The sequence below is a fragment of the Atractosteus spatula genome, chromosome 2, assembly GCF_055471065.1.
Source record: "Atractosteus spatula isolate fAtrSpa1 chromosome 2, fAtrSpa1.hap1, whole genome shotgun sequence".
Taxonomy (NCBI): Eukaryota; Metazoa; Chordata; class Actinopteri; order Semionotiformes; family Lepisosteidae; genus Atractosteus; species Atractosteus spatula.
The window spans coordinates 13,798,951-13,866,641 of record NC_142707.1 but is presented as its reverse complement, the minus strand read 5'-3'; the positions used below and the strand labels follow the sequence as shown (position 1 = coordinate 13,866,641).

The window sequence follows — 67,691 nt, the reverse complement described above, 5'->3', positions numbered from 1 at the left end:
CACTACTATTCCCGTTCACATCGTAGCATCCCGATTTCTAAAGAGATTTAACTACTGAATAAATTCTGTTTAGCTTAGAAGGCAGCTCTATATCTTCTGTTGGCATTTTGAAGGCATTATATAGGATTTGAATACTTACTGTAGTAGCAGTCTGGGTTTTCATGTTGGTCAGGAAGTAGACCTTCGAGTCGCCTTGTTTGTAAGTAGCCTAACTTGTATGTAATTATGTTGTTTATGTTGTGTGTTGTTTAGGTGTATTGTTGTTATTTATAAATATTTGATTAACCCAGTGTGCCTGAGTGCTCTTTTTACCAAAGCTGTATGAGAGAACAAAGAGCTCAGGAGCCTCTACTCAGGGGTGTAAAAAGTACTCAAATATGTTACTCGAGTAAAAGTACTGTTACTTCTAAAAATAAGTAATTCTTTCAAAGAAATAGTTTATATTTGAGAAAACTTCTCAAGTAAAAGTACAGAAGTATCAACTCTTATCGGTACTCAAGTAAAGAAAGTAAAAGGTAGCCATCCTTTCTGTTGTTAAAATGACAATTTAATTTTTTTCACAAATTTTCCTAACCTACTGTAGTATACAGTATTTAATAAAACTGATGTTGCCAAGCCAACAAGTGAGATAGTATGTTGATACACTTTCAATGCACACTTACAGAAAAGTGTGAACATAGTTCTATCGATCATGAAATAGATTAAGTTCCTAATAAAAAGTCTCTGCTGGCCTTTTTTAGAGTCTCACACCATTTGTCACATCTTAGTTTTGCGTCTTATGAGTCCAGTCCCAAGTAATTGTTGACAGTTTCTACAATCTGACCATAGATACAGTAGGTTTGAGGGGTGCTGCATTTTTCCTAAAACGTTCCTTTCTTTTCAAGACATTTAACTTCAAAGACAACTCACTACAACATTTATTAAAATAATTTCAAATGGGCTCATGATTTTCTGAGTATTTTAATAAGCCTACCAGGTCTGTCTTATCAACAGACTTATTGAGATACCTGTGAGTTTGTACAAAATGTACAGTTAGGGAGACTTTATCAAGTCATGGTGTATAGTGAAATTCCGTTTCCGTGTAAACTGAGAGTTTTTGTGAGATGGTGGTTGTTAGCCTGGCAGTTTTAGCAATGGGATTAGTAAATTTCTTCCACAGAAGGGGAAAGATTTGTAAATGAAAGTGAATGACATCTGAAAATGCAAGGTAAAAATATCACCTGCACTTTGCACTACATTAATTATCCTAAACTCTCTACACAACTCTACTGATTAGCTGAGGCAGTTGTAAGTTTTAATTCAAAATGGGTATAAAATATAATTAAACTAATTACATCTATTGAAATATAGCTAGCTGTTTAAATTAAACCAGTTAGCTAAAGAACAAATTCCACATACCACTTGCACTCATTGCACTAATAAACAATGGTATATTACAGACTATGAACATAAATTCCCAGAGTTTAATGTAAAAGCACCTCACAAAATCATTGCTACAGTATGTATTATATAAAGCCATATATTATTACTGTATTAAAATCATTCATTATCAAAATTTTCAAATTCTAAAAATATTCTAAAACATTTCAAATAAGGTTATATTAGTGCTCAGCTTAACTGATCATTATAGCATTCTGTTTATATTCAAAAATGTGATTGTAAATGTTGAGATGCGTTGTCATCTCCTAGTCCCTAATAATGTTGAACTACTTTGATTCTTATGAAGAAATGTGTCGCACATGAGTTTCAGAGGAATATTTATGCCCTCAAGGTCCCCATTAATCCTATTTCCATTATTTCTTTTGGGAAATAATTATCGCTTAACATCCATATATTCCGATACACATTAAGGACGTTGCACTTGGAGCTCGGATTTCCTTTTTAGCTGTATTGGTGGCTGTATTCTAGCTGTATTGAGTGGTTATTTTATAAAACACCACAGTTGCACGCAGACACTTTGCACCTGCACCTCTACTTTTCCCAATCAGAATCCTAGCCCATGTACATGTCAGTATCCCCGAGGAAACAAGGAAAATGTTTTGGGGAAATGTGGTGGAGAAAAATAAACCATTTTTTCTAAACCATCGTACATGATTAAAAGTCGAAGTATCCTGAAAATAAAATAAAATACTTACAGTAAGTACAGATACTGTAGCGAAGTAGCTCTACTTAATTACCTCACACCGCTGCTTCTATTTATACCAACCACTCAGGTAAAACGGTAAAGAGTTGCGACAAATCTTTACAATTTTCAGGTTATGATTTTTAATTTGCTTATTGATAAACCTACTCAGCCAATTTCTGTAAATTTCTTATTTTCATAACGCCTATTTGTAACAGTATGTTTATACTTTTGACAACATTTTTTTTGTATTTGTCTGTTGTGGGGAACCACTCCACTTACAATTCCTGGGGACTGTGAACATGCAATAATGTGCTTTGTAACAAGAAGGGTGATTCTTTTCAATACTGTAGTATTTTTCAAGTACATTATTTATTTTTTCATATGACATTAACAACTGCAGAAACCTTTTTCAGTCTCTTTAGTCTTTAATTAGGTTCTGATCTAAAGCAGGCAGAACATGGAAAGAGAATGAATCATCATTACACCAAATAATGCTGGATTTGGTTCAAAGAAATTGAGAATATTATATAGTAGTTGACAGTAATGACAAGATGAAAACAAAATCTTTACTAAATTCTTATAAAATTAAAAGTTATCTAAACTCGAGTTGGATGTGATGTTATATATAATATTGTAGCATTTCGAGGTTCACGTGGGTGCCCTCGCCGCTGCTACATCAGGTCGGCCCCCCAGTATCAGGGACTCAAACCCAGGCCTCCAGCATCACTCAACAGGGACCCAGCCTCTTGAGCCAAAGGGAAATCTCCTGTTAGCCCGGTGGCTGCGGTCCCTGCTATTCACAGGGAAGGGTGGTGACATCACCACGCTGGTAAGCCAGCTCTCGCAAGCAATGGAGGCCGTATGCGTTACAATATTAATAATAATCTTCCAACAGGACATCTGGATCTCTATGAGATAAATCCTTATTTATTGGGGTGTATATTTCTGGGTGTGTATATTGTTAAAATGTGTAAATGGGGGTTGAATATGAGTACCTATACATTTCTCCAAACAACACAGAAACAACCTTTACTTATCATTAACAGAAAAAAGAACAACAATCATCTCTTATCCATTTAGCAATGATGTGAGAGTAAAGTTCTGTAGACCACATCCTTTATTACTTTAAAGAGCTGTTGTGCTAGCAGACCGAAACAAGGTATAACTTTACTGCATGTTAGGTTTGCTTTTCTGTTGCTATTGTGTTGCTCCTTTTTAAGTGTCTCATAAAAGGCATTTATATGCACAATTGTGTTGTATTCCTCAAAACAAAATACACATGCCTTAGAACAAAAAAAAAACATTTAAATTGCCAAGTTCTTTTTCAAGCTGAAGAAAGTAATCCTGTTTTATCCGAAAGTGTCTGATTCATCAGAATGAACCACCTGGCATTTCAGATTGTTTAACATTTCTGTTTTCAGTGTGTGAGGATAAAAGGTTTGGCAAGATGGCAGCTCTTGCCTGATCTACATTCCTAAGAAAGCTGTGAGGTACCAGACCAGTTGCTACTGGTTACTAAAGTAAGTCAGGTGCTAGAGAGCCATATACTGTATGGCATACTGTACAGTATAGGCTCAGTCTATTAAAGTGCATGAGATGTTAAATATTTTACTAATACTTTTATTGTACAAGATAACAAGTACATTTTCCAGGAGAATCACACAACTCACTCACAATTTTAAATTATAAAAAAATGAGAGAAAAACATAAATTGTCCTCAGAGCTAATTAAAAAATAAATGACATTATTTATACATTACCATCTAGAGGAATGGAAATGAGAAACCAAACTATTTAACAGCAAGGCATTGGTTTAACAGATGAGAAAATTGCTGTATTTCTGTTCTTTTAAAATGTTTATCACTCAGAGTCGCTCCAGTGTTTCTGTCATGCCCTCTGCAGCCAGAGGGCGCTCCTTCTCTGTCCTGTCCCTGGTTTCCGGTCTGCTGTCCTTCCGGTCCCTCTCTCTCCCTTGGGCTATATATTTCCGGGTCTTGCACTCTGTCCTCGCTCAGCATTGACGTTCGGATGTCCTGAGACCCGCCTAGCACCAGGGCGCCCCACGTCCGCTCCCTGAGGGCATAGGTTTCTATACGGCATTCCTGAACTCTTTGCACTATGAGCCCGGGCCTTTTTCCCGTCTCGCCGCTACGCATATGGGTCTTTTTCCGCTCTCCTGCTCCCCACGGTTAGTCCCTTTGGACGTCCGTGACAGTTTCAGCCTGTAAAGGCATGTTACCATGTTGTCCAGGTTGAGTTTGATAGTCTAGAAATCACTGTGAAGTGTCATTGTGCTGTTTTGACTGGAAGTCTTCAAGGTTTGGTAATCATATACTGTTGGAGTCGGGTGGGTTTGAGTCAGTCGGTCACAATATTGCAGTACTGTCATGGGAGGGAACACCACTCCTTCAGTTCTTCTGTAGGTGCTGTCCAAGTGGAAATTGCTTTTTGGGTTAATGAAGAAAATTAACTGGTGGTTACTTGAGTTTTTTTAACATTTAATATCCTTTATTCTATGATTCAGGAGGGAAAGTCAGCCAATAATACTTAGTTTGTTGAATCTCTGCATTTTCACAGTATGTGCACTTTGGTATACTGGGATATCTAATTGGACTCCTTTCTGTGACAATTTAATTAATTTCAGAGAGATGTAAAGCTCAAATTTCCCTCTGTACTGCAGCTTCTGTGGAAATGAACAGCAACAACAAAAACACAGTGGAGATTTTCATTGTAAGTTATGCATTTGTTTTTCTTTTAAAATACTAGAATAGCTTATCATAATCTTGTTTTAATGCACAATATATTTCTTAAAGATAAATACATTCTTTGGTTCTACCAAGCCATTGTCATAAAATTGAGTTTAATTTTCTAAATCATTATATTTACACGTTTTTGTTTTGCAAGAACAACTATACAAGGACTAAAGAAGCTGACTATTTCTCTCTGTATCTTTGTATCATTCTTTGTTTTCAATTTGAGCAAAAAATAACACCACAATCACATTTCATTCCTGTAGACATACCTGTAGTTAATGCAGTTTTCTTCGTCAGTGACCAAATTATGTGATCAAACATAACATGAATGATAAAAGTAAAGACAAATATTGGAATTGTGATAAATATCCTATGTAGCATATTTGATTTTTTTGTTTTTTCATGTTTTTTTATATTCTTAATGATATTACCAAAATAATTCCATATATACTGTATATACACATTAGAAAATGGATTTTAATAATTAAGGAACAGTGACACTGGATAATGTTAATTAAAATTAATTCAATCCTTGTGAGAAAAATGACATTTGTATAATAAAATACAAATTCAACAAAAAGCAACTTAAAGGTGAGCTGAAACTGTGGCGTGAGAAGTCCTTGCATACTGCTAATGTAAGAAAGGCATACTCACTGTGCTTGAAATAAAGATAACTCAAGACTGGTGTTGCCATCAAGGAAACTAATTCTCCAGCTGCTACCCAGACAAAAGTCTTAGAAAGTTTTCCTGAAGACATGGAAAGACCAAATTCATTAAAAGGAACCAGAATTAGAACTTACATACTGTAAAGCAAAAACAGTGTGTACATACATCACATGCTCTCATATATAAATATTTTTTGTCAATTTTGAGGTGAGTCTTATAGAGTCTGGTCATTTATTGCAACAAGCTGGTTATTTTGTTTTCTGTGATTCTCTTAGAGAAAAGTGACATGTGGTGGTATTATTGTTACATGCTGTAGTTGAAAATAAACTACAAGAACAAATGCTTAGATTAACATTTACAAAGTAATGAAGCTCTGGGTCATGGAACCATTAAATACCACAGCTTGGTTTCCCCCCTCTTTCACTGAACTCGACAGAAGATTACTCCAACCTCTTTTTTAAGAATGCAAACTTACCAGGCCCATTTGGCTCAGTATCAGTGATATTTGACTGAGGAAGACCTTGAAGTAAAAAGAAAGACATTTGCAATTTGTGATACTAACCTACTATTTACTTTCTTTTACTTATGATTTTTGTTAAAAGTTATATACAGTATGTAAATATTTAAATATTTAAATTTATTGTGATAAGCCTACCTAACTAAAGAGCAATAGCAGTCTGGCTTAGCTAGTCTGCAGTCATACTGTAGATTTTAGCTAGGGTGGCTTTGCATGTAAAGACATTTCCTTCTGTCTCCCAAGAAGCTCAGTTCCAACAGCTATCCAAACTTTCACCATCGTACAGTACCTTTTAAAAGGGGGCATGATTGGTTGTGTAGATTCTAATAGTAAAATATCATTTTGTTTTTGAACATACGATTGTGGCTCATACTCAGTTCAAACTACTGTATGTCTATGTAATGTATTGATGAATATATTAAATTTAGGCAGGTATCCGCATCAGCATGCATAGGCTGCAAAGGAACAATTAATAGGTTTATTCCATTATTCCATGAGCTCACACCCAAAGAAGGCTCCACAGCTGAAACGTTGTTTACTTTTTTCTCTTTTCTGCATGGAATAAACCTATTACTTTTTCCTATATTAATTTTAACCATACTCAGTAGATCTTGTGGTTCTTGTTGCAAGTACACCATTATTCTGCAAACCTGAGAAATGTGTCATATTTTTAATGATTCTGTTCTAAAATTATACTAAGAAATAGGTGAAGGTTCAAAGCTACCTTTACTTATTTCTTTGCAACCTACTGTACGCATGCAGACACAGCTACCCAAACTTATAACATAGATATACTGTATAGCCAAAAACAGATTTCCATGTGAATTGCATTCAATTTGTTTTTTTGTATTTAAATTCAAAATCATTCAATTCATTAATGATGACAAGTTATGAATAGATAGTACATATTTGCTGGGAAAATGAGACAAAAATACAGCAATAAAAATCTGTAGTATGAGAAATGCAGAGCAGTAGTGGTTCTGAAAAGTTTGGAAACACAGTGAGCTGGGAAGCCCTAGAGGGCAGAAAGTTATCCATTACTCTTCACTGAAATTTGTGACTCATGAATGTAGTAACAGTCAAATTGCTTCTCCTTTCACTAGTGTCTCTTGCCCAGTAGACCATATGTTATGGTATTTGTTTGAACCACAGCTGGTATTTAAAGACAAATTCCAGTTTAAATTCTTCATATTCCTTTACACTCCTTTCATGTATTGAATGTGAATTGTACAGTACATGCTAGTATATGTGAGAAAAATAATATACTGCTCCGTTTCTTACCTTCCACCTCAACTGTGATGCTTTTACTGCGTTGTGAAGTTGCTGTTTGTCCTAGTGTACCTAATTCAACAGCACAGCTCAGAATAACCTCAGCCCTGATCCCAGTCCCTCTCTGTCCCAGCAGCTCCTTCCCAGACAGAGTGAGGGAACAGACTTGCTCCATGAATGGCACTGATCTGAAAGGAGCTTTACTCTCATCAGCGTAGAAATGGCAACGTGTTCCTCTCTCAGCTTCACAGCGAATAGTAGCGTTCTGGTCTGTGTTGATACGTTTCAGATCCATATCAATTCTAAGACTTCCAAACTTGGCTGAGGGAATACAAACGGATGTATCTCATTAATCAGGATAAGAAATAAAAAGGGAGAAAAGGAGAAAGAAAAACTGATTTTAAACAATGTCACTTGCTTGGGTGGGAAGAATCATCATCTAATCACCATGTATTTCTATGATTTTCAACATGAGTTACAATTGGAAATTGATTGGACAACTTTGCTGAAATGTTCAGAGCTGTTTATTAGATTTATCAAGAAGTTTCTGAAGTAATTATGTGACTGAAAAAGCTTTATTTCTTTATTTCTAATTTAATGAGTAATATATATAATATATTATGTAATGAATATAATCTACCAATCAGAAAAATGTACTTTCCCTTTGGAATGATAATCATCGTCATTAAAAATGAATTACTACATCTTCCCCTGTTTTAAATGAAGATAATATTGCCATATTACTTCCTATTTATACCTGTATTATCTGATGTATACAGTATATAAGAAAAAATAAATTAAGAAGGAATTAATTTGGCTGCACTTACCCTCCACCTTAATTCTGATCTTCTCACTGTGAGATGAAGTAATAATTTGCCCCTCACTTTCAAGCTCAACAGCACAGCTCAGACTGACCTCTGTACTGGTCCCAGTACCTTTCTCTTCCAGCAGTTTCTTCCCAGAAACCCTGAGGACACACACTTTATACTCTTCCCTGAAGGGCTCAGATCTGATATGGTTTGGATTCTGATCAATGTAGAAGTAGCAGTGTGTTCCTCTCTCAGCTCCGCAGCGAAGTTTAACATAGTCCTCTTCATCAATGTGGTTGTGGTCTACTTGAATATGAACCTTTCCAACACTAAGTGCTGGTAAATTACATGAGATTTGTCTCATTAATAACACTTATGTTTTATTATAGATACAGTCTAAATCACAATAATTTAATCCTTTACTTTAGACAAGCTACATTACACTGTCATGCATCCTTTATAAATATCATATACAGTATCTTGATATAAAAAGATGCATCATTCTGTATAACCATTTGTCCAGGTTACATTTGAGGCCTGCAATTATTCATAATGTTTCGTGAACGATACAGTCTAAAGCACAATTTTCAGTGCTTTACTGAGTGGGTCAACATAACACTGTCATATGTCTTTCGTAAACACTAAGAAGTATTATATAACAGGAAACACCGTTTTTTATAATGATTTGTCCAGATTACATTAGAGGAATGCAATTATACAGTACATAACAATTAATACTAAGACTTTTTCACCTAAAGAATAAGAGCACAGCTCCACATAAAAACAGTAATTGATGAAAGCATAATTCTAACCAAACACTTAACAGGGTCATTTTAGAAATACCAATGAAGATGACTTACCAACAACCTCTATTTTTTTTATTTCACTCTGCTCTGAGGTAACTGCTTGCCCATCCATCATCAGCTCAACAGCACAACTAAGAAGCACTTCAGTTTTATCCTGAACAGCTGTCTTGCCCAGTAGATCTCTCCCACTCATAGAGAACTGACAGGTTTGATACTTGTATGGTGCTGATCTCAAAGGAACTGGGCTCTGATCGGTGTAAAGGTGGCACTGTGTTCCCCTCTCAGCTTCACAGCGAATGTAGACACTTTCCAGTAAATTGATAGATTCTGGTTGCACCTCAAGAATGGGCTGTGAGAGTGAAACTGTTGAAAACAAAAATGTTTTATCATCTGTCATGTTACTCATAGAACCCTGATAGAGTTCAGACTCACAAAGACATTGCAATATGTGAAGAAAAGAAAGGAGATCTCAATTACAGGATTTCATCAATCGATAGTGAAATTGAACAAAAATACCTGTGATTAAGTAAAGAAAACATTTGATGATGTTCTTTTCTCTGCACCTGACCTTTCACTACATTTTAAAGTATTTTTTTAACAAAATTAAATTAAATTAAAAGTTTAGTAGAAAAATAAACAAATTTATGTTCGTATTTTTTCCTTTCGTTACAGGAAATTCTATTTATTTAGCATATATTTGGCATATACAGCACATAAGTGTGTGTGACACATACTGTATGTGTGTCAATATTCATTACTTCTACAGGAGTCTTAAAGTACTGTTACAGTACAACTTTTTTTGGAATTCTATTCAACATTTTGAAGAATTGTCTGTATTGTCTTTTAACTACAAACTATGTGTTCATACATATTTACATCTAAAAAAACTAAATTAAGAACTAATCAAATTAATAACCTACCTGCACAACTTGGTCCAGTTTCAAACCCAGCTATAACTAAATGAAACAGAACACAATATTTACTTGTAGCAATCCCAAAACTATAGAGTGCTTGAAAATAAATTAATGCAAAAAATCTAATTAAATTTTACTCACACATGGTAAGAAATGATGTGAAAAGCATTTTGATTCTTCAGGGTCTAAGCTTGTGATGTTTGGACTTTTTAAAAGATCTAGAACTTGGCATGTGGAACTTCACATCGATACAGGAAACAAAAAAGGTATGGCTTTGTGATGATGTTTAAGTTGTCTCACTTGGTCTTTTTTTTCAAACCTAAATAACTTGAAGAAGAATAAACCACAGAAATTAGAAAAAAAGCAACGTACTTTAGTTCAGCATAATTAAACTATTATCCTTAAACATAACAATATTAATAGTGATTAGTATTTAATTCTGTATTAAACTCCTTATGTTTTCAAATAATTCCACAAATAGTCCCACATTTCTAAACATTAAATCATGTTTTTAATGGAGATTTTTCAATGTTTCTCTTACTTTACAAATACACATCCTTCACATCCTTTATTACTTTCACAGAGACTTTTTCAAAATGTTGTCTTTGGTCCTCGCACATAGATCATCATTGTTCACTGAAAATATCTTAAAATTTCGATGCCTGATCTGAAGCCTTTTAACACACTGTAAGTACATTAACTGTTACAAAAAAAACAACATCTAAGTGTACTTGAACAAAGAAAATAAATGTTTAGAAATGAATGTTTTTGCTAATATACCACACTGTCAATATTTGTTTTAGTTTACTTAGTAAAATAAAGTTAGTTTACCTTAGTAAAGTTACAAAATACAGTAGAAAGATTGTTGAAAAATATATTTCACCTTGATGCTTTATCGCAGATTTAGATACAGTCTAAATCACAATTCTTTAATCCTTTACTTTCTATAATTTACAGAGTTTGCAAATTCAGCTCTAAAAATAAGGGATTTTTCATGTTATTACCACTGTGCATTTTACAATATTTTGAATTAATTCATAACAACACTCTAGGGAAGTAGTGTTTCTTTCCCTTTTTTTGAAACGGTAAAGCACGGAAATAACATTTCCCTCATATTATGAGTTTCTAGGTTCACTGTTTCCATTACCAGGGTGGTGTGATGGCTGGACAGTTTCTCTTTTTGGAAATTACAGGCATTGCAGCAAGCAGAATGCAAACTTGAAAATTCTATTTTTATGTATTTGCATCTGAACAGAAAGGCTGTATTTGATACATACAGTACAGTATATGGATTATTTGTAATTGATACATCGTATAGTTCATCAAATATTCTTATGAGTCTGCATTTGTGTATGAAATAACATGACTAATGGGAAAACACTTGTGAAAAGATATTAAAAGCAAGTTTTCAGTTGCATTACTGGGGTTTGGCCTTGCTGTTTAAGTTAGCCCTGCCCATTAAGGTACCCAGTGCATCACTTCTCTGTTCAAAGGCCAACCTTGAGTGGAGGAAGGGGTGTAGGGGATGAGGTTGCTGTGGTTCTCATATTGCTGTAAAAAAAGAAGTGAACTCAAAATGAGTGAATATGTGCATCAGAACTTTGGCTGTGTTTACCTTTTAACTATTAAATAACTGCAAGGTATTTCATAATCACCTTAGGAAATATAACCTAAATATAAAATTAACCTTATGACGTGTCAATGCAGGACACGTGCGAAAGCTAATTGTGGCATGAATGTTTTGGAGTGTTTGCTGTTGGATTTTGATGGAACATAGTTGCTCTTTACCTAAACTAGTACCCTGTTTAATTAAAAATCTTCTTCAGGATATGAATCATTATGAATTTTGACAAGTCTTAGCCTACCAGCCGACACTAAGATGGGGATACATAATGGACAGGACTGCAGCCTCTTGCAGGGCACCATTTGGAGACAACAGTTACCTGGTCACCAGTTCTGTGGACATGCAAAGAGGGAACATGGGACAATACGAGGAAGCCAGTGCATCCTGTTCACATGAAAGTAAGGAGAACATGCAAACTCCACACAGCAGGCCTTCAAACCCAGCAGCTGTCAGGCAGCACAGCTAACTTACATGCCACTGTATTGCATTGTTCTCATAGTGAAATAACAATCTGAACTTCTGGGTTAATAAACCCCACACACTTCCTTTGACCAACTCACAACTTTCTCTTTTCTTTTTGGTTGTCTCTTGCTCTGCCAAGCATATAGACAAAAGATTATTTTATTCAATAAGTGAACCTCAATATGTGCCACTCCAGTTTGCAAACTTATGTTATTTGTCTGTGATACAACTTATAGTTAAACACATAATCCCAGTGTAGTTAGAATGCACTTTCTTGTTCAGCTTAAAATAAGAGTTATTCATGTCTGTATTCCCTGGGGAACTTTTTATTATTTTTAAGATTCTTTTTTCCTAAAGACATGAAAATTGTTCATGTACAGTAGACAGTACAGTAAATATGATGGCACTGATCTTTTTATTCATTTTCTTGCCAACAAGCAACAGGGTCACAAGGTCAGTGATTTTTAGTGAAGTTATCAAAGAAAGGAAGTAATCCTAGAAGACCTTTTACTGGAAATTTCCTTCTCTTAGATTCAGATAAGAACACTGTAGATGAGTCTACAGTCCTATGCAATCATTTTTCTAAATATTTTCCATCTAAAATTGATATTAGACTATGTGTTGTGATTTCACTGCTGGGAATCTGAGGTGTGGTTGAAAATAAGAGACTTTTGGATTGGCTATTCCATACAGTAGTTTGACCTTTAAGAATTGATTGTAAAAAGTGTGGGGGGTTTCAGCAATAAAAGGCTAACTCCATGTTCAGGTCCAGCACTTCTGTGACAGAGCTCTAAGAAGACTGATTGGCTAGTTCCTGTTGATGTTCAGTCTTTATCGTTCATTTAAAGCTTTGTTGGCTCAGTATTTGATATGTGTGTAGGATTTACCATCTTAGCTTGGGGTTTTTTGAATTTCAGAAACCCCTGTGCTGTAAGCTAAAATGCCTTTTATGTTATTGGTGGACTAAGAATTGTACTGTTTTCAGCCATCTAGCATCCAAGCCAAACAGAAGAGGCCTGTGACATCTACACAAGTTCAAAGCCTGTCCATTTTGCACCTGGCCGTTAAAACCACTAATAGTAAAATTAATACTCTGCCGTTAGTTTTATCACTGTTGCCCTGTATTGCACTTATTATTATGGCCTTTATTCTTTTGACAGATTGGCCGTCTTTGCACTTTGCACCACTAGACAAATGCTTCACTGGTTTCAATTAATTTACAGATCTTTAATTGGGAAAATAATTTCCTGTTTCAACAATTTATTCTCTCTACCGCCCTACAATTTAAGATGTAGTACTTTAGCAGAATTAACCTACAAACAGCAACAGTGATCTCCGGTCACAAATCATTTTAATTTGCCACTGTCAGTGACAGGTCCAATTTGCAGAGTGAGCTAAAACTAGAAACCTTCATATGCATGGATGCTTTCAGTTGCATATTAACTTTGTTTCTGCCCTACACTGCCACATCCTGTTTTGTTGTTCAGTTTATTGATTGTTCGTTTCTTTCTTTCACTGTACAACACTGGAGTCAACCTCAAACGGTCATTCTAAATCAGTCTCAACTGACTCATTTGGTAAATAATGAGTAAATAAATAATTAACACTAGTTTTACAGGGTGCTGACCAAGGTGAAGCAAAGCTGAACCAAGGACGGGATTGTTCAGTCAACTGCAGGGATTGTTCAATCAACTGCAACTGATCTGTATATACTGTATATAGTCCAGACCAGACTATGTTTAGATATACCCAAATTAACATATAACTAACACATAGCTGAAACTTCAATACAAATAAGCACCTTTACTTGATAGACTCCTCTGGAGAACAGATTGCAATCTTGCAATCAATACCAGAGGTTCTGTATAAATGGATATCAATAAAGTGTACCATCAGCAAGGCAGAAAATGACATAAAAGTATTTACTGTAAATATACTGATGGAAAAAAAAACGCTCCTCCTCCACACTCTGGCCCTCCCTTCTGCGTGGGACAGGCTGAAGAGTGACTCATCTGTGAAGAGGACCTGATGCCACTGCTGACGAGTCCATTGCAGCTTCTGTCTGGCCCAAGCCAGTGTGACGTCTAGGAGGTGAGAGCAGAGGGCCTCTAAAAGGTCGCCTTGCTCTAAGGCCAGCAGCATGGAGCCTCACTGTTCTGTCACTGATGCGGCATTGTATCTGCCGGCAGTTTCAGCAGTAGTACGGGTGGCAGATCTGAAACGATCTCTCAGATCTCATGTGATTGGCAAGTTGCAATGCCTCACTGCACAAGCTGTATTGCTGGTCAGAGAGCTTAAAATAAAATTGACAGCTTTTTGTGAAAAACATAAGCTATAACTATATTATCCTCATTCCAGAAAATGTGTTTCTTTTTTCCATCAGTATATTTAGAAACTATATTTTAATATTTAATACATAAATGTATGTGTAGAATTTATTTTAAGTTGTCAATCAATTCATTTTATTCTTCCAATGTGCCTTTCAAATCAGAGCATTCTTAAGGCACTTTACATAAATATACAATACATATAAAAATGTACAGTAAGCAGGTCTTCTAAAACAAGTAAGTTTTGAAGCGAGATTTAAAAACCTCAACAGTGATGGTGATTTTTTTAACATGGTCATGAAGAATATTCCAAAGACAAGGGGTTACTAATGAAAAGACTCAGTCCCCTGACATACTGTATGATATAAAGCCTGCATTGCACTTCTTTTGATGTTTTTTCTTACCCAAGCTCATTTGTACTGTATTTATTGCTGCACAAAACACCAATTTAATAGCTGAACCATCCGATTGCCATTTTTGATTGCCACATTTGATTCTTATTTCTGTGGGGAAACTAATAAAGTCTTCTGTTTTTGTACAAATAACAATAAAATGTTCTTGGATGTACCACTGAATCAAAGTAATCTAGTTCAATAGACGATATTAAACACCAAAAGCCCAATTCAGTCTTGACTACTATAGAGTTTTCACCCTGTTTCAGATTTGTATTGATGTCAAGGATGTTTTAAGTCTGTGTGGTGCATAATATTCTGTACAGAATCAGCCAAGACAATGCTGTTGTTTTAGTATATTTAAAAAAATTATTTCACACACATTTATTATGAACATTTTAAAAAGTAAGCAAAACACATAAAACACCAAGTGCATCTTAGTAATGCAGTTTATTAGTATGCTGTATATGAATGTTGGCATCTGTCGGAAACAAAAAGACAAAAAAATAATTAATTAATTAATTGGAAGTCTGATTAACACAGCGGGTTTGACATTAAAACGGAACAAACACACACACTCCTACAATGATAAGTTTTCAGTTTTCAAACATACTTACAGATGCCACTATCAGAATCCATTGTTCTATTTTGCAAATGCCTACAGGAGGAAAGATTTCTGAAAATAAAATAATAAAGATACGTTTTACAAGAACTGTATTTATGAAATCAATATGTATGTATTTATGGAATACATAAATTTATGGAAATAGGTTAACTAAATCATGTGTTACCTTCAGAGCGGTTGATTGCACGCATATTTTTTCAAAATTATTATTTAAAAACTGTAATTGATCGTCATTAGGAAAAAACACATTTTTGCCAACCATCAGTTTTGTAAGTTATCATTTAGCATAATTTGAAAACATGGATTTTGGCTAAGTAAAAGTAGGGAGAATAAAAGGTAGACTGACCTTTCCCTGTTCTTTTTGTTTTGCCCTGAAAAGAAATGACACTGTATTTGAGAAAAAGCGTTCAGCTGACATTTGTTTTGCTTTTTGATTGATTTATTTTAAAATACATTCATTAATTTGAAACAGTTCTAATATCCCATTTGTTCTATTATTTCTAGCATTTAAATACTAATTCTTTAAATATTTACAATAGTTTGTATGTTAGAATTGTACGTAGAACACTGTACAGTATATTGTTTTTCAGATTAAAATTTACATACATTAAAATATAAAGCTCTGTCTGAGAAGAAGAAGAGTAGAAGAGAAACACAATGTTTCAGCTGTGGAGCCTTCATCCGGTAATTTATTATTAAACTTTTTTGTAAATAAAAAAGGTAACAGGTAATGTTAAAAAAGACTAACGTACTGCGTCTGAAGTAAAGAAAAGCCAGAATTACTGCTGCCATCAGAAAGAGCACAACACAGACAGCTACCCAAATGTTTTTTTTTTTAGAGTCTCCTGAAGAAAAAAAGAAATTAAATTAATTAAATGAAAACCAAAGCCAGACATACTTTTTTAACTCAAATGAATGGGTGCAAATGAACTGTTACACTTCAATAACTGACAGTAGAGTGTGAAATAAATTTACAAATTGTGTTTTGTAGAAATAAGGAGTTCTTCATTTTACTGTATGATGTTCAACTCTTGCACAGTTTGATACTTTAAAACAAATTCAAAGCAAAAAATAGAAAGGAAGAAGTAAATAGTAAATTACCACAGTATGAAGCAAAGGATGGAAAAGGCAAACCTGAATAAACAATTAAACCCTTTATACAGGTAAATGTGTGGAAAAGGGTTTGGCAGGTTTATGTAATTAATGCTAAAGATGCTTCTACCAAATATTCATAGGTCACAATATTTATAAAAGCAACATTCAGTACAGTATTTCATTAGTTTTTTTTTCTTTGTAGTTTTTGCTGACTTGTAGTGACTTATCTTACCCTTATCTTACCATAAATTTGAGTATTCAGGTTTCGAATAAAATAAGTGAGAAAGATGTGTATCTGTCATTTTTAACTTGTGGAACACCTTTGATTGTGAATATATTTGCAAGGCACTGTAAATACATATTGCAAGAAATTAGCATTGCTTTTCCTTGTGTCATTATCAAAGCAAAACAAAAGAGAGCACAAGATTTGATCATTTTATATTTGCTTTAATTCCTATGGCAATTAAACCACATTTTACAGGTCAGATATCAAACCAAAAATTAAAGTCTGTTCCTGACATCAACTAGAAACATTTACTGTATGTTAGCAGAACATGTACAACATGTCTAGATAGTCGTTTGGTAGAAAGCTTAAGGGTTCAGATTGCCACCTTGTTATAATGGTGGTGAAGAGTAATTGTCATAGACCCACTTATCACCAAGGTCATTCTATAAACACAAGATTCTTTCTCAATGGCTGACTTCATATTTTATTTATTCTAGACTGTAACTCACCAGGTCCAGCTGCTGCAGAAATAGAAACTTCTGAACCAGTAGCATCTTTAAACAAAAGAGATTATTTATAATTTATTCATGTAATACTACAATACATTATTTTAGTTTGCTTTGCTAAGATTTCAACTCAAATATAAATTATTTAAATTTCTGCACACAAATACAAATGTATATATCAATAATACAAATGAAAGAGGAGATGAACAGACATTGGTACCAAGGAAATAACCGGGTACCTGTTTATTAAGAACAGCTGTCTAGTAAGTTTTCTTAGAGATAAAGGAGATAAAGAAAGCCTTAGGAATTACAGACTGATCTTATTGCCACTACCAGCAAACTGCCTTGAAAATTCATTCAATAAAGTCTGTTTGTAGAAGTTTTTGAGTCTCTAACTCTAACTGTAACCGGGTTACACCTGTTTATTAAGAACAGCTGTCTAGTAAGTTTTCTTAGAGATAAAGGAGATAAAGAAAGCCTTAGGAATTACAGACTGATCTTATTGCCACTACCAGCAAACTGCCTTGAAAATTCATTCAATAAAGTCTGTTTGTAGAAGTTTTTGAGTCTCTAACTGTAGAAGCAGTTGATGCTCAACTTTTTTCATCACAACACACCCATTGCTGTAATTGATGTTTGGTAATCTTGAATAAATCTGGAGAATGGAAATAAATAGACTAATATCTACAATACTACAATGAAAACCTACAGACCTTTACCAGCCCTCCATTGCCAGGACTGGGGAGGCCTACACGAGTACCACTATCAACAAAGATTAAAAGACAAGGAGATGTACACAACAGAGTCAAATCCAACTATCACTGTGTTTTGCCTTGTAAAGCAATAATCCAGATTTAATAAGCATACAGGTATGCATAGTATATAAAGATATGCAATATTCCTAAAAGACAAAACACCTCCAAGAAACAAAATGTCTTGGAGTTTTACTGGAAGGTACAGTAACAGCAAAAAATGTATCAGACAATTCCATTGGGAACAGTTGAATCTCATAAGAACTAGTCAATATATTTAACCAGGAACACACATGATTCTGGATGCACAGACCGTCAGATGGCAAAGTAATTAAGATAAAATATAGTACATTGATGAGAAGTAGACATTTAAGAGGTCATATCTCATAAAATCTCTATCTTACATACATATTGAATATAAAGAGATATTTCAGGTGGGTAGCTGTGTCAGCATGCGTAGTCTGCAAAGGAACAAGTAATAGGTTTATTCCATGCTGAAAAGAGAAGAAAGAAAACACAACATTTCGGCTGTGAAGCCTTCAGATGTGATATACTTCAGGTCCACACCTGAAGAGAGCTTCACAGCCGAAGCATGAAGAGATATTTATTGATTTAGACAATGCCACTCACTAGTAACGATGGCTGATGTTGGTGTAACTTCCTTGTTCTCCAAACCTGAAGAAATTATGTTGAAAGTTATCAGATTAAGATTTATAAGCAAAGTGGAAAGGCCACTGTCCATCCAAGGATCTTAAATTGGTATTTGTTCAAAATTAATGTCCTCCAGGAGACAAATTAAATTATATCCACTTTGAATTGAAGCAGTAAAAATATGAATTAAAGAAAAAAATATATAAAATCAAATTACAAGTATATGAAAGAAATCTACTGAATAGTACATGGACTAGTTCGTACCCTTAACTTCAATTTTGATATTCTTGCTGTGCTGTAAGGTTACATTTTCCCTTCATCATTTATTCAACATCACATTCCAGAAGAATCTCTGTACTCGTCCCTTTGCTTTTCCTTCCCAGCAGCTCCCTCCAGACACAGTGGGCAGGACAGTGGCAGTCCATTCATCTTGTAACTGCTTAATTTATAGAGAGCATATTGAAACCCCTAACACATACTCTAAATGACATGATATATAAAATACTTCTTTCAAGGATAAAGGATATTCATGAATTTAGGAAATACAGAGAATAAAATTTTGACAAAATGATGATGTTTTCTCTAGACTGTCAGTGTATACTGTACCCAAAGTTTCAAATGGCATTACCTCTGCATTACTAAACTAGTATGTGAAAGAATACATACAGTAGTGCACCCAATCTTTAAAATGGCATTAAAGACTGAACAAATGCATGAAAGAACAAGAACAAAAAAGAAAATAAGTATAAAGGAAATAAGTCTTTCTTTCTTACCCTCCACTTCAATTGTGATGTTCTTACTGCGTTGTGAAGTTGCTGTTTGTTCCTGTGTATCTAATTCAACAGCACAGCTCAGAACAACCTCGGTCCTGATTCCACTCCCTCTCTGTCCCAGCAACTCCTTCCCAGACACAGTGAGAAAACAGACTTTATACTCTTCCCTGAAAGGCACAGATTTGAAAGGGGTTTCACTTTGCATAGTGTAGAAGTGGCACCATGTTCCTCTTGCAGCTTCGCAACGAATCATAACTTGCTCCTCTTTGTTGATCTGCTTGAGGTCCACATCAATCTCAACGCTTCCAAAGATAGCTGTCAGCAAAACAAAAAATAAATCCATCATTAAATGCAATGCATATTGTATATTACTGTAGTTTTTTATATTTTTAATATATGTACGGTGCCTTAAGGATCCTCTGGATTTAAAGGCTCTATTTAAGAACTGATTGATATAAGAAGTAAATAGTAAATAATTACTGCATTATGAAGCAGAAGATGGGAAAGGCATGATTGAATAAATGTACTTAAACCCTTTATAAATGTGAGGAAAAGGTTTGGGAGGTTTATGTAATTACTTCCAAAGGTGCTTCCACCAAATATTCATAGGTGATACTTATAGAAGCAACATTCAGTATTTTGTGAGTTTTTTTATTCTTATATTCTATATTTTATTTTAAATTAGTTTTTTTCCCTGTAGTTTTTGCTGACTTGTAGTAACTTATCTTACCCTTATCTTATAAATTTGAACATTCAGGTTTGAAATAAAATAAGTGAGAAAGATGTGTATCTATCATTTTAAACTTTCACGAAGTGGAACACTTTTGAGTGTGAATATATTTGCAATGCTTGATTGATCGAAGAAGCAGATATGCATGTTAATCTGCACATTAAACATATACAGTACAAGTCTTCATTAATCATCTCATACTAAGAAGCCTTATAAAATGATGATGCAGGATAAGTTGGAAAAATGGAACAGTGATATTGACTGTGGTATTTTAGCCAATGTTTAGTAATATAACTACCCATCTCTGTTTAAATATCAATTCATAATTTTCCATAGTTACACATAGTTATTTCCCAGGTTCTTTTATTTATACTTTGACAATTCATTAAATGTCATTAAATGACAAGCGAATTTTATTCTGAAGCAATAAATCTCTGTGTGTTAAGCAACACTGATGAGTTTTCACAGCTCTTGAGTAAGGGTGTTTGTAAATGAATTCCTGTGTAAAAGGAACATTTTCTCATTTATTCATTAATAATCTCATGACAGAAGGATCAAAGTGATTTCTGTAATTAAGTTAGGAACCAATAATTTAATGTAATCCTATTCCAAAGTTAAGGATGGGAGGAGTTCAATATGTAATTAATATTTGTCTTAATGTTCACAAGGCTTTCTTTAAACTATAAGGCACTGTCTACAAACAGCTGTAATGCAAAGTTTGATTAAAGTTCAGATAAAATGTCATTAACTTTTGCATTACCATAAAATTTCCTCTTGCATTACTAATGTATATGTAATGGATTTAAAAAAAAAAAACTAAATGCATATAACATTTGGGCATTGAAAGAATTATTTATTTTTATTAATGTGGATACTTGTCTCATGGCTTTCCAAAATATTTTGATTTGGTGCATAATTTATGCATCTTTTCCACTTACAAATCTGAGTTTCCTTAGTCACACCATCACCCACTAGATGCAACACTGGATTTTTAAGTTTTGCAGAAACTTGCTTCCAGAAAATGGGGAAAAAAACTCATTGTGAGTAAAAGGCTTTGAAAATCACCCTGTTTGTAAAAAACATTGACACTCTTAGTCCAATAAAACAAATACTCTTAGTCAATTTAAAAGGTGATGTATGTCCTCTGGTACTGAAATATCTAAAATTACCATACAATGACTTTTGACTTCAATTTTGAGCTCAATCATTTATGGTTTGACTATGAATCTCATAAATCTTTAGTAAAATATTTATTTTACATAGAAACAATAACCGAATTGTTTGTACCTGAATAATCTGGTCTCACTTCAACACTGGCCACAGCTTTAAGAAAACAGAAGAAAATACTTGTTAAAAACAGAAGAAAATACTTGTTAAATACTAATTAGCAATATGCAATCCTTGATTTGTAAAATTAAAATGTGTAAATTCATACTTTATAAAAAATCAATACAGACAAAACATAATGATGTACTCACTCTGTGTAAAAAACAAAATAAGAAGCATTATGATTCTGCAGAGAGTCATTTGGGGGTGATGCTCCTCAGATAGAGAGCGTTTCAACTAAAATGAGGAACTGCATATCTGATGACACAGGAAATGTAAAAAAAAACTTTTACATAACAACTCTGTAATGACGTTTAACTTTTCTTTTATGGTCTTTATGCGAAGACGGAATACAGAATCCACAGAAACATATACTGGCATTGCATTATTTGCATAAAATGCTGTTTAACATTATTAATAGTATTCAAAATATACAGTCTTTTTTCATTTTCATTTTGAAACATTTTTATTTGTAACTGCTTAGTGACTGCTTCAGAATTCAAAGGAAGATACAGACATACAGTAATATGATCTGAGATTTATCTTTTCGAATTCTTGTGATTTTGAAGACGTTATTTGAACATATACAGTACCAAGGTATGAGTTACCTTAAAAGTTAAAAGTACTTTAAAAGGTTATTGCAGACATTGTAAATCCTTATTCTAACTTTATACTGCCTGCTCATTTCAGCTTTGTTCCTCGGATACGTTTTATTGATGATATTAAAGTCAGATGTAATATCTGTCAAAGGTTATGACTGTGCTATATTTCAAAATCTCTTTCATTCGTGATGCATTCCAGGTTATATTCCAATTAGAATTAAGACATCAGTTCTTAGGGAAATGGCTTCAGTTTTTGAAATTAAATATTCGTGATAAGCTGGAGATAGTGCAGCTTTTCTTTACACTGTGGAATCTCTGGGTTCTGGGTAATTGTGCATTGCAACACTCTCGTCAAAGTGATACAGTACTTTCTATTCTCCTTCTTAGAAATGTAAAAGTATGGTGTGGTTAAAAGTGGTCAGAAGCCTTTGGATTTTGGATGGCTTCCTCTCCTAAGTCTCAATTAATTTTGTATCGGATAAACCCAAGGTCCTGAAAAGCAAAAATGACCAAAATTCAGAACACATACAAGTACATACATTAAATGCATATGATACTGTATAAACAGTGCAGTATTGTATAGAAAGACAGAGTTAAACATCTGTCTCCAATAATGTAATTGACGGAATGGTTTTATTTTTTTTTAAATCATGTGAGAGCAAATTCTCATGTAAAAGCATTACTGGCATCCCGAACTAGAGGAATAAAATAAATATGAACATTTTAATTTTAGCCCAATGGGTAACTGCTTAATTGATGTACTGCTACTATTAAAATAAAACACCACATTTCTAACAATTATTGTTGTGTTTGTGCCTATAAAATCAACTGACTGAAAAATCTGTGAAGATTTAATCCTCTTTGTTCTATCTTTGAATTAGCACCTTTATTAATAAAAATGCACTTAAAACGTCCAATACTGATTTATGTTCAGCTAAAAAAAGTTTTTTTTTGTGATTTGCATCACAATAGTGTATAGAAATTCTTAACAACATGGTGTACATTGAATTATAATACAATCTCATTTGTCAGTTGTGGCTTTATTTGTGAGTTACAATGTATTATTTTTATGTAATGTCCAATAAAAGGCATTTCTCTGCATGAAAGGATTCATGGTGCAGTAAGTTTTTTGAAGTAAGAGGCTTGTCTACAATCTCCCTGTATGATGGCATAGGCAGCATTGAAGAAGTGTAGAGTAAAGACCAAAGTAAAACTGCATCTTTCTCTGCTTGGATCATTCCTCTATTAACAAAATAATTAATTAACACAAAAGCTGGTTTTATTTTATTTCTTAAGGTACTGTAAATGCTCCTTTTTGTAATTAAAAAAAACTTTCTGTTTCATAACAAAGATGTACTACATCTGACTGCCAGGATCCTCAGTGCCAGTAGGGAGGCAGTGGAGGCCAGCTGTGGTGCTGCTGCAGTCAAAGCTGTGTCACTTCAGGGTTCCACTATCCTATGTGTTTTAGGGGTCCTTATGTACAGTAGAAACTGTGCGGCGGAGAATGGTTATTTTAATTTGGCAATGCATTTTGTTGTATTTGGCAATGTCTTTTTTTGTGAATGGCAAAATAAAAATAAAAATATTTTAAAAATGTTTGACTAAAAATAAAGTCGTTCAATGATAGCGAGTTCATGTTGTCATGTGATATGGCGCTGGTGACACCGCAGTTTTTCTGATTACAGCGCACCACAGGCAGTGTCTAGAAAGAGACTAGACTGCAGCATGGTGTAAGTGTATATTTATTCACTGTATTATTTCACACAGAATCGTTTTTTTTGTCACTGTCATGTGAATGTGACTTGATATGGCACAAAATTATACTGTATGTGACTTGATATGGTACAAAATCACTGAACGCCACAGACGAAGTGTATGCTGAAGTAGTTGGTGTGAGAAAACTAGTGGGCCACATTTTTTTTAACGCTGCAAACATGTGCAGTGTTCATATCCATGTATCAGTCCTAAGATAACCATGCATCAAGGGAGATACCACAGGGGATCTCGAAACTTCAGAGTTCCTGTATCACAAACACTGAGGTACTTTCCAGAAAGCAAGGTCAAGCCAGGTAATATGAATGCTCTCAGGTCTGAAACAGCGGAGCAGCTGCTCCCTCTGTGTACCAGAGAGAGGTGCTGAAAAATGTGCCAGAGCTTAAGGGAATTAACAAGTAGTGATGTATCACTTTGTGTTCTATTGCTGCTATGATTTTTTTTTTCTTAATTTACTGCAGCTTTGTGTTGTCTTAAATTTACAGATTATACAGTACAAAATATATGATAACATGAGGAAAATGAGGAAACAGGGCCTTCAGTAAATACGTTTGAAAGAAACTGGGTCTGATAATGTCACGTAGCTGGGCCTCTTTCCAGACAACCTCTGCAAACAAGAGCAATCACTTGCTATTTAAAAGCATCTTAATCTCCACCCAACTTTATAACAAGGATATTTTCCAGTAGTTAGATCCATGCAAAAGGACAACATGCCTAATGATTTGTAGTATCTTGAGAATCATAATAGGATAATAATTTGGTTTCACTCAATGGCAAAATCAGATAATTAAATCATCATAATTACATTTTCACAAATTGGTCTGCTGTTGGACACTCCACAAAAGTGTACAGGTACATCTGGATGCATCTGAGACGGCAGGGAGCAATCTGCATTTGGAACTACAGGTATGGTGTTACAGTAAGTGTGTAAATCTTGTGTACAAGTTTAAAATAGGTTCGTTGGTGAGCATGAAAATGTTTACATTTTCATCTTAAACTGTGCTACTAAAAATAAAAAAGATTAAACACTAATGCATTTAAATATTTACTGTAGGGAAATATAAAAAATACTACAACAGGGAAATGTCCACTACTTTTTCAAAAGTAGTGGTCTCTCTTCAGCGAGAATAAAATAATACAAATGAAGAGATCTACTGTATTCCTCTTCATTCACTTTTAGTGAAAGGAAGTGTGTTAAACATTTTCTATTCTGGTACTGTACCTAAGACTCTAATTGAAATCTTCTATTTTAGAAGCTTTTTATCTTAAGCTTTTTTCTTAAGCTCAATTCAAGATAAAGATTTAAAATTAATACATACATGCAAGAGGCTATAACATCTCTAAGAAAATCTCAACAATTGGTTTGCCTGAGGGATCAGTGGCAGAAAAGCACCTTAGATATGAATACAAACATTAAAAATTAAGAAAGAGAAGATGAAAAAACTGTGTACTTCATCCATATATAAAACCACATGAATAACTTTTATTTTGGGAGGCCTGAAATTTGACATATACCAGCTACTGAAACACTGAAACACGTCAAGCCACATTGCATATATACAGTATGAAGCTCTGTGGTCTTGTTTCACATTTCGTAACGGTCATGAGAACATGCAGTTCTGAAGCTCAAGCTGTAAAGGAAGTCATCTTACCCTAAGAAATTCGTATGGACTCCAGTACTAAATGAAATTATATGTCATCTGTAATGCCTTATTCCTGTGCAACTGATGTACTGTATAAACGTCACCATTAAATGTCTTCTATAATACTGACAACATCAAACAGAGTAATCTTGATCGGGGTACATTTTAATTGCCTAATTGCAGAAAGACTTTCTTATATGTGATGGGCACTTGCAAACACCTAAGCAGAGTTCCATACAATACCATAAGAGGGGAGAAAAGAGCTTAGCTTGATATTGATTTGTCTTGCACACTTTAGGCTTTGGGAAATAATTTGTTTGGTTTAATTAAGTTTGAGTATAAGAATTAGTCCAATTCTAAATGAAATAATAAATGAAATTCCTTTTCCTGCTCACATTAATTGTCCATTACTCTTTGATTATGATTATGTGTTTAGGTTACACTCTCTCTCTCTCTCTCTCTCTCCCTCTCAGTGCATTATCACAGTGGCATATTCACATTTTTGACTGAACTGAAGCAGAGGTGGTGATTTATTGGGGCGTTCAGCTTGCTTCACAGTGGCATAGCATACATCAGCGTCTGCGTCGTCCAGCCGCTGTGGGAGATGAGCAGAGAGAAAGAAATCTCAGAGATTTCAATTGTCACACTGGTCATGAATAGCACTCATGATATAACAGGTATTTTTAAAATTAACACCCATAGCTAAAATGCAGTATAAAAGATGTACTCCCTTTCCAACCACTCCATTGTCAAACACTTTGGAACTGTTAACTTTAAAATATAGCATATTAATATATATTTTGCATATTATGCATATGTTCTATTTGAACTCTTTACCATTGCAATCTGTGGTTGTTCTTTATTCACAGTGGCATCTGTTGAAAAGTGAGAAAAACGGATTTTGAAGCAGTATTTGTTTTTAAGTAAAAACAAGCAAAAAATTAAAATGACATTCAAAGGACAATTTTCTGTTCATACATGCTGTACTTACAGACAGTAGTCTCTGGATTGTTGTTTCTGTGTTGTTCAAAACCACTATAGATGAGAAGCACCATAACATTAAGATTTACAGATGGATGCACAATACAATGTACTTCTGTACTTCTTGACCCAGCACCAACAAAAAGGCATGTCTATGTGAAATATTATGTATAATGTATAATATAAGACTTAACATACAGTTTTCATGAGTTTTTATGAACTAAAAATGCCTTTTAGATACAATTTTATTTCAAATCAATACAAAATGGGTTAAGTTGTAAGAATCTATTGAGACAGCAGTCCGTGCATTGCAATTGAAGGAGATGACTTCACATACTCACTTTTCACTGTCCTGTTTGTGTCTCTCTGAAAAAGGGAGAGAAAGTGACTCCATCTCACACAAGGAACCTCCTTTTTTCAATATGTGCAACCTACCAAGCATATATTCTATACAGCCTATGGAATCTTCCTAAGTACAGACTTTTAGCCAGCAAAAATTCTCAATTCTCCTTGATGATATTCAGTGGAGTTTATATTTGGAGTAATACCCTTTTACCAGTCTGCAGCATTTTACATCTATTGCTCAAGTCTATCTGTTTCTATTCTATTTTCACATTCTATAAGTCTATCCAGGCAACATTTCCTTCAACCAAGCAGATTGGTTAATCTAGGTCAATTTAAGTTAGCACAAAGCTGATATTTCAGACTTTCGGTCAAATTGGGAAGGACTGAGTATTAAAAGTTGGCATAACTTACATGACCGAGGAAAAGGCAGCCTGGCCTTGAGGTCAAAACTGACAAGACCCACAAAAAAGACCAACAGAACTCCATAACACTGGTACAGAGTTATTTAGTGATTGAGCTTTTGATGCTGAAGCTTTTTCAGTTTGATCAGGACAGTTTGGAAATGCAAGGTTTTGGAGGAATGCCGGTGTAGGGTTTGATTGATGGACTGGGATTCTAACAGAGGTGGAAGATTCTGCAATAACCCTGAAGAAGCAACCTGATGCTCTGGTAATGAATAACTTCTTGCTGATACTTAATTTAATTTAAACAGATTAAATGGAAAGTGATAACTGATTGAACATGTTTGTCAAGAGACTAATTTTCAACAACTGCTTGCATGTTCTCTTAATACAGAATTGAATATACAATAAATACAGTATACCGTACATAGTGCAGTCAAATTCTAATGATGGAACAAGCCGATGGATATAAAAGAGAAGGGTACTTGTTCTGAGGAAATGACGGTGCAGGTAGGAGATCAATGCACGGACATTCCCCCTCACTTACAAAGGATAAGCCAGGATAACCAGGGGTGGAAGGTGGGGTGCTAGAAAAGATGCACACAGCACCGCACTAAGCCAGGGAGTTCATATACTGTATTTATGGAATTGGAAGTGTGAGAACTTGACCTCCTCCCAAACCTCTGTTTAAACAAAACAAAAATTAAAATAAAATACTGATCCTGCAGTATTATAATCCCCAGACTGCTGTTGATGTAATAAAAGGCCAACGCACTGTGTTTGAGGATGAGGAAGCCCAGAACCACTGCTGACATCAGTAAAAAAAACACAACAGCAGCTGGCAAGATGAAATTGAGATGTTGACCTGAAGAAAAAAAAAAGGAGAAGAATTAGCTTAATGATAATTGTTAAAGTTTAGTATTTAACAGTGAACCGTGAGGAGACATCATATATGTTGATAATCTCTGACTCTCTATGACTTTTTTTGTAACATAAACCACAGTGGACAGAATAGACAAATGTCTAATGTCAAAATTAATGTTTTTGATGCAGCTTTCAGATGTAAAAGACTCACCAAGTCCAGCTGTGGCAGAAGGTGATGCTGTAACATCTTCAAAAAGAATAAATATATAAAAAATTAAGAAATGTATTGTCATAAACCACTTTATCACAGTAGCAAAGCCACAGTATGGGTTTACCAGAGAGTGGATGATTTATTAATGAACCTCACAACAGGTCACATCACTTGTAACTGGACATTCTGAAGAATAAAGATTATACAGACAGGAACATGAATATTCTGCAAAATCATGATGCAGTTTATTTAAGATGGTTACTGTCATATTACTATCTCATTACATGTGAGTTTTCATTTTCTTTGTATAACAGAACAGTGTCCTTATTAATTGTGATTAAACAGTTAACATTGTAAACAAGCTTTAAGTAACAGACAGATGAGGGCATAACATCATCCTGAAACCTACTTGATCCAGATGTGAAGACATCTGTATTTCTAACAGCTGGAACAAAAGAACACGATAGGAAAATAAACTCTTAGTGTATAAAAAACTTTACAGAATTGTCATTTCCATTAAAGTGAACAAATCTGGAATCTTTGAATTGCAATCAATATGGGATTTGTCATGAATACTATACTTTAAAATGTATTATGTTAAATTTGTTATTATAATGTAGACATAAATTTGTCTAACACTTTTACTCACAAGTAGTTGCAGGTATGTCACTCACATTCAGTCCTGTAGAACAGTCAAAATGTTTTGTTATGTTTTGTTATGAACTTGAACTTGATTGGAATTAAAAACAGTGGATTTCTTGTCAAAATGTTAAATTAATTAGAGATACACAAAGTCCATAATCTCTGAACCAATTATTTAATATCTTAACCAATGTTTCACCTGTTCTCCCTATGGTAATTTAATATTTTTTTGTATTTGCCTTAGTCTGAATTTTGTTCCCTAAAAATATAACACATACTGTATTTCCATTATGAAAATACATTTAACTTGTATTTTTAATTGGAGCTTTTAAATCATTCAAATTATGAATGATTATAGTAGATAAATTATTAGACTAAATAAAATAATTAAAAACAAGCAAAGTATAAAAAAGTGTGTGTTTAGGTTTTTAAAAGATGTTTTAACAATGCATGACATGACTCTTACCCTCCACCTTGATTCTGATGTTCTCACTTAGATGTGAAGTAAAACTTTGTTTCTCTATAACCAGTTCAATGGCACAGCTCAGAGAAACTTCAGTCTCAGTTTTGCTACCTGTTCCTTCCAGGAGTTCTCTTCCAGACACAGTGAGCAGACAGACGCTCCTGTATGGCTCAGAACGGAAAGGGACTTTACTTTGACCCATATAGAAATGGCAGTATGTTCCTTTGTCAGCTTCACAGCGAAGCCTGACCTTTTCTTCTGTGCTAATTTGCTTCTGGTTCACATATAAACGAAGTTGTCCAAAGTTGACTAAGGGGAAAAAATGGGAGTTTGAGGGACAAGAAATCAAGCAAAGGTAGAAGAAATTAATTAGAAAAAGAAGAAACGTACATTAACAAAACACAGTCAGTTTTTCGGTAAAGAAAAAACATCCAACATCAAATTTATCATTATCATTTCAAAATATGTAATATTATAATGACATTTTGTGTCCTTTTTCAACCTGATTTTAAACATGATGATTGATATTTTGATGACATTTTGAACAGTGATTCAATATTTAAATATAATTAATATTTCCTTGAAAGGTCCTAGCCTTTACCATTTAAAATAAATGAAAATATGTTTGATTCAATTATTAAGTACTGAATATCATAAAGTAAGGGATAGCCCAAACATTAAAATAATATATTTATACAGTATTGTTGTTCAAAACAGACATTTTCCAAGTACAGCAAGAGATGGAAGAAAGGAAATACAGAAGAATTTTACATTACCTACAGTACATGAAACAATAAATATTTTTTGGACAATCGGATTCAATATCAACAATGTTTATATGGTCAGCACCACTTCAAAATTGTTTACAAAAATCCTGTCTGTTTGCCTGTTTTTTATTGCCTATAAATGAAAAACATGAAACAGAAATAATGCCAAAGGTCCTACAGAATTACCGTTAAAGTTGTCCCATGGCAATTTGCAGTGAATAAATAATTTGTACTAACAGGAAGTATAATTCTACCAAACATAAACATCATACTCTTATAAAATAATTGATAATAATAAAAACTTGAATATAAAATACTCACTAACAACCTCTAGTTTCTTGACCTGACTCCGCTTTAAAATAACTCTTTGGTTTTCCACGACTATTTCAGCAGCACAGCTCAGAAAGACTTCAGTTTTATATACATGAGCTCTGTTTCCAAGCAGCTCCTTCCCAGACACACTGAACTGACAAATGTTAAACCTGTTCGGGACTGTTCTGAAAGGCTCTGGGCTCTGGTCAATGTAGAAATGACATTGTTCTCCTCTCTCAGCTTCACAGCGGAGTATGACAAAGTCCTCCACATTGATGTGTTCTGGTTCCACTTTAAGAACAGGACTTTCAAGTGGGTCTGAGTTTGAAACAAACAAGTAAAGTTTTCTTTTAATAATCTTGTAAAAAAATATGTGGAAATAAAATATGGGGAGAAAATAAAGAGGACAAACAGAGAATAATAGTCCCAGTAATTGATCTTAAGGTCAGCATTAATATAATTTCATGGTAAAATAATTAAAAGAGTAATGATTATGTATTCTACTGTATATACTGTATACAGTTCCTAATGTATAGCAAGCTTGGTCTTTCAAGTCCTTCACTTAAACCATTTAAAAAGTTGTTGCCAATCATTAGCTATTCTGATGTAGACTGAGTACTTGGCTAATGCAGATGAAAACTTCCACTTCTTCCACAACAATTTGTAAGGTTTTAATCTGAAACAGAATAGTGTGAAATGGTATGAACTCACTGTCGAATGTTTTCAGTTAATTCAATATAGATTAAGCCATTTCTTTAAGTAAGTTAATAATGTAATTTCAGGAACTTCGTACATTCCTTTTTTCATTTTACTGCAGTTCAGAATTTAGATCTCATGTCAAAATTGAAAATAACATAGTGTATTTTATTGAATAATTATATGAAATCTGCCAATACCGGTACATATATTCATGATAATGCTCTATGATCTAATTTCAAATTTATATTATGAAATACATTTGTTGTTAAATATAGAGAAACTTTATTTGTTTTGTATTAGAAATAATTTAGGACAATTTGAAATGTATTGTGCCTATGAGTAAAATTTCTCAATAATAAATAAGCATATTTACTCAAAAAAAGAAACTCACAAAAAATATTTTAACTAATGATTACTTACAACATGAAATGGATAAATGTAATACTTTAAAGGAAAACTACACAAACACCAAAATTAATCACTTACCGGAACAACTTGGTCTCACTTCAACCCCAGTTATAACTTTAACAGAAGAACATAAACATTTATAAACATTATCTTAAAATGTAAAGGTTTGGAATTGAAATCATTTTTAGCATGAATAAAGTTAATGTACTCACTCAGTGTAAGAAATGACACAAAATACATGGTGCTATTGCAGAGTGCCATCGGAAGAATGATGAGCCTACTCTTGAAAAAGGGCATAGATGAACACAGTCATTTTAGTTTTTCCGTTTAACCTGCATTGCAGATAATATTTGTGCATGTGTGTAATTTTAGAATCAAAAGACTTCTTGCTTCTGTGACAATGCATGAGGTTTGACTGTGCTTTTTAACCACCGGTGTACACTTTCTTTACTCCCTTTTTCCCATTTAACTGATATAAGAGAGCATTTTTTATAATATAGGAGTTGGGAAGCCGAGTCCACCCTTCCACAGGGTGTCCATTCAGCTCTATGAAATGTTCTTGTGCATGACTCAGGGTAGGGTCTTTGCTCTGATTGCGGTGGAAGTGGGTGGTTAGGAGACCCATTTCCCTGTTATCAAAGGGGTCAGCGTGAGAAGAAACAGACTGCAGAGTCCTTGAACGGTTTGGAACGAGGGAGGAGGAGGAAGAATCACTGTTAGGTTCGGTTTGTATGGTGACTCCTTTCCCTGAGCGTTTTCCTTCCGCGCAGATTAACTGTGCATTGGGTTCAGTCTGGCCCGGTTTCCTTGGCATTATACAGTATCTCCTTTTGTGGAAGGCTGCGAGGGAAATAAAAGATGGAAACTGGGGAAAATCCCTCCTGACGATAAGGGGACATGGTAGCTTCAGAATTCCAGCTACCCGGATTCTGTAGCCTTTTCCTCAGAGGCAGAATTTCAACAGGGCTGTCGGACGGCTCGTCTGTTCCCCATGAATACAGATGACCAACAAGCAGTGTTATTCCTCCACTTCAGTCTGTGTGACTACCTTGGAAGACACCAAACAGAGCGCACTCCCAGAGTCAATTAGGGCTTGGAGGGAATTCCTGGGGTCATAACGCCAAGCCTGGAAACGCTTGGCCTGGATTCGAGTCATTACTGCTTCTTGGGTGAGGATTTCGGCTTTGTGGGTCTTATAGTCAGCTTCAGAGGAACCGTCCAGGTCGTAATAGGCCTTTTGAGCTTCCTACAGAGGAAAGGAGCCACGATAGTTTCCCATAGGTCAGGATCCCAGTTAAGGCATTCAGTGGTTCTCTCAAAAGCTCTCAGGTAGGCTTCGACATCATCCTGAAGAGTCATCTTTTGTAGAAAGTGCGCTGGTTGGACTGGTACTGGAACGGGGGCAGCCAGTTCCTGAGAGGGCGATGTAATTATCTCTGTCATCTTTGACAGAGATTTTGGGTAGCTGTAAGCTGATCCTGTAGATAAAGGGTTTGCGCTGAGGCTGTCTCTTGTAAAGCGGCTAGTTGTGCTTGTAGGGTCTCCTGTGCCTGGTGTTGTAAAGCATTTGCTTTCTGCCGAACAGAAACAGATGAAGTGAGAGTTCGGACCGCTTCTTCCAGCAGCATAAGTCTGTCCGGTATGATGATTCCTACCCGCACAGTTGGGCGCCACAATGTGATAATGCATGAGGTTTGACCGTGCTTATTAACCACCAGCATACACTTTCTTGACTCCCTTTTGGAATCAGAGTGCCAGTGCGGAATCAAGCCAAGGAAAGTATGCAAGAGCGGAAAGAGAGAACCAGCTAGAGACAAGGAGAAAATGATTCTCTTTACTGAAAATGAGTTAGCACCTAAGCTGTAAGGCTTTCGGTGTGGTTCTGAGACGAACACCACACCAGCCACGTGAGCATTTAATATAGGGTTCCCAATTAGGGACACTCATGTTGCTTAATGAGAAGATACGTTTCCACTGAACTGCTGCTAGCCATTTAAAATGTGCAAAGTGTCACATGGTATACCGCAGCAAGCGCCGTGGCATAATTAACGTACAGTGTCACAGAGTTCTTTTTTTTAAAATCTGATACAGGACTGCACTAATCTGTAAAACTGCCAGGTGGCATAGTGAATCCTTAATGCACCATAGTTGCGTTTTGTTGTCAAACAAATCAGAAAAGTATAAAATGTTTATTAACCCATTAATTCTTCCCTGCACTAATCACACTGTTAAGTATGCAATACAATCACAGTAGGTAATAGTTATTAAATATTTTTAGTTATTAATATTAATAGTTATTAATAATTTAAAAAAAATTACAAATAGCAGTTTTTAATCATCAGTGGTTTGAAAGAAAACAAAATCAGGGGAGCACTGATAATAGACATCCAGTCCACACACAAAGAACTTCTAATTTTAACAATTACAGTATTTTACAAAACTGAAAAAAACACAAACTATGAGATAACACCGAAATTCTGTTTGCTTAATGTTCTATTTTGGTGACAAAGGACACAACTGCACGTGAAATAGCCTGTAGTGGGAAACTACTGTAACTCACAGTTGTTTACAAAAGGTCCAGAGGCTTCATTCTTACATTACTGTATATACTATAAACTGGTATTTTAAAACAGAACAAATCCATTGCAATGTCTTCTCACCTTAAACATTTATAGATTTACATTGTCAAATGCCCCCCTTTCTCCGACACAATCAGTTATCCAATCAGAGTAACGCATTGGTGGTTCAGTGGTACAATTCTTGCCTGCCACGTGGAAGGCCTTGGTTCAATTCCTGACCAATGTACAAGTTGTACTTTCTTTAGCAAATTTCTACTTGGGGATAATAAAGACTTTCTAATAATACAATAAATATAATCAATTATATGTAAAATACATTGACCTTTTAATAGCATTTACAACAACGTTTGGGTGGAATGACAATAACCAAATTCAATCAGACTCAGATGTCTGTAATTTGCAATCACCCGTGACATACAGATGCAGCCATTCAAAACAAGCGGGCGATACCGCATTATTTTGCAGTGCACTTTACTCAGTCTACCGCGAGTTACCGTAAATTCTCATATAGTACCGCAAGTAAAATAATAGTATCCGGAATTTCCGCAAGGTGGAGCTAATAAAGCTCAACCTCTCATGTTTGAGCTGTTGCCATCAAAGTCTTTAACGAAGATATTACTAATAGTATTAATAATGAATGACCTTGGACAAGCTGTAAACTCAAAGTATTGCCCTGGTCCACATTCTTATTTTCATTGACCGTCTTTGTAAAAGTAACACCACAGCATTTCGCAATCACGCATTTGTTTCCAATCATGCAAAGTACAGTAATTTTTGAGAATCTCCGATTCACCATGCCTTTCAAATGCTCATAAAAGAGATTGATTTAGGAACATAAACATATTACTGTATGCAAACTGTACTGTATACAGTATGTATATGTATATTTAATGTAATCGTCTGTTGGTCAACCAATCACGTACCGCGGTATTTTGCGTCAACGTGCGTCACGATGCGCGAGGCCGTAGCCAATTACCTCGGGTACGTGTCTGTGCCGCGCACTTTGAATGGCTGCATCTGTAATTCCCTCTCCTAAAATACTATAACTACTGCATGCAATCCTCTTTTCTTCCTCCCGTACGTCTTTTTGCACGGACCATGCTATGACCCTGCTCTTCCCTACATTTTTTCGACACTTTGCAATGCATATTCCTGTTTGCTGCTCCAGTGAATAGTTTTTCATCTCGACCAGGAATCTGCGGTTCCTCATGTTCAGTGTGTACCTGCAAGAGCTTTATCTGCTGCTTTGCCGTCTCAGTTACTCACTTTTTAACCTCACCCAGCCTCATCTACAGGTCTTTTTCAAGATTTGGTGCCTTTCCAAAGACTGAGATGTGCTATTGCCATCCCATCTGAACGGGATAGACAGCTTCACAACCATCCTGTTATTTCTCCTGTAAAATCAGGCTTCTCTGGACAAACATAAACTCTCTGTGACGTGTTTCATCCATTCTGAAACCTTTCCTCTCATTATCATATGGACTATAGCAAAACATCACCAAACTCTAAGTTTACACAAAGTTCCATTCACGATACACATCTAGGAGAATTGCTTCTTTTTACCTATCAAAGGTATACAATAAACAAGTTCTGGGCTTCCAGTAAACTTAACTAAACATTTCCCAATGATGTAACCAGCAATGCTACACTCCAGTCTGGTACAAAACCTGAGCTATCAGTGCCTGCTGACCTGCTTAGATTTTCCTTGTATTCATTAGACTGTGCTCCAAATAAAATGCAAGAAAGTAAAACATGCCGCTTGTTTTGCATTCACTTCCCACATTATTCTTGTGTTCATCACACCACATCAAACATTTTCTATGTTTGGACTGCTATGAACAACAAGCAAGGAAGAAGTACAGATGAGGAAAAGTACAGATGAGTATTTTTCTCAGTCTGTATCTGTTTTTCTTGATTTTGCTTTCTCTTGTTTTCTTTATATCCTATCTAAACTCTATCCTTTAAATCTCAAGCCTCATGCTGCATTCTTTTCTTTAATTTAATCTCGCTTTTTCTCTTATGCTCTCTTCTGCATCCATTCCCAGGTGTCCAATTCAGCCCAGGTTAATTCCTCTACTCTTCTGCTGGTACTGAAGCCATCTTTTCAGCCCTGGGTCTGTCTGACAACCTACCTCTGGCTTGGTTAGCAGTTCTTCTACAGTTCTGCCTTGTTTGCATCTCTATCCCAAGTGTCCAATTTGGCCCTGTGTTCATTCCTGTCATCCCCTGCTGCTGTTCTATTTTCACTTTCCCTGCTTTCGTGAAGATAGTTCCAAGCTACTGCTACCTCTGGGTCGGTGCAATGCTTTCTCAACTACATCATTTTAGCTTGAGGCCATAGCCATGGCCCATATTTGATAAAATGCTTAGCTCCTGGAAGTGAGCATCCACTGGGCCACTGCTGCAATAACCCAGAGTTCAAGTCATGCATTGCAAAACACTTCTCTCATCTTCTCTGTGTTTCCATATTTCTGTATTGGTGGTAAGGGGTCACGCTTAATTCTTTTTGAGGGTCCTAGCCTCCTTGTCCAAGAGGTAACCCCTTAACCAAGTGGGTTAAGCCAAAACTTTAACTAAACACTCCACAATCCTTTCCGTACACTTAATTCTTGGGTGTTGTTATTGCTAGTGAAATAATTTTAAATATCACAGTATGTTAAATATTAAATTAATGTTAATAAAGAATGAAATTATAAATAAATTGAACCACAATTTGATTCAAAGTTGCAATTGATTAAATACAAAATAACAAAATTTAATTTAATTTTATACAATATCTGAGTCAAAGTAATTTGTAATAGATAAAACAGTGGTTATGTGAATAAAAGTATGTTTATATTAGAACAGTGAAAAGCTGGACAATGTCTTACTCTAATAGTTTTTCGTTCAGATGCAAATGAACCCTGGGATAGTTACCTGGTCCTATTCCCAGAGAGGTGGTAGGCCAGCATGAAGAAAGGCCAATTAACACATCTGTGTGAAACACTACACAATATTTTTTTAGCTTGTTATCATGCGCTAATCATACTGTATGCATACTGTACTAGCGACGAACCTTTCCATCAAATACAATTACGTTGTTGTGATAGGTTGTTGTTACCAACTCTAAATGAGACACTCTACTGTATTACTATACTGTACTCTAATGTATTAATAGTAGTGTGGATACTGAGTATAGTATACATATTATTTATTTTATTATTAGAGAGTCTTCATTATCTTCAAGGGACAATTTGTAAAAAAAAAGTGCCAAATGAACTTGGCTGGAAATATAAACCCAGGCCTCCCTAGTGGCAGGCACATTTCAAACATCTTGTATTTATACTTCTTAGGAATGGGTTTAGTTGAAAAATATATTGTATATATAAACAACATACAATAAGTATTAGTGATGTTAGAGTTGCTTGCAGAGGAAGTGAAACCAAACGGACCTGAAGATAGTTTCATTTCTAGGTGGTTCAAAATTTAACGATATGAATAAAAAACACCAAGCAAAAGCTTGAGTGAAATTACTGTGAAAAACACAAAAACAGTATATTATTAATCGAAAACATTTTGTCATAATTATTGCAGTATTGTTGTTCCACATACTTTTATATATACGTTTATATACTTTTATATAATAAAGACTTGTATCAGCTCCAATGCAATTTACTGTCACGATTGTAATCCTTCCTCTGAAGGGTGCTCCGGCTCTTTCACATTTTAGTTGATCATGTGCACCTGCCTCCAATCCTGCCCCTCCTTACTTAAGGCGGGCGCTCTCACTACTCCCGGCTTAGTACTGGAAGATGGACGCCCGAAGGCCCGCCTACCACCAAGTAACCCTACATCCACAGCTTGAGGGCATAGGCCTCCTATCGGCATCCTGACCCAGCTGAGTCCGGGGCTCAGAGCGCCTGGCCCCGTCATCCCATTTTCATTTCCTCTCCCTGCAAGGATTCCGTTCCATTTTTTAAACCTTGTCTTGTCTTTTTCTCGTTTGGATTGCCCGGCTCTGAACTTTTGGACTTCACCCTGTATTACCCCCTGGACTCCTCTGGACTTGTTCGCCATGGCCACGCCCCCCCGAGCACCAGTGCACAGTCGTCATGCTCCCCTGTTTGTCAATCTGCCCAGTTCCTCGTTGTTTCCATTTCACTTAATTCCGGATTATGCCGTCTGCATAGGGTCCTGACCAATGCATCGTTACACTTGCAGTATGCAACTGTAAATCATTCTTTAAAAGTCATTCAAGTCACTACTAGCCTTTTTTATTTTAAGTGCTTATTTGCTTTTAAATGTAATCTGTTATTAAAGCCACTATATATTATATATTTTAACAATTAAAACCTAAAATAAAATGATCTGTTTTCTAATTATTATTAAAACACAATTACTAATAATTCTGTATATTGTATATCATTCTTTAAAAAGTGTGTAAAACAAATAAATCATGTTAGGGAACAAGTAATAGGTTTATTCCATGCTGACAACAGAAGAAAGAAAACACAACGTTTCAGCCGCAGAGCCTTCTTCAGGTGTGTGAAGAAGAACACACTAAATTATGTTAGTGTTACTGTACAATAAGATTAGTTCAGAAAAACACTAATGTCTTGACACCTTGTCAATAATATATGGATTTCTGTGGATATTACTTCTCAGAAACCAAAACCAAAAACGTATTCACATCTCCCTTGAATCTCTTCCATCCCCTTCCCCCCCTTTGAGGATAAGAAGGCTGCAGAGTGAAAGGTGACCAAGGATAAGCTGCAAATTTGAAAATGGGGTCGAGGAGGAGTGCCACTGACGAAATGTGAAGAAATGCGATATCATGATTTGATTTAATGAGAAATTCAGTGAGACAGGTCATGTTGTTGTACTGTATGAGTTATATTTTAAGTGACTATCATGTTCTTAAGCATGAATATACATTTGCAGATTTAATACACAGTTTAAAATTCAAGAAAAAGTTTACCTTCAAAATGTTTTCCTATTTTTCCCAAATATCTGTGGAGTGGTTTATTCTTTGAGTGGAGCACACTAAAATATTGCTCATTAAGCCTGTTCCCTGGGAACTGACATAGGGATGAGCATATTTTCAAGTAAATGCAATTGTAAAATTCAGGACTGACAGGACTGAGTATTGATAGCCTGTATCACACATCCATGTCAAAGCTAATGTTGGGCACTTGATTTTTTAATTTATTTTAAAGAAAATCAGAAATAAGGAATAATGATGTGTTGTAGTCTAACATAATTAGTGCACGAATTTAAAAATATATCAAAATAGTTTCTGATAGTTAAAAAACTGTGTGTTTATGTCACAAAACTGAAAAAAGAGATAGACATGAGAAGACACAGAGAATGTGATGTTCTAATTTGGGGACATAGAACAGAAATACAGGTGCAACTGCCTGTAGTGGGGAACTAACTCACAGTTGCTTAATAAATTAGCAGATGTCTAAAAAGTGTATGTGGTGAATTTGGCTCTTATGGAAGAAAGCTCTTTAGCAGAATTGGATACCAAAGTATACGGATAACACATCTTAGGTGAAGCTTTATACTGATGCCTAAATTATTTCACAAAAAGAAAAAATAAACTGTTGTATAAAACAATAATTTTATAAATTCACATGACTAAAACTGCTAATGTCATAACAGCTTGGAAAGGAAGTGAAACCAAATTAAGCAAAATATTTCAAAATAAAACGTTATGAACAAAAACAATTAAATGATATACAGCATTGCTGAGGAACAAAAAGCATAATATCAATTAAAAAATGTATATATTTCTAAGTACATATATAACTTATCTCTGTTCAAGTGTATATCATTTGTTTTTTATTTAACCGTTGCTGGTTAAATCAAAGTGTTGGGAAATTAAGATTAAACAAGCAAATCAAATTTTTCCAAAATAACCTTAGCAAATAACTAAGTTAAAGAATTTGATGCAGGAAGGGTTCCTGAAGAGGGTGACATTTTCTTGTGTAACTTATTTTTTTATTTTCAGCTACTGCTACCAGCTACATAAACCAATATTTATGTTAATTAATTAAAATCATTAAAAACTTTCAGAAATATTATCATCATTTGGTTATTTTTATTTTCAGCTGTAAAAATTTCACTTTAGTTACATGATTCCATATTAATATTTCATATTAAGTTAATTTAAATTTAAAGTGCTTTTTTGCTTTTTGTGTTTGATTTATAGATGCATACAAGTACCACATCCCAGAACAATTGTCCCTTAGGCTTTGTTTTAACTTGCTTGATTGTTAATTATTAAGCATATTGCAACATTTAATAATTTACTTTTTTCATCACCCAAAAGCCAATTGCACAACCATAATGTATTAAGGTTCTTGCTAAGTATAGACATGTGAAGGTTCAATTTAATAGTCATCTCCTGTTTGCAAGAAGACCACATAGCAAATAAAAACAAACTTTAAATATTAGACTTCGCTTACAGAATAGGACAGAACAGAATTGATAGGTTGATACAAAGCAGTTCTTGTTTAGGAAAAATGATCCGTCAGTTTTCTTTAAATTGTTAAACCGCATGCATGCACATACAACAACCACCATTTGTGGGTGGGGGAGTTAGTTAAGATAGCAAAAAATAAACTCTGTAAGTCAGCAGGTAAATATATAAATATATGAAGAAATATTCAACAATACTTCCTTAACAGATTTTCTGACATCAATTTATTAGCTAATACTTTTTCATATCCAGTACACATAGACCATAACTGAACAATGTATCAGTAATATGCTGTACTGTGAAAGTTAATAAATGAAATACATTTTCCCATTAGGATTCATTTTCTATTATTCTTTGATTGAAGACATGAATGTCGAACTGTTTTCAGGTTACTCTCTCTCAGTGCATCATCACAGTGGCATATTCGCATTTTTTACTTAATTGAAGCGTTTGTGCTGATTTATTGGGGTGCTTAGATTGTTTCACAGTGGCATAGCATACATCAGTGTCTGCATCCTCCAGCTGCTGTGCGAAATAAGCAGAAAGAAAGAGATCTCAGATATTTAAATTGTCATACTGTTTCACAGAGTCCTGATTATCAGTAATACTTTAAAAGGTTCTTTTAAAATACAAAATTTAAATGACACACCACCTTTCAAACTGCTCAATTATCAAACACTTTAGAATTTTGAACATTATTAAAATAGATTTACCATATGATGAAAATATAATATTTGAACTCTTTACCATTGCAGTCTGTGGTTGTTCTTTATTCACAGTGGCATCTGTTGAAAAGTGAGAAAAACAGATTTTAAAGTAGGATTTATGTTTTAAGTAAAATTGAGAAAAAACGTAAAATGGAGTAAAATGACATACAAAGAAAACATTTTCTGTTCACACATACAGTACTTACAGACAGCAAGCTCAGAACTGTTATTTCTATGTTCTTCGTTATCACTATAGAAGAGAAGCATCATAACATTAAGATTTAAAGAATTACATACAATACCACTGTGGCATTACATGGGGGCATGTTCAGTGTGGATAAAGGGTGACGCATTGACTGAGCAACCACAGCTGCCCTGGCTGATTAAGGAGGAGCCGCAGCTGTGAGGGCCCTTTAAGATCACACTGAGCACCTCCCTGGAGGGAGGAGCGAGTCCCCACAAAGGGATTGTGAACAGAGCGTTAAGAGGATATTTTTCCTTCATTGCATTTTCTTTTTCTTTTCTCCCATCCGGCCGGGACAGGTTGAGTTCTCTTTTAGTTTTGGCCTTGCGCTCCCTTTCTTCTGTTTTTCAGTTTCCGTTAACCTCACACCAGTGCCTCCATCCCCTCAGACGGGGCGTTAGCTTTTACCGGTGTTTGCCGCGGCTCCTCCCACTCCCACACTGTTACACCATGTAGTTCTGTTCTGATCCAGTACTAATAAGAAGGCATGTCAATGTAAAATATTGTATTATTATAATGACGGTTTGATTATCATCAGATAATCAGATTTTTTTATTTGTATTAGAATAAAAATGGTGGAGTTCTTCTGAAACTGGCATGAATCAAGCAAAAACAAGCTTAAGATTGACTTCCTAAAATAAAAGTGCCTTTTGATTCAAGTATTAATTTAAAATCGACACAGTTTTAATTCAAAATAAAAACAAAAAACTCCCAGCAGTCCATTTCATGAGACATCAGTTTTAATAATTAGTAAGAATTTATCATGTAATATTGTTGCAGCCCATACATTGAGATTGAAGGAGGCAATGGTCGTGGCAAGAGAAGAAAAAAGATGATGAGGAGAATAAGAAAAAAGCAAAGATTCACCTTTTACTGTCTGGTTTGTTTCTCTCTGAAAAATAAAATTATGACTGGGTAAATTCATCTCAAACAACGACGTCCTTTTTTTCAATAGGTGCAATCTACTGAAGAATCTAGAATAAATGCTTTTAACAATTTATCTCCTAAAGGTTAAGCTGCATATTCTTTGCCTGTCAGCAGGAAATGCATAGCAAGTGTTGTCTGTTCATGATTTCACATAACGTCTATGCGGAACTTGTAACATCCTGTTTTGTGAATGCTGAGTTCTGGCAAAGTGCCATATGAGGAGGTCTCTTCTGTTAGACCAGCATAAGAATGGAAATGACTGAGTCGACAGTTAGCAAGTCATATGATGTATGTGCTAATACTTTGTTTGTTACACTGTATAAAAAGACTAACTTATAACCGTTCTGGGAGACTTGCTTTGGTAAGCTACTCTCCCACTTGCAAGCGTAATAAACAGCTCTTCTTTCACCAACATCCAAATTGTGTTATTTTAATGTTTCTTCACTACCAATCATACAGTATTTTTATATACTGTACTGTATGCTATGAAATCTTTCTAAGTGCAAAACACCAAAATTGTAAATTCTCCATGAAGATAATCAATGGAGTTTATACTCGGAGTACATCATCCTTTTACCTTGGTTCAATGGTTTGCATCCCTTTCTTCCACCTACTGTATCTGCACACCTTGCAGCAGGTCCTTGACACAGTTTGCCCTCCCCAGGGATTCTATTAATCTGTTCAGGCAGTGTTTCCTCAGCCATATAGGTTATAGCCAAAGTGTTGGTCAATCTAGGTCTACTAGGGTTAGAGCAAAGCTGTTATTTCAGACGTTCAGGCAAATTTGATAGATACTACAGCATTTATAAGGATAGCATATTAAAATGTAGCATAACTCATATGACTGAGGAAATGGCTGTCTCAATATAGGATCAAGACTTGACAATACCCTCAGAAAAAATCAAAGGAACTCAGTAACACAGATAGTTCCTCAATGACAGATTTGGGGCTAAAGCTTTTGGTTGGACAGTTTGGAAATGCATGGTTTTGGAGGAACGCCTGTTTAAGGTTTGATTGGTAGAGAATGTGATTTCACAACGGGTCCAGAAGATGCTGTAGTATTTAAGAAGGACTAATTTGAAGTTAGGGCATTATATTAACCTTTTGGTAAGCCTGAGACAGAAGTGGTGTTGGTACTGGCAGTGAATAACTACAGTATGCTGATGCTTGTTGGTGAACAGATGGAATGAAAACCAAAATATGGAGGAACTTGTTTGTTCAGAGATAGATTTTCAACAATTGCTTGCATGTTCCTTAATACAGATGTGAATATATAGTACATACAGTAGTGCTTGATGCTAGACAAACTACTGTATGTATTTGGATCCATACCTTTAATTCAGTAGTTTGGTCCAATATTATTGATGACACAAACCAACAAATTTAAAGGGATAGTGTGCTTAATACTTTAGCTTTATTTATATTTTTTAGCTGAAGAAATGACAGTGCTGCTCAGAGATTAGTCTCATCTCCCTTCACTCATGTGGTATGAGCCAGGGAGCAAATGCTGCAACATTGAGGCTGGGTGGATGCAAGGAATGCAAGAACAGATACCAGGGAGCTTATACAGTATGCATACAGAGGTGGAAGTGTGAGATTACAATTTGACCTCCTTCCAGACTTCTGCTTAAACAAAAACTTTTAATAAGACAACTTAATTAACTCAGTCAAAGGCTGAAGAAATTAAACTGTTCAACAACAGACTATAAGAAGTTCAGCTACAATATGAGGTTGAACCTGCGGGGTTTCAATTCTGGATTGCTGTTGATGTAACAACAGTCTAACTCACTGTGTTTCAGGGTGTGGAAGCCCAGAATTGCTGCTGACATCAGTAAAAACAGCACAACAGCAACTGGCAAAATGAATTTGAGATGCTGACCTGAAGAAAGTAAAATGAGCAGTTAATATAGGGTGTTACAGCTTAGTATTTGACAGCAAACTGTGAAAGGGCATCATATACTGTATGTTGTTATTATATCACTTTTCTGTTTTTTGGTATTGTTAACAACAGTGGACAGAATAGCTATCATGGGAAATGTAAATGTTTAGTGCAGCTTTCAGATACTGGAGATACTCACCAATTCCAGTTGTGGCAGAATTTGATGTTGTAACAGCTTGAGAAAAGAAAAATCCAATATTTATTAAAGTAAAATCTAAGGAATGAATTGTCATAAACCTCTTTATCACCACAACAAAGCTGCAGTTTGGATTTACAAGTGAGTGGACGACTAGCTACACAAGTTAATTCTGATACATTATTTTTCTTAGCCACATCACATATAAGTGGACTTTCTAAATACAGACAGGAACAGGAATATTTGGCAGATTTTTATTTGCTTTATTTTAGATGCTTAATATCATATTGCAATTTCATTATACAGTATATGGGTTCTCATACTGTATATGATATGATTAGCAATGGATCTATGGAAAGCACATTGGTGCCTGAATGAATTGTGATTAAACAGTTAACACTTAAACAAACTTTATGTAAGGGACAGACTAGGGAGAATTTCAACATCATACTGACACTTACTTGATCCAGATGTGGAGAAACGTGAATCTGTAACAGCTGGAACAAAAGAACAACATCTGTAAGATAGTACAATAAATTGTTCATTATTAATAAAAAAAATAGTGTCTTTAAAACTGGCTTCTCAAAGTGCTTCAAAGAACAACAAACAAATACACATTGAGAGGATATAGTAGATGGAGTTATGGAGTACAGTAGGAAAAAAGGGGCATGCAGAACCTGTTAAATAAAAGCTAAAAACCTTCTTAAAAGGTTTTGAGTCTAGATTTGAAAGGGCTCGGGGATGGCGACTCTCTGATATCCTTAGTATTAGACCTCCAGAGCTTTGGAGCATAGCAGGAGAGGCCCTGTCACCCATAGAATGTAGACGGGTTTAGAGGATAGAAAGAAGACCAGAACACGACGGGCGAACGTTGGGGAGTAGGATGGTATCAACTTAGATAGTTAATGAGGTGCCAACCCCTCCAGAGCTTTGTAGGTGAGCATGAGGATTATAAAGTTGACATGAAACCTAACAGTTAGCCAGTGCAAGGACTCCATGATAGGAGTAATGTGATTGCTTGCACTAGACCTGGTCAGGATTCTGGCTGCCAAATTCTGAACATACTGTAGTTTATTCAGTGTGGATTTAGATAGCCCAGTGAGTGTTGCATTACTGTAGTTAATATGAGAAAAGACTAAATATAATAATAATATATTATTATTATTAGAATGTTAGTATAGAAAAAAACTTTGCAGTGTTATTTGAATTGTGCATCCCATTAAAGTGAGTGAATATTTATATGTTAAAACAAAAAAAAAATTAAATCAATATGACTTTGGTCTTTAATACATAATATTTTATGTAGTTTCAAATAGATTATGTTACATCACATACAATAGCATTCACACTAAGGCTTTATGTACTTTATAAAATGTTATTACAATCTATAGATAGCTTTGCTTAATGCTTTTACTCACATATATTTGTAGAAACGCCACTCGCTTTCAGTCCTGCAGAACAGTCAAAACTGCTCATTATTCTTGCAGGAATCAAAATGTTAAATAAATTATAAAACCAATATGTTAAATAAATTAAAGATACACAAAATCCATAATCTGTTATATTTCAAGCGATAAATCACTTGAAACTACAATACAATATTGTTTGCTTAATACTAATAGAAGACACATTCTCATTTATATTGCATCTGGAATATCTTGATATTACATAATCTTGAAAAATGAAATCCACACCGCAAAATGTTCTTTACAGTAATTTAGCCTTTTTTAGTATTTGTTGATTACTTTAATCTGATATTTCTCCCTAAAACACTGTAATTTTTTTCTTCCAGTTAAAAATATGAAAAATATTTCCATAATGATCATATATTCCACTTGTTTTTAAATCGGACCTGTGTGTTTAGATGTGTAAAAGATTTTAAAAAATAAATGAGATGGTTTTTACCTCCCACTCTGATTCTGATGCTCTCACTATGATGTGAAGAAACACTTTGTCCCTTTATATCCAGTTCAACAGCACAGCTAAGAGAGACTTCAGTCCTTGTTCTGTCACCCATCTCTCCCAACAGTTCCTTCCCAGACACAGTGAGCAGACAGAGTTGAAACTCTCTCCTGTACGGCTCTGAACGGAAAGGGACATCGCTTTGACCCATGTAGAAATGGCACCTTGTCCCTTTCTCAGCTTCACAGCGAACTTTGACATCTTCCTCTGTGCTGATGTTCTTGCGGTCCACTTGTACACGAAGTTGTCCAAAATTGACTGTGGGTAAAACAAACAGGAGTTTTCTAAATGATCCCCTGTTATTGACCAGCCATTTGTAGCCCTATTTCAAATGTAATTGATATTTTGAACATCGATTAAATATTTATAATACAGTTAATATTTCACAGAAAGATTTTAGAGAATCGCTTTTCAAAATATTTGAAAATATGTACAGAATATGTTGAATTATTCAATTATGATTATCACAATGTAAAAGAAAGAACAGTACAAATATAAAAATAATATATTTATAATATTGTGTTATTCAAAACCAGGGGTGTTTTCCAGATTTAGCAAGATGTAGAACAACAAATGGAAGAAATGAAATATAGAATCGTTTTACTTTAAAGAAATGAAACAAGTCATTTTTAAGCAATGATGATCAATTTAATGAATTTCATGTTTTTTACAAACATTTAAAGGGCCATTAGTAACAAATTAAAACTATGCATGGCACAGAAATATCATGTAATGTTCTATACAATCCTTATTCAAAATATGATATACTTTTGATACAATATTTATAGTAATAGGAAATCACAATAGTTTTTCCATCAAATACAAAAAATAAATTTATAATATTCTTCAAATGTAATAGTTGAAATGAAAAATACTCACCAACCACCTCCACTTTCTTGACCTCACTCTGCTCTGAAATAATTATTTGGTTCCCCACAATCATCTCAGCAGCACAGCTCAGTAAGACTTCAGTTTTATGTACATGAGCTCTGTTTTCCAGCAGCTCTCTCCCAGTTGCACTGAGCTGACAAACTTTAAACCTGTTCAAGACTGTTCTGAAAGGCTCTGGGCTCTGGTCAGTGTAGAAGTGACATTGTTCTCCTCTCTCAGCTTCACAGCGCAGTCTGACAAAGTCCTCCACATTGATGTGCTCTGGTTCCACTTTAAGAAGAGGACATTCAATTGGGTCTGAGTGTGAAACAAAGAAAAAATTCTATAAAGCAAACTTAAACTTACTTAACATTAAAATGATACATACAGAGGTGGGCAGATAGAGATGAAGATGATGGGCTTTACTACTATTACTGATAATAATAATAAATAAAAAACGTGTTCAAATTATATAAGTAACCATAAAAATAATAGAATAATATAATTTGGAAATGAGAATAAATAATAATATTTTAAGCCTATGGATCAAAATAAATATTACTGTATGTATATGAAGAATGTATACAGTATTTCTGTGTTAATTGCTAATCATTTAACACATGTACTGTAAATAATAATGAACATCAAACAAAATAAATACATTTTGGAAATAAATAACTTACCTGAACAGCTTAGTGTGACTCCAGCCCCAGCTACAACTTTTAGAAAACAAAGAAGAATGTTATTACCCCATAAAAATGTATTTAAATTGTGGGATTAGAAGAAAATCTGTCATTGGTCAAACAGATTGGTGATATAAAATACTTACTCAGTGTAAAAAAATACATAAGCATGATAGCTCTGTAGTTGCATAAAGATACTACTGTATGTTGAATCTTCAGTGAGTGTAGAATGCACATCTGCTAGATGACAGGAAAGAAAAAAACCCACAGAACAACACAATGACGACGATAAAGTTATCTCTCTTCTTTCCAGCAGAACTGACCAAGTATTAATTCTTATTTCCATTGAAGTTCTTGAAACTTTTTAAAATTATGTTCTGCTTAAATTGCAATGATTTTAGAAAAACACTATTTGCCTTTTTGGAAAAAGTGTTGCAACAATTTAGCAGAAAAAAGCAGGACTGTGATGGCATGTTATGTTATTAGTAATTATTAACAAAACCTTTGAAAATGTATGTGTAAAAGTATAGAAATTAATATTTTAAATTCATATTTTATTATGTGATATATAACAAACAAAACATCTAAATCTACTGTTCTTCTACATACATACAACAAGTAATTAACACATTGTAATTAACTCAATTGATGTGTTTTGCAGTCTGTACCATTTATCTTAGTGTATCATACTGTAGTTTATAAATAAATCATCTTTAAGTTTTATGTACATGAGCTCTGTTTTCAAGCAGCTCTCTCCCAGTTGCACTAAGCTGACAAACTTTAAACCTGTTCAGGACTGTTCTGAAAGGCTCTGGGCTCTGGTCAGTGTAGAAGTGACATTGTTCTCCTCTCTCAGCTTCACAGTGCAGTCTGACAAATTCCTCCACATTGATGTGTTCTGACTCCACTTTAAGAAGGGGATATTCAATTGGTTCTGAGCATGAAACAAATATGTGAAATTTCTTTTTTATAATCTTTATCAGATAAAAGTACAATAAGATGGTAAAAACGACAAAGAGATAATAATCCAAATGATTGGTGCTGAAGTCAGCATTAATATAATTTCACTGCAAAATAAAAGACTAGTCATGATAATATACTTATATCTACATATATCTAAATTTAAACAAAACTGTTTAAATATTTTACTGCACGTCATTAGAGAAATATAGTTTGTTGACTTGGTAAATCTTTTAATGAAAAATCAAAATGTTTTACTCTTATTCAATAAAAGAACAATTTGTAAGGATCTAACATGAAATAGAATTAAATTATGTGAACTGTCAACTGTTTTCAGTTAATTCAATACTGGTTAATCAATTTCTTTAAAGAAGGAAAAATTGTATTTACAGATGCAGCAATTCAAAATGCGCGGGCGATACCGCATTATTTTCCGGTACGCTGTACGTAGTCTACCGCGAGTTACCAGTAAATACCGCAAGTTACCGGTAAATACCGCTAGCAAAATAATAGTATCCGGAATTTCCGCAAGATGGAGCTAATAAAGCTCAACCTCTCATGTTTGAGCTGTAGCCATCAAAGTCTTTAACGAAGATATTACTAATAGTATTAATAATAAATGACCTTGGACAAGCTGTAAACTCAAAGTATTGCCCTGGTCCACATTCTTTTTTTCATTGACCGTCTTTGTAAAAGTAACACCACAGCATTTCGCAATCACGCATTTTTTTCCAATCATGCAAAGTACAGTAATTTTTGAGAATCGATTCACCATGCCTTTCACATGCTCATAAAAGAGATTGATTTAGGAACATAAACATATTACTGTATGCAAACTGTACTGTATACAGTATGTATATCTATATTTAATGTCTTAACTGTGCCCGTTTAAGTATTGAATATTTATATGGAATTTTACCACTGAAGGGAAATCTTAGTGCCTGAGCATAAAAAGAATAGGAGCATACTGCAACGCGTGTGAAGGCCATAAACGATATTAATTTTGGAACATAAACATACAGTATATGGCTGGTCTCGGTACTTTAAAGAAAACATACACGAAACATGGTTTCATTATGACCAGAATCGGTCTTGAGATATTTTTAACTTGATTTACAGTATTTGAGAGGTATGTCTTGACACCGATACTACGTAAATACTGCTCACGTACTGTATATGTTTCTTGGTTTATATTATGCATTTCATACGGTCAAATTACTTTTGAGCAACTGATAAGAAGCGCAAAACGGTATGGCCAGGGCGTTTTAGTTTCGTTTTGTGCGGGGACTGCTTTAACTATATCGCTGTGGATTGATTAGAGATATCAAGTACATACAAGTCATTTTTTAAATGTTGTAGTTTGTCTTGTAAAAATGTTACGAGAACATCATCTGTCAACAATTACACAGGTTCTGTTTCCATATTGCGGATTTTGGTTACGTAATATTATTTTCTAATTTCACGCTGTGAATATATGATTTGGGCAAACAGAGCCGCAAAGAAGTACATTATGGGTTGTTGTTTTTTTTTTGCAGTTTTATCTAGAGCAAGCGATGTTTAAACCTTTGTCTGATTCTTGTGAAACTATCCACACGACAGTTACCTACAGTAGGAGTTGACTTCAGTGATGTCACTGATGGGATGTTTCTAAAAATCCATCCTCTGTAAAACGTCTTCTCTAGTTGTCCTGCATATGTATTCGCTAATGAAGCTGTGTGTTCTGAGCCTGGATTTCTACATTTCTGTATGAACCAGCTTAGAGGGCTAAAGACAGCTTGTGTTTAAATTGAGTGTAAGGTAATTTATGCTTCTAAAGTCATGGTCAGCATTTATTATTGTACTGTGCTGTAAACTTGTTCTGTGCCTAGTAACATTATTTTATAGCGTTTTTATAGCGTTATCAAATCTGGTGGCGCTGTGTGTTAGTTTCCTGACTCCCATGTCACATGGTCTGTGATTGAATCCCATGGAACTACTGTATGACTTTATTTTTTAACAAACATTTCTTTGAAAAAATGAAACGTTTCCCTTGGTCAGAGATATAATAAAACGCACCAAACAAATTTATATTTCTAAATATCACAACATGATCGAATTTAAGTCTTTTTAATAACAATGAATAGTCACCTATGCGTTACAAAATAAACATTTATATTGATTTGAATCGCGTTTTGATTTAAATCGTAAACGCGTGTTTAAATATATGTGTTTAAAGGCGATATACTGTATAAAAGCGCTGATTCTTATGGAGTGTGTTCCGCCGGGGATTCAAAAAATTTATTTTTTTTCATCGCGTATCTAAGGAAAATTGCAGTATAACTTTGTTCATGCACAAACAGTGGCATGTTACATTATAATTTGGGTGTCTCCTCTTGCCAGAAAGCTCTAAATTGCATTTTGAGTGCGGTTTTTGACTTTTTCTAAATTGCAACCCATAAATAAAGCTGATAAAGCTTAGACTAACTGTATTCTACACTGTATTACAACAGCACATTGGACAATGCAACGTAAATTGCAAAAATGCACTTGGAATCTGTCCAAGCCCTCCTACGAAAATTATTTAAACTGCGACACTGATCATTCATCTCTAAATAAACTTTATTTTATATAGCGTTTTAGGCGAATAGGTAATTAGATTGCTCATAAACCTAATCGCTTTTTCTACATAAACACAGCGTGATTGCTCTCTGAAAATGCTTTTCCTTTATATTTAGGCTCAGATTTCAACTATAGATCGCATTATTATAAACTTTCTTGGAAAAATGTCTTTTATGTAAACCATGTTTGCTATTAATTCATTTAGGGCTAAAATACGTTCATTGTCTTCCAATCGAGTCGAGTTGACATTAGAAGCTTGCCACTCCCAGACTGTTACACCAACGCATTAGCATGTTAAAGCGACTTAATTAAGGTGCCCAGCTACCAGTTAACACTGTACTTCCTACTTTAAAAATACTTGTGAAACCGGTTTAATTCGTCACAGCCAGCACTCCTGCAGAGAGGGGGTTGTACTCGTAAAGTAGAAGCAGGCGAGATTTCCAGCGAAAGACACCTCCCCCCCCCTCAAAAACCCAGTAAGCAGTAATGCTTTATGTTGAAAATTGAGGTGGATTTTGTTTATGATAAAGAGGAGAAACTGGGATGGGAGGAGGGTTTGGTTTTGCATAAGGGGCGGGATTATGATAATTGGAGGAATTTGCGAGAGTATAATGGTTTGATATATTTGATTTTGTATTGTGGTCGTTATCTATGTTTTTGGGTGGTATTATGTTTATATGGTTGTTTTTGTTGGTTGGTTGTTATTATGGTTATTAATAATACGATCTATATTTGAAATCCGAGCCTAAATAAAAAGAAAAAGCAAGTGATTAGGTTTATGAGCAATCTAATTACTTATTCGTTTAAAACACTATATAAAATAAAGTTTATTATTAATTTGCTGGACAGAGCGGTGAACATTATTATGCATAAGACAAAGATAACGATGCTGATCAGTTTAGAAATCTGTGTACGCTGTAAGGTTTTTACTTCTTAAACTTTTAAAATACACGTTTCGAATAGAAAGAAATCCTCTTCCTGGTACAGTCGCATGAAGAGAGAGGCGAAACAGCCCTACACAGCCCTGTCGCAGTACACGAATATAATCATATCGTTATGAAATTCTTTAGATACGCAATTCCATATTATATTAGCAGAAAAGCTTAAACTACCACTTTTTCACACGCTATTTCACATGTTAGTTAAATTTAATTTATTTATATATTATATATTTATATCTCTGACCAAGGGAAACGTCTCATTTTTTAAAAGAAATGTTTGTTCATAACGGCGACTGTCAGAAGATAGGACACAGCGGCTCAGGCACCCGCTGAATGGAAAATGGGCACTTTATGGGCACTGTATGGCTAATACTAAAGCCAATACTAATATTCAATACTTTAATATCCTTTTCTGTATGTTTAACAATAGTGGGTACTGGCCTAATTCGTCCCTGCTCCCGTTGTTAGGTGTTAATGTGTTGTTAAGTGTGAATTTGTACCTGTTTCCCTGAGGTCTGGCTTTTTTTCTGGAAAACCATAACTCTGGTCTTGTCCAGATTGACTGTCGGCGCCCAGGTCTGACAGTGCTGCTCCAGCAGTGCCAGGTTCTGGCGCAGCCTCTGTTCTGTGGGCGACAGCGGGACCAGGTCGTCTGCACAGAGCAGGAACTCGATTTCCATAATTAATGCAGATCAGTAAATCAAGGGACAAAACAATTATTGCGCCCGGGTCCTCAATGGGCTTTGACGTGCTAATGCGTTGGTTTAACAGTCTGGGTGTGGCAAGCCTCTAATGTCTCCCGACTTTGAAAACCAAGTAATAACTTAACTATATGTGCAAACGTTTCATATGTTGCTGTTGTGGATGCCTGTGGAGTGTATCTTATTTGCCACGCGCCCTCCCCCCCTCTCTCCTTCAATTCAATTCAATTCAAGGTGTTTTATTAGCATAGCAGATGGGTTCAATCAGTGTTGGGTATTTACTTTGCTTTGAGATTCCACTTTTAAAGGTGATATATAAATTTTTGACTAAAATAAATTGATATCTTTGTCTTCTAAGCTCTCTGTGTACAGTAGAGCCTCCTGTCCAGCCAGCACATGTCCACAGACATTCACAACAGCGACATATCATAAAACGTTTGCACATATAGTGTGCAAAAATGCACTTTATTTACTAAAAATAAGACAGAGATACTGTATCAATTTATGTTGCATTAGCCTGATTATGATTAAAAAAACACATATAATTAAACACGCTTTTGCGATTTAAATCAAAACACAATTTAAATCAATATAAATGTTTATATTGTATCGCATACTGTCCAGCCTCCATTTCTCTATAAAAATGTACTCTATTACACACACACCTATACACAATAGAAGCAGGAAGCAGAAGCAGGGACCGTTGTCAGAAGGGAAGAAGGTGACTATTCATTGTTATCAAAAATGACTTAGAATCGATCATGTTGTGATATTTTGAAATATAAAAGTCAATTGATTGTCCATAATATCGCTATTCTATTTTTTCGAAGAAATGCTTGTTAAAAGAAAAGTCCAGCACCAGCTGGATTTGAACACACAACCCGTGAGTTGGTAAGCGGGCACGTAGACCAGTAGGCTCCAGGGGAAGTCACATGAAGAGGGAGGCGAAACAGCCCTACACAGCCCTGTCGCAGTACACGAATATAATCATATCGTTATTAAATTCTTTAGATACGCGATTCCATATTATATTCCCTATTAATCAAATTCTAAAAGTATGCTTGTTGACTCCGGTATCTCTTTAGTTAAAGACTTCAATGCTTAAAATGTTTAGGGAGAAATGGAATACTGGTGTGTATTTTTTCTTTAAAGACCAGCCATATACAGTAGTGTATGTTTATGTTCCAAAATTAATATCGTTTATGGCCTTCACACGCGTTACAGTATGCTCCTATTCTTTTTATGCTCAGCTACTAAGATTTCCCTTCAGTGGTAAAATTCAATATCTACAACGGGCACAGCAAAGACGTTTACTGTAAGTCTTTCTACGACAGACCAACCGACCACGAGTGCCCCTGTCGGTCAACCAATCACGTACTGCGGTGCCGCGCGTCATCTTGCGTCACAATGCGCGACGCCATCTGCGGTACGTGTCTGTAACGCGCACTTTGAATGGCTGCATCTGTAAGTAAACTTCACTGAGTTGAGAATTTACTGTAAAGCTCATGTCCAATTTAGGAGTAACATAATACTATCCTGAATATGTACAGTATATAAAATTTGATGATAACTGATTATTCATGATAATGATCTACTGTATGATCTGATTAATTTGTCTGATGAAATACATTTATTGATCAATAAGAAACATTATTTGTTATCTTTTTAGTACATGTAAGACAATTTTCAACACATATTTCCCCGGATTAAAATGTCTTATTAATAAATAAGTATAATATTTAATTTAAAAGTAAATACTTTAAGTAATGATTACTTACTATATGTAAGTGATATATTTCATAAATACAGTGCTCTTACCAGAGCAACTTGCTCTCACTTCTACTCCAGTTATAACTTTAACAGAAGAACATTAACATTAATGTAAAAATCTCAACATGTAAAAGTTTCTGATTGAAATCAATGAGAAAAGTCTGCTTTCAGCATGAATAAAGTTAATGTACTCACTCTGTGTAAGAAATGACATAAAGAGCATGATGCTACTGCAGGGTTTAAGATCCACTTTCAGTGCGAATAAAGGTGTAGAACTACCATACATAGTTACTTGACACAGGAAACGTAAAAAAAAAGCTGTGATAACAATGAAGTTGTCTGACTTGATCTCTTCAGACTTTTGCCTTGGTAAACTCTGTAACTGTTTTCTGTCTTTGTCAAAAACGTAAGTTTAAAGTCACACAGTACATTTTCTCTTGCATTCAGCAGCACTAAGAGAGAAAGCATCAATTCAGAATGTGTTTACTCATATTCATCAATTGATGTGCCATCAAAAGAATGGTGATTCTTCTCTTTAAAGAGAATACAGATGAGCTGTCATCATAGTTTTTCCATCTAACCCACATTGCAGATAATTCGTGTGTTTGTGTGTAATTTTAGAACCAACAGACTTCTTGCTTCTTTGAGATAGGCCTTTTGTTCATGTTATGACCAGTTACAGACATTATGAAAAACTTGAATATGTTTAAACCCCTAATTGATCATTCAATTGATAAGCATATCCAAATAATTGCTTGGATGCGCTTATCAACCTTGGATTGGATTTTGATTTTAACATTTGGTTTATTGGATTGGTTTGATTTTAAAATTATTTGCCCTTTAAAGGGGTCATTCACAAATAATATTACATGCCAACAAACTAGTTTTATTGGCTATCTTTGTTGCTCTGCTCCTGATTAAGATGTTCTTTCTGTACCCAAGACCTTCTTAGAAGGTCATGTTTATTCAACACATAGTATTGAATTGGTCTTGTCAAACTATAAAATTGTTTTGTCTGCACAATCCAACTTCGTCAAATTTCCCATTGATTCATTTTTTGAAGACATTTTTCATTCTCTAGCTGATCTGCTGCATGTGTAGGTGACTAGATGGTCACACTCAATTCTGGTCCAATAAGGACAATGTGTTTACAGGTTTTTAGTTGAACTTTAAACAACTTGAATTATAGACTTAATTAGACCAATTTACCAAGTTCTCTTTGCTTTTCAGGTACTAGTGCTATAAAAACACATGGAAAACCTGCATATACACCGGACCTCACCCCAGGTTGGATGGTGAGTGAAACTTCTGATTGCGTTTCTGTTGTACGGTAGTTCCAGACCAGGATGAAAACTGTAAGTCTATATTGTTAATGCAGATTATAATATATCAATAGGAAAAGTATTTATCTGTTTTATTAATATGTAATTGTCTGTTAAATCTGTAATGTATCATGTTTATTTGGTCATTTATCTACACTGTGACATAATGTGCTTGTGTGTGAGAAATTAATGGAAGGGCTAAAACTGTATAGTATGTACAGTATATACAGTATACTGTAAATATATAAATGTTTCATAAATATGTGGTATATGAAACGCTAAATGTTTGATATGCACTGTACTTGATGTCTTTCTAAGGAGGTACAGTATGTGCTCTTCTGAGCTCCCAAGATAACAAAATTGATCATTATTTTGGGCCCTGCATGAGACCACACTACTTCTGAAGTGTAGACATTTGAGCTGAACTGCCATTTGGTTCCTTTTCACTTACGGAAAAGACCTACAGTATAGGATCCTATCACAGTACTATAGGACTCTATATTTAAAGATACCATTAAAATTGTATTTTTCTACAGTACTTAAAAGACTTAACCTATAGTATCTCAGTAGGATTCTGTAGAGGACTGAAAAGGCTTTAATGGAGTTCTGTAAGATTCTTATAAAACATAATCCTGCTCCAACACTGAAAAGAAAAACTCTCAGTATATGGTATCCATATACAGTAGATCCATTTAGTACCAGATGAACCAAGCATGAATTCAGGATTCAGTATGAAAAAATTTACTTCTATTCAAAAGTATTTTTATGTAAAAGATTCTTCTTCTTATTGTTGTTGTTAGTTACAATAAAACTAAATTTTCCATGGCTATTGTGCAGTCCCAGTTGCATTCACAGGTAAATTAAACTGTTTTGTTATACAGTATGCTGTAATTGAGGCCTACCTCTAGGTTACCCTTTGCAACAAGAATACAGTACAAGCCCAAGTGTAGCTTCCATGTAACATAAAGTAAGTCATGATATTAAAAGGCAGGGCAAAATTTTTTTATATTTTATATTTTTTTTTATTTAAAACATATTGTTGGGATACATTTGGTTTGTTATTATACATTTCTAACATTTTAAGATCTTATGATACAGGGTACATGAACCAAAATGGCTCTGTGGCTAAGGATCTGCACCTGTAGCTGGAAGGCTACTGGTTTGAATACTGTGGCCGGCAGAGGAATCCTACTCCGTTGGACCCCTGAGCAAGGCCCTTAACACCAACTGCTCCAGGGGCATCATATGAATGGCTGACCCTGTGCTCTGACCCCAAGCTCTCTCCCTGTCTGTGTGTCTCATGGACAGCAAGTTGGGGGATGCAAAAAGACAAATTCCTAATACAAGAAATTCTATATGGCCAATAAAGTGATCTTATCTTATCTTAGTAAGCAATGGCCTCTGTTTTGTGCCTGTTCCAAAGACACTGTACCCCACAGTCGTATTGATCTGAACTACTTTTATTACTGGATTCTCTTTAAAGCAGACTTCTCAAATCTGTTTCCTTCATCAGCAGCCAAAGACAACCTGCTAACTAACACTATTAACACAATTAATACCAAACAGAATTGTTGGACTCCTCCCATTGCTTCAATTTGTTTCAGTTGACAACTTCTTTTTCATTTTTTACAACCAAATTATCACATCACTACACCAATTTCTGAAGCTCTGTTCTAACTAATAAACCTTTTGCATACCCCCACTGGTGTATGGCTACTACACTTGTACAGGATTAAATACAAAAGATGACATTTCAAGGGAAACTGGAAAATGTTCTTGATTTTTAAACCGGATTGAGGACACCTGCATTCTTCAGGATGCAGTCAAAAGATGCATTAAAGAAAATTCTTCTGTATTTGTCTCACTGTAGTTTCAATTTATCACAGAAAGCTTTGCTATAGCCAAAATATGTTATAGCAAATTCACATAGTTTAAATCACAAACTTTGTTTTAATAAGACTTCCAGTTATATCTAATTACATCACATCATCACATCAATATCCGTTTATCCAAACATTTTCAAGGCACCATATTAATAAATTGTTATTGCTTTACAAATAAATATATAAAAAGCTCATTTGTTTAACAATAAGTAAAATACTGTTGTTTAATAGCCAAATTTAACTCAAGACAAAAACGTTCAAAGACTTAGTACTAGTGACATCATTTTTTGTAGGCTTATCCTATAGGTAAGATACAGAAACAGGTCACACAACAGCAATATACTGTATAACACATATAACAATATACAATAAATTAATAACAATATACAATACTTGTACATAATAGTTAATATATTGCTAACAAATTTATTAAGCACATATGCTATAGATAATTACAGAAAACATTATTTCTACAGAAAGTATTTCAAAGACAAAACTCATTGCCACTTAATGTTTCACACCAAAGCATACAAAGACGAACACAAATTAAGATAATACCCACCAGTAAACTAAAATCAGAAAATTGAAATATTTGGTAAAACATACAGTATTTGGAAATACAAATTTAAAGAACACTACATGAACAGACATGAGAGGTTAACTACAAAGCATAGGATTTTTCATGAGTCATAATTTGGGCCGTTCCTGTATGTTCATTAGTTTTTGACTGAAGAAAATAAGAAATCCTTGAGTTTTGTTTCTGGGCTTTTGCTCTTCACTTCATCATCTCAGTGGCGCAGATGTTGATTTAATTGAATTTCTGGGGATGTTCATATGAAAGATTAAAAATAGTTGGAAACATGCCTGTTTCACTGATCCTAATGAGCATGAATGCTAATATACAATATATTTCTAAAGTTGGTCATACGATTTGTGAGAATACCCTGTGCACATCTAAAATACATGGCAAGTGATGTTTATCATTATTTTTGATAGATCTCTTTATAGTTTATTGTCAAATGATGTTTTGCAATATTTGGAACACATTAACAAGTAATACTTGATACTTGATAATCTGTTCATCTTTCCAGTCTATTCATCATTAGTGTGTACAAAAATCTAAATAAAAAAAACTGTGAATGTTTGCAAGGTTGTTGAGGAGAAAGCACATGTAAATACAATAAAGCTACACTCCTGCATTTAGGTTTTAAAGTACATTTAGAAGTACGGTATGTTCACACATACAGTACTTACGTTCCCATCTCTCTGAATTCTTGCTTTTGTAGAGTTATCCTTACAATACAGTATGCGGAAATACAAGCATTACAATTTACAGTTTAAACAAAGTGGTATTTATTTATACAAAAACACAAATATCTGCTGTCCACTACATTTTTTCAGGATCATAGCATTACAGCTATTTTTCAACATAGTACAGACATACTGTTAATAGTTGTATCTTGCGACTAGATCTTGTATCCCTGGACCAAAGAGCTGTTTGACAGAGCTGTACATAAAAAGCATATTCCTTCTTGATGCTGAAGCCAAAAGATTGTGCTTATGACTTTATTCTTCAATTTAGATTTGTGTCTGATGACTTTGGTTTTTTAATGTCACTGTGCATACATAGAGTACAATGTATGACACCTCAAGAGAGAGGAGTGACATCCAAATTCCAGAAATAATTTTACACTGACATGTAAGTAGTTGTATTGCATAACATTTTGTGTGTGAATTCAGGGAGCCTGTGTTACTGCTTTAATACTGTGGCATGTTGTATTGTGGCATACAATCTCTTTTCTATGTAAAAATTAAAATGGTGCAGATCCATACAATCGTTTTTAAAATTATATACTGGTTTCAGAAATGTTTCTAAAACTAAATAACATTCTTCTATATAGTACTACTACTAATAATGTTTCCAAAGAATAATAAAGTGTAGAGAATACAAAGTACTGACTTACCTCTGTCTGAGATGTTTGTCTCTCTCTGAAATAAATCAAATAGAGAAACTGAGGCTTCCTGTTCAATTGAAATTTGATTTTTTTTTCATAAATACAATAAATAATATAATTACTTCTCTTAAAACAATACAATAAAAACACAATTACAGCTTAACCATTTGAAAGCATCTTCTTGTACTGTGTGTGTAACATTTCTGAGCATCACAAGAAACATATATATGCACAATACGCTTTTAAGTAAATAATGTATATTGTATGGATTCTGAGTTTTGTTCAGTTTTTATGCCATAGTGTTTACTTTATCATTCATGCCAGTCTACTATAAATATAAATAACTTTGCTACATAAAGCGCTAAATCACTTCATTAGTAAGAAGGTTGACACAGAAGATCAGATACTGAATGTTAAGCCTGATGAAAAACAAAAAGACACAAAAATCATTCATTATGCCCTATTTCTCGGGAAAACAATGCTGTTATGTCATCGATGTGTTGGACCAACACCTCAGGTACTGTACATCTGGAAGAGTGGAAGAGGCACATTTTCTTTATCACTGGATCAACAGTTTAGCCTAACCAGATGGACATCAGTGAATGTGGCACAGATTTTGTGAACAATAGATCAATCAATGAGAATGCCCAAATATCATGGCCTGACACTTCTGAATTCATTCTGCTGCTACAGTCCTTAGTTACTGTACACCATCAATAAAGATGAATGATCCCGTTCCAGAGGCAGCTACTGAGCATGCATGCTCAAGCCACGACACTACTTCCACCATGTTTCATTGATGAAGTGGTATGCTTTGGATCTTCGGCAATTTGTTCCTTACTCTGCTCTTTCTTCTTTGGTAGAGGTTTATCTTTGTCTCATCTGTCCATAACTTTGTATTTGTGGTGCAGATGAGAGGTTTTTCCACTGTCAAAGTTTTCTGCAATCAGTAGTTTATGATACCTTCAGGTTGTTGGTGTTTTCAGCAACAGTTGTTTTAGAGTTTTTCTTCCCAGATCTGATTAATTTAATTAACTGCAGTTGTTTTCCTGGTTGTTGATTGCTAAGTACACCAGTGGTTTATTTCTTTTTCAGAATATTCCATTTTGTTGACTTTTCCATGTCCACTTTCTGAACTGTGTTTCTGATTGAATTATTTTTTCTTTCATCATTCAAATTGCTTGCTTTAAATTCATAAACAGCTCCCTGCTCTTCATGTTGGTTTAGGCCTATTGATGCCAGAGGCAGACACCAAAGGGAAGAGCAGAGGCTAAATCCAATGGTACACATTTACATCTCGTGCACGATCAATGCAACAGGAATAAGAAACACCGGGCAGCCAATTGTCCCAATACTTATGCTCACCTGAAATAAGGGGATCGAACAAAAAAACTGCTATTATTCTAAAATAGTGCAACATAAAAGCATATAAATACCCAGAAATTAAAGGTGACATTCTGCCTTATATTCATCTTTCATCTCATATCCAAATTGCTTTAATATACAGCAAAAATTGCAATTTTGTCTTCATTGTACTTACAGAGGGCACTGGGCATCATGTTTCTTCTATGAAATAATTTATTTCATGAAAGTGTTGTGAAATTCTTGTAGTTTTAAAGTAAAATTGCAGTTATAAACTTAAAGAAAAAACTTATTTCTTTTGATGTCCACTATACTATCCAGATATATTTTAGCAGCAATTTTTTATACTTAAAATTCATATTGATTTATTGTCTTGAGAGTTTTAGACATGCTACATCTTTTGTCACTTTTGTAGTCATAAGAAAACAACACTTTATAACACAAAAGATGGATCCAATATAAAAAAAGCATTGGGTCTTAAAATTACACTATTCAATTAGAAACTATAACAAGCTGTCAGTCTAATAACAAACCCTCAAATAAGGACATTATATTGATATTAATGGAAAGTATCTCAACATACTGTGTTTGAAATAGAGGAAACTCAGGAGCATTGTTGCCATTAGAGAAAACAGTTCAGCTATGGCTACCCATACAAAAGAATGAGGATATTTTCCTGGAAAAGGAAAAAAAATATAGGAATGTTAAAGTGTGATTGTGGCAGAAGACCAGACCTTATGATTTGAGCTTATCTGACAGAAAAAGTATGCACTGTCTCAAAGCTACAAAATTGCTAAGATAGCTAGCACTGAGTTCACATCGTTTAACTGATACAAGTCTTATGCAAGTGTAAGGCAAATGAAAAACAATTAAAATAATTGTATAATAATTGTGTAATAGTATGGTATTACATTTCTACTGAGAATACCACTAAGAAGAAGGTAAAGATTTATCCAGAATGAAGAAAATTTCTGAAAACCATAATTGTGATTGTTTCTGACACTACCAATGAAATGTGCCAAATTAATTTAATATGGGTGCATAACAAATGGTCAAGTCATTGCTCATCCTAAACAATTGACAACATGTCGTTCTAACAATAATTTCTTCTGGCACAAGTTCTTCCACATTGACTGTTAACTCACATCACCTCAATAATTCCATTCTGCAATAATCCATCCTAATATTGTTATTCATCCCTGCAACAATTTGTCTAAACAAATTATTCCAATGTTCCAATTGGCTAAATTGTAAGTACAGTAATTTTCCAATAAACCATTCATGTTTTAGAATATACAATAAAGAATATCTTACATCTGTAATTTCAACTTGGTACTTTAGAGGATGAATCTCTGGGCTCCAGGTTAAGTGAGGTGCTTAAAGAGTGCATCAGTTCAGTTTTTGACAGTGGGCTATGAGAAGATATCATATATTTAATAGAATAAATTTGTTTTAATAAATTTAATCTCAGTGGACACAATACTGTACATGGAATCACTAAACTGAATATTTTTAACACGTCTTTCAGACACTGAAGATACTCACGGAGTTCAGTTGTATTAGAATTTGTCTTTGTAACATCTTGGAAAAAAAGAGATAAAACATTCCCAATTCATTAAATTGAAATTTTAGGGATAGCTTTGCTAGATCTACTTACAGTATCAACACAGCAGAACAACATTACAAACTAAGACTGCAAGAATGCTGAACAATTTTATAATGTGCATGCTGCTTTTCTTAACCACATTACATCTCTCAGTACTGTTTACCCCCCTTCCAGTAGTAGATGGATACAATTGCTTATGTTATTTGTCAAAGTAATTTTGTGCATCTAAGCTAATTTTAGGTTGCTTTAGCAATTTAGAACTTATTGATTGAACAGTTGAATTAATTATTTGTGGTGAATACTTATATAGTACAATCAAAACATTTTAGTTTTTTTATTTTTATTTGCAGTTCTATTGTCATTTAACGTTGTTACCCATGAAATTGTTCAGTCTGAGCATTTACGTTTTGATTATAAATATTCACTTAAATATGTGTATACTGCATATTTTTTGTTATTCAGCAAAATATGACATTATTGCAATACGGTAATACATTATAAAGTTTTGAATTATGAATTATTCTTAAGAGGCATCAAGAGCATCTCTACAAGGGATTAAGTTTGGCACATCTTCCCTACTCTTAGATGATTGGTGTTACCCTGACATTTCATTTACTGTAAGTGGGTTTTCATTTGCTTTTATTTGAGATTATTAGCAAAATTCCTAAGGAGAACAGTTTTGGTGATCCTCTGAATTATGAATAACCAACTACCATTTCAAACAAATTTTACATAAGGAATCTACTTACTTGTTTCAGTTATGGAGACATTAAAATTTGCAACAGCTGGAACAAAAGAACAACATTTGTGAGTCAGGACAATTCTGTAAATACCAGGTTGGCTGATGAATAACAGATTAGAACAATTCGTTAGAAAAAATGAAGTATTAACCTAAGTTTTTTATATGAATTGTAAATTTTGTTATACACAATTTCAGTACATACTGTTTGAATTACAGCCACTTCATAATGTGTTAATGTACATTTTTTTCAATATATTAAAACTTTCTGAAAAATGTTTCTATTCCCTTGAATTTATCACATAATACTCTTCACATATCACTGCTCATCTACAGCTAGTACAATAAGAATATCACACATTCTCATGTACACTGCATTAGAAATTTCTTAAACTTTTTAAAGTCTGGAAAATTCCACACATGTTCGTGCATTCTCTGTTTGCTGCCGAAGTCTGATTTCTCTTCTAATACACACTATACACATTGTTTTCCAATAGAAAATTATAAAGAATGTTTACATCTTGATTACATCTCCAACCTGAATATTATACTGGAGCTTTTAAATAGTTCAATCTTAAAAACAAGGTAACTATAAACAGTGTTTAGGTATGTTATATATATTTTCAATTTAAATGACATGGTTCTTACCTTCCACTTTGATTCTGATGTTCTCACTACGAAGTGAAGTAAAATTGAGACTCTTAACTGTTAGTTCAATGGCACAGCTAAGAGAGACTTCAGTCCTTGTTCTGTCACCCATCTCTCCCAACAGTTCCTTCCCAGACACAGTGAGCAGACAGAGTTGAAACTCTCTCCTGTACAGCTCTGAACGGAAAGGGACTGCACTTGGACCCATGTAGAAATGGCAGTATGTTCCTCTCTCAGCTTCACAGCGAGCTTTGACATTTTCCTCTGTGTTGATGTGCTTGCGGTCCACTTGTAGACGAAGTTGTCCAAAGCCAACTGTGGGCAAAACAAAGAGGATTTTAGTCATCTGTAATTATAAAGAGAGCACCTGGGTGAAGGGGAAGGAGACAGAGCCAGAGATGGAAGGAATAAAATAGGAAAGAATTTAATAAAAATGAGACAAAGTTGAATTCTTGAGGGAAAAAAAACATTATCTTTTGGTAATAGGCTTTTAATAATCTTTTTTTTATTTTCAATACCTTTTTGAAATAATTTACACAATTCCTTCTGTTTGTCTGGCCTTTTGCAGCCCATAAATGCAAAACCAAACACAGAAAAGTTGTGAAACGTCCTAGGCAATCTCTATTCAAACTATCATACGCCAGTTTGGATATACTATTTACAGTAACAGGAAGTTACAGTTCTAACACTACTTAATATAGAAATGCATTTATAATATTATTCTTCATATTTAAAAGGTTAAAAAAACTCACCAACCACCTCCACTTTCTTGATCTCACTTTGCTCTGAAATAATTCTTTGGTTTTCCACAATCATCTCAGCAGCACAGCTCAGAAAGACTTCAGTTTTATGTACATGAGCTCTGTTTTCCAGCAGCTCTCTCCCAGTTGTACTGAGCTGACAAACTTTAAATCTGTTCAGGACTGTTCTGAAAGGCTCTGGGCTTTGATCGGTGTAGAAATGTCATTGTTCTCCTCTCTCAGCTTCACAGCGCAGTCTGACAATGTCCTCCACATTGATGTGTTCTGGCTCCACTTTAAGAAGGGGACGTTGAAGTAGGTCTGAGTAAGAAACAAACAAGTAAAGTTTCTTTTTAATAAACTTATAGAAATGATTGAGAATTTATTATTATAATCACAACAGCTACTTCTAATGTTTGAGAGATGGGTCAAAATTAATTTTATGTCTAAGAAGTGCTGTAGCACCCCTGTGCTAATTTCTTTGATACATCTAAATAAAAATTAAGAAAAGAGCCAAAAAATAAATACAAATGTGGAAATAATTAACATACCTGAAGAGCTCAGTCTGACATCAACCCCAGCTACAACTTTAAGAAAATAAATGTTGATTACTACAGTGCTAAAAATATTTTTAACTATTGAATTTGAAATCAAATCGTTAGTAAAACATGAATGATATAATGTACTTACACGGTGTAAGAAAGTATATAACAAACATGATGATTCTGTAGGAGCTACTGTATGTGGCAACTTCAAAGAGTATGTCAATTAAAGTATAGAATGTGGATCTGCTAGACACAGGAAACTTGAAAAAACAGCAAGACTGTGACGACAATGAAGTTGTCTCACTTCATTCTAGCCCACCTGACCACTATTCAATTTTAGTTTCATTGAATTCCTTATAATTTTCTTTTTACATTTTGTTTTTGTTTAAATCTGAATGATGATATGCAGATACAGTACCAGAAGTCAATTTGGTAAGTATTCTGTACACTATCCTACTGCAATCATTGAGAAAACAGTAGTTTAGATGTGAAACCTCTGTGGACCTGTTATCCAATGCAGTTCAGTTTGAATCATGTGTGATTTATTCTTGAAAAAAATACTGTATATGACCTGGACTATTATAGTTATTAATAAACATATTTTTAAAATGCATATACTGTACTCCTATACATTTCTCCTCTAATTTTTTTCAATTTTTCTATTTTTTCAAAATAGTATTTTTATTGCAACATTCGGTATACAAACAGCAAAGTATGTCCAATAATCTACAGCTCATCTGAATACATACTAAACTTTTTTCAGGTCATTACATTTATCATAGTTTAGAAAAAAATCATCTTTAAATGACAGTTCAGGAACACGTGCATAGGAAAACTCTGTAAATTAAAAAAAAAATCAATGTTTAAAACTTGAATTACTAGGAGTAAATTAATCATTCCACTCAAGGCATTTGAGAAAAAGAGATATGCAGTAAATTGATGTGTAAAATCACAGCTTTGTCAGATAATCCTGTCACAGCCAGAGAAACAGTGAGCCTGTCTCCTAATGATATTCAAAATGTTTATATGTACAGTAATATCTTACGATGTGTCTTTATTGTAAAAATGTCTGTAGATTTTTTTTATGTTAATTGTATTTGTTTTGCTTTGGCAGCACTGATTTTACTCATTGGTCATGCAAATAAAGCATCTTGAATTGAATTAATGCATGTTTCTAATTAATGTCAAAATCAAGAGTTTTCTTATTACTAAGCTTTTGTACTCTGTTTTGTATGCCAAAACATAAGTAATTTTACTAGCATTACTGGGATTTAATGTTGTGTTCTCTTTCTTCTTTTTTTCAGCATGGAAAAAACCTATTACTTGTTCCTTTGTAGCCTACGACTGCTGACGCAGCTACCCACCTGAACTACATTTAGCTAAGATATGTTCGTTAGTGATCAACATGAAAGTGATCCAGAAATGTAAGTCGGGTAAAGAGAAACGCAAAGAACAGAAAAGACAATTAGAGAGAAAAAGTTTAAAGTGAACTTTATCAACTGGTTACTGAACACTGTCATCAGTGAGGCAGAAGAATGTTTTTCTTTCTTGAGCGAATTCAGATGTATTTTTGGCATTTTGTTTGACTTAAAAAATACCTGAGATAATTCAACTGAAGTCTGCAACGGACTTACCTTGTTTTTAGTAGGCATGGTGAAGATTTGGCAACTGAATTAAAGTTTGTCTCATCTGTTCCCCAGTGAAGTCAACACTCTGTAGTACTGCAGTATTGGGACCACAAAGATTTGAAATCTGCGTTTCCAAACACAGTGATAGCACATTAAGTGTTTTTAACAATTCCAATTGCTGTCGCCAGTGCTGAACACTCGTTTAGCAAACTGAATTGATCAAAATGTATCTAAGGTCCACCATGTCTCAGGAAAGACAGACAGCCCTGGTTTTGCTGTCTATAGAGAACAGCACCTCAAGGCAGGTGGATTTTAGTGATAT

The 67,691-nt window shown here is 34.5% G+C and overlaps 4 protein-coding genes across 4 annotated transcripts; all 4 read right to left on the bottom strand.

The window, feature by feature from the left end:
* Positions 1-4,781: 4,781 nt before the first annotated feature.
* On the bottom strand, positions 4,782-9,137 carry LOC148839333 (uncharacterized). The gene is made up of 6 exons (XM_088906368.1): positions 8,999-9,137; positions 8,157-8,474; positions 7,342-7,650; positions 6,019-6,063; positions 5,532-5,624; positions 4,782-4,807 (listed from the first exon to the last, which is right to left on the bottom strand). Exons 1-6 carry the CDS (start codon positions 9,135-9,137, stop codon positions 4,782-4,784), a joined length of 930 nt encoding a protein of 309 aa, XP_088762494.1.
* Positions 9,138-15,004: 5,867 nt separating this feature from the next.
* Positions 15,005-21,577, bottom strand: LOC148839332 (uncharacterized). The gene is made up of 9 exons (XM_088906382.1): positions 21,500-21,577; positions 21,309-21,344; positions 19,292-19,606; positions 18,498-18,542; positions 17,119-17,163; positions 16,041-16,133; positions 15,635-15,659; positions 15,281-15,339; positions 15,005-15,144 (listed from the first exon to the last, which is right to left on the bottom strand). Exons 1-9 carry the CDS (start codon positions 21,546-21,548, stop codon positions 15,101-15,103), a joined length of 711 nt encoding a protein of 236 aa, XP_088762508.1. The 5' UTR covers positions 21,549-21,577; the 3' UTR covers positions 15,005-15,100.
* Positions 21,578-25,837: 4,260 nt separating this feature from the next.
* Positions 25,838-32,275, bottom strand: LOC148839331 (uncharacterized). The gene is made up of 10 exons (XM_088935728.1): positions 31,894-32,275; positions 31,540-31,575; positions 30,364-30,672; positions 29,279-29,584; positions 28,171-28,206; positions 27,871-27,960; positions 26,691-26,715; positions 26,360-26,403; positions 26,206-26,243; positions 25,838-25,963 (listed from the first exon to the last, which is right to left on the bottom strand). Exons 1-10 carry the CDS (start codon positions 32,273-32,275, stop codon positions 25,838-25,840), a joined length of 1,392 nt encoding a protein of 463 aa, XP_088791854.1.
* An 8,549-nt stretch (positions 32,276-40,824) lies between these two features.
* LOC148839330 (uncharacterized) lies at positions 40,825-65,272 on the bottom strand. The gene is made up of 15 exons (XM_088935715.1): positions 65,209-65,272; positions 64,457-64,771; positions 63,819-63,854; positions 63,009-63,044; positions 48,700-48,905; positions 47,298-47,631; positions 46,362-46,676; positions 45,875-45,907; positions 44,918-44,953; positions 44,460-44,495; positions 44,171-44,260; positions 42,322-42,346; positions 41,417-41,460; positions 41,251-41,288; positions 40,825-41,028 (listed from the first exon to the last, which is right to left on the bottom strand). The coding sequence occupies exons 1-15, from the start codon at positions 65,270-65,272 to the stop codon at positions 40,903-40,905; spliced, it is 1,734 nt and encodes a 577-aa protein (XP_088791841.1). The 3' UTR covers positions 40,825-40,902.
* Positions 65,273-67,691: the final 2,419 nt, after the last annotated feature.

Bases quoted from the DNA above. Each gene is read 5' to 3' on its own strand.
- LOC148839332 (XM_088906382.1), bottom strand. From the start codon at position 21,548: ATGACTCTCTGCAGAATCATAATGCTTCTTATTTTGTTTTTTACACAG. The intron at 17,164-18,497 runs GTGAGTGGCATT...TTTTGTTTAAAG, and splicing joins AACATCAGCCATCGTTACTA to ATGCTACTGGTTCAGAAGTT. The intron at 15,340-15,634 runs GTCAGTCTACCT...TTTTATTTTCAG, and splicing joins AACAAAAAGAACAGGGAAAG to AAATCTTTCCTCCTGTAGGC.
- LOC148839333 (XM_088906368.1), bottom strand. From the start codon at position 9,137: ATGAGTGGGAGAGATCTACTGGGCAAGACAGCTGTTCAGGATAAAACT. The intron at 8,475-8,998 runs GTAAGTCATCTT...GTAATTTACCAG, and splicing joins AAAAAAAATAGAGGTTGTTG to CACTTAGTGTTGGAAAGGTT. The intron at 4,808-5,531 runs GTGAGTATGCCT...TCATTTCCACAG, and splicing joins TTATCTTTATTTCAAGCACA to AAGCTGCAGTACAGAGGGAA.
- LOC148839330 (XM_088935715.1), bottom strand. From the start codon at position 65,272: ATGATTGTGGAAAACCAAAGAATTATTTCAGAGCAAAGTGAGATCAAG. The intron at 63,045-63,818 runs GTAAGTAGATTC...TTTTTTTCCAAG, and splicing joins TGTCTCCATAACTGAAACAA to ATGTTACAAAGACAAATTCT. The intron at 44,496-44,917 runs GTAAGTGTCAGT...TCTTTTCTCAAG, and splicing joins TTTCTCCACATCTGGATCAA to CTGTTACAACATCAAATTCT.
- LOC148839331 (XM_088935728.1), bottom strand. From the start codon at position 32,275: ATGCCAAGGAAACCGGGCCAGACTGAACCCAATGCACAGTTAATCTGC. The intron at 30,673-31,539 runs GTAAGTGATTAA...TTTCAAACTCAG, and splicing joins AGTGAGACCAAGTTGTTCCG to ACCCACTTGAAAGTCCTGTT. The intron at 29,585-30,363 runs GTGAGTATTTTA...TTTTCCCCTTAG, and splicing joins CAAGAAACTAGAGGTTGTTA to TCAACTTTGGACAACTTCGT.